Source organism: Magnolia sinica, chromosome 5 (genome assembly GCF_029962835.1).
Source record: "Magnolia sinica isolate HGM2019 chromosome 5, MsV1, whole genome shotgun sequence".
In the NCBI taxonomy this organism is placed as follows: Eukaryota; Viridiplantae; Streptophyta; class Magnoliopsida; order Magnoliales; family Magnoliaceae; genus Magnolia; species Magnolia sinica.
Window position 1 is genome coordinate 24,536,072 of NC_080577.1, and position 72,089 is coordinate 24,608,160.

The window sequence follows — 72,089 nt, forward strand, 5'->3', positions numbered from 1 at the left end:
GGTTTATTTTTATACCCATGGCCTACAATCGAGAATAGAACCTGATGGATGGAGTGAATTTTGCATATACAACTGCTGGGCCCCGTAGAGTTGGGTATTTTATGTGCGTAAAGCTAGTGTTGGAGAGGATTCCGACCCTACCTTTCTCCACCTTTTGGCTAAGATCAATATGCGGTGGAGCTGTTGTCATGGAGCCCTCTCTAAAATAGATGTGACAGGGAGATCTACAAATCGGATCTCGATATGTGTGGGATCCTAGCATGTATTTTTTTATGTTTGAAAAGTCATACCTATTGGAAAATTTTATCCATCTGATTTGCTGCCATTAAGATAAAGTGTAAAACAAGAAAAAACTAAAGGGTCAAGTGAGTCGTGGGATAAATTGTTGAAACAGTAACAGATGCGATTGTCTCATGGGTTTTATTTTTAAAACTTGAGCCATCCACCTTGGTGCAAGTATCTGGATGGCTACCATGTGTCCTGTGCCACATGTGGATTGACGGTGGCCATGGCTCCTTGTCTCTCATGTCATTTTAACCCAGCAGTAAACTAGGGATAAAGATTAGTTGTAGTGTGGGTTCTCAATTAACTAGATTAGTTGTGGGATTTCTCAAAGTGCTGTTTCGTTACATTCGCTTCTATTACTCAAAAGGATGGGGAGATTGACAAACATTTTTAATAAAATTAAGGTCGGTTGATGAAGTGGAGATGTGTCTTTGAATTTTTGTGTGACTACTACATGCTCATCGACCACAAGGAATTGTAGGATCGCTATTCGACTGGCTATACAATGTGGCAGAGTGATTAGTAGTTAAAAGACAACATGAGCTGAGATTTGAGTGTTGTAGTGTAGTGATGTGGGGTTGAGATGGACGGGAAGATGGGAGATGATAGAAATAAAAATGAGGTCATCCAAAGGAACCTAGGAGCAGTTGCATTTAGATAAAATGATGATAGCAGATTGAGGTAGTTTGTTCATGTGCAATGAAGACTATAAATGGCTCCTGTAAGGAGGGGAACATTTACTAGAGTTGAAGGAATTGAAAAGAGGAAGATAAGAAGACTTAAAATGGGGCTTGAATTGAGGTGGTGCAAAGGTATATGAAGGCTCCAGTTACGAGGGATAGCACTTAGGATTGCTGGGTGAGATGGGATTTGTTTAGGTGAACCCTAATACATGGACAATGCTTTGATAATGATGATGGTGATGAGAGTGGAAATAACTAAATCGTAATTTCCTTAATAAGCCATGTTCAAGGCCTAGTGTCACAATGTAAGTGCTTCCTCGAATGTAGACCATGTGGCACTTGTACACAACCCCTTTATGAACGAGTCACCCTACCATGAAAAGAGTGGCCAAGCTACTTGGATGATAAGAGAGAGCTCATAAGAGAGACTTGACGGCAAGAGAACTTGTCTTGCACTAAAGAAAGAGCTGACTAGGAGCTGCCTTTCTTATATAGATCCAAGAACCTTCTAGCTACCTTACATCAATAGCTAGGACGAAGCCATGTGGCGGACATCCAATGACCAACAACACTCTAAAAACTTTCTAGATACTCTACGAAACTCTCTACAAGACCCCATTAGTGAACTCTAGAAACTTATAAAAAGATCTCTATGTTACTCTTCGTGCTTCTACCATTCTCTAGAATTCTTGACACAACTCTACACTCTGTACATATCCTCTAGTGTACAAGAAGAGTTAAATTGGCTGACTCATTGGAATGGCCTCTTGCGATTGTTTGGTCCCATGACATTAGGCTCTGAATTGCTATGATGTTACTTTCAAGTTGGACTTGGAAGAAAAGATAACTGCAATTTGAAGGCTTTTTCCTTGTTAATGAATGCTGGAAAACACTATCAACTATTGGAATTTGTCGCCTTTTCTGCTTGCAGTCAAAATGGTCCCTGAAGTTAAGTTCTGTGATGGTGCTATGATGGAATATGTATAATTTCCCTTAACTTTAAAGGTTTAAGCATGAAGAAGACTTGGACTTGGAAAGCAAAGATCCTCCATTTGGAGAATGGCCATTTTGGCCATTTGGTGGTCAGTTTGGCTTGAAAGGAATGAGAGATGCTTCAATAACACCTCTTCCTCTCCTTCTGCCGTTGGGTCTAGAGCCAAGAGGCATATTATCGAATGGGCAGCTAATGTAAAGGGTTTAAAAGATGTTGATCTTTGTTTTTTAGGGATTTAGAGCCTTTCTGCTATCTCAGCAGATCCGCTCCTCTTCCCCTCCTCTTCCTGTTCTCCTTTTTTTCTTTAATGAATTTTCTCGTTGCTTCAAAAAAAAAGAAAAAAAAGAGGAAAGACGCTTCGTCCTTGCACATTGTAAACAACACAAATATTCTTGCCCTTCTACATGATGAACTAAAGGAAAAAAAGACACTTGTACCATTCAGGAAAAGATGCCCTTTATGTGGGGACCAGTGTGAACATGCCTGGATTGAGAAGGTTCGCCCATTAGGTGGGCCACATGAGTTCGTTGAATATAGATTTTTGGTTATTTTGTTTTGAACCATCCATTTTTATCACATGTGCAGTCCATCTTGTGGGTGTCCGATTCTTGGTCTGGGGCATGTCCATAGTGTCCCACACATGATGAGTGCGTTGGTCCTAATGAGTTAGGGTTTTGGGACAGTGTGTAAGTGGGGTTAAAACTTAAAACATCATTTTCTGTCGGCTGACTAAAAACATAACAGATGGGTGTTTTTTGTCTAATGGCAAAAAAGGGTAGTGTGTTATTTAGGAGTACTGTAGGGGGGGGCATTTTGTATTGAGTGAAAGGCTAGGGGACTGTAATCGTATGTCAAATTTTCATAAACTTTTTGTCAATTTTTCTTGAGAAGTGAATGTTTGCCATTCTATTCACCTGTGCATCCAAATACAGCCCAAGTTAAATGTGCAGTGAGAATGGTCCTTTTGAATACAAATCCCTGGTATACCATGAGAGCATCAAGGTTTTTTTTTTATTTTTTTGTTTGGGGATCGTGAGAAAGAGGTTTGAATGCTGCCTTGGGTAGTGGGAAACCTCCTTGGCAAACACTATAGAATAGTGCCCTTAACAAGAAATGAGTAAGAGTCCTTGCGTTTGTTCTTGGCATAGGGCACTCATTGTAAATTTCATCTTATCCGATAAGTGATGAATCTGATGATAATGCAGTCCATTGGGAGAAATGACTATAGAATTCCTTTTCGTACATAACTCATGAGTAGGCAGGCAGTTTGGTTTTGCATGGTGAAAGAAGAGAAGCATAAAATTTTCATGATTTCTGCTCTGACACACATTACGTTGGTTCTCACACTGCAATGAAGATCAACGTAGAAAAATATCTCCACACAAGTTGAAGATGTGGTGGAAAGTAAGGACATTGGAGCTCCTTTTAAATTTAGACAACATATTATAAGATGCTTTGTTAGTTACTATCCTAGCTTTGGGGAGTGCTTGCTTTTTTTAATTAAATGCTATCTGCTAGCTTGCTTTTAATCAAACTTCAGTTACAACCTTTGCCTGTAAATTATTTTACCGGTTCATTAAAAAGTTTCCCAAAATGCATTTTGTAGATGAGCATTGGAAGGAAGTGGAAGGAGATCATTGATTTCACTGATAGGATTACTTACAGCTTTCATGTAAGTCGTCAACAGGTTTTGCATCTGTTCTGTTTGAGTTCTTTCTTCCCATCTTAAGTTCTATGTTCTAATGTAGGATGATTCGAGAAGGGAAAAATCAGCCAGGGGTGGTCGATACAGCGTCTGAGCGATCTGCTGATCACAACATTTCGGCCTATATCATAACGAAAACTGGAGGATTGGGCGTTTTCATTTTGGTTTGTTTTTGTTCTAGCATGTTGTAATGCAATGAATGCATGCTTTTTCCATATTCACATACTATTATAGGAATTTTCAGCTTGTTTTTGTTCTTATTTTCTTTGTCATCAAGACATTTAAGTGCTTCAGAAACATTATACAGCTGGAGTGCATTTTGTGGGCGAAATGGTTGATGTTCATTTAGGTTTTATTTTTCAGATCTTGTCAAGCCATTTGTTGTTTGGTTATTTGGTTACATTGAATGAATTGCAAATTCTCATTTTGATCAAATTGCGTTTCCTTTCCTTTCAAATCTAACTTAAAGGTAACACATTTGCAATTTGGAGCTGCTAAGGAAATTGCATTGTGCTTGAAAGTAACATTTGTAATTCAATTTGGTAGTTCATCTGTGTGCCCCTTTAGGGTTGTGCCATCAAGTAATAAACTTCAACTAACCACATTGTAGTTTCTGTAGTAATCAAGCTGATGGTTTGGGCTCCAAATTGCGATTATGTTAGTTTCAAGTTAGACTGGTTGAAAGAAACATGACATGCGAATTGAAGTCTACTTGCTCTGAATGCTCAGAATAATTATTTTCCTTGCTTCCTCTGGATTGAGCTGAATGTTTGCAATTCAATTGGATTGTGCATCCTTGTTCAATTTATATGTGGCTGAATGAAATACGATGAAATCCGAAGTGCTGGCTATTCATTTCAAAATTGGTGTTTGGCTCTGCTTGGGTCAGGTGCATTGTCACCCCATGTAGCAGACACACTTGGGTCCTTACCATACAGTATCAGATTTCACAATGAAATGGAAATTCTTCCAAAAATCCCTCTTTTGATGACCATTTCCTGACATTGTATATCAAAGAAGACAAATCCCTACAAAATTTTTCTCAATGCTCCCAAACACGACCCAAAAGCAAAGAAAAGTAAAAAAAAAATGGTTTTATTTTGCAATAACAAAGGTCCAGCGCTTATGTTGACGCCTGGGGAAGCAGGTGTGGAGTTGAAAAAATACCTGTGCTTATGCTAGATGGGGCCCACATGGGTCTAGCTCCTGTGGTGGCTCAAAAGTCTTAATAGTCACAGCAAAAGGGCCTTCTGTCCTCAGACATCCAATCTTTGGCCTTTCATCTTCATTGAGTGTGGTGTGTCGCGGTGATTTCATCCCAACCATCTATTTGAAGCCACTGATGATTCGTGTTCCCATCAATAAGAATCTTGGGACCATGTCCATGCACCAGTGGCTCATTATATCAAAGGTCTAGAAAACTGGGTCATTTGCCATGGCTGGGATCTGATAATTCCTCCACAAAGACCATCGCTGTACAATTTGCTTGCGTGCCTTACTCGAGACTGTTCTATTAGTGGGCCCCACTTGTGGATGGAAGCATTACGTTGTCAACGGTCTTATTGCGCACGATTTAAATTATCCCACCGTCTGCAGGTTTGCTTTGACGTACGGGTATTTATGTATGCCACATGCATGCTGGTGGTGAGCATTATCAAATTTCTTCCTCTTTATTTTTTATTTTATTTTTATTTTTAATCCTTTCCATCTGAACACTTCACCTAGTGCTCCCAGCTTTGATGACCTGTATTGAACAATAAGATCAGTGGGCCACTGAATCAAGTGATGATGGATTTATGCATTGCAGTTGCTAGCTTACATTCGTCTCTATACATAAGGCGTTTAAAGGATTAATCAAACTAGAAAGAAAATATAAAATAATTTCTAAAATTAACACCCTCATTAAATTACAGTTGACTGTTTCATCATGCCAGGAATCCTAGCCTTTCTCCATTCTTTTTTGCTAAGCGAATCAATCCTTGCTGTTGTTTTACGTCTGCGCCAGTTGATTTACAGAATTCTGTAATTACCTAAGAATATACTGTGAAATGTTTCAAATATTCTGATGCCAAATAAATAAATGGTAATGATGAATGGTTGTGATTAAATGGTATTTAAAAAGAGCTATTATACTGTTTTCAGTTTGTACAAGTGGGACCATTGCTTATGATTAAAAAAGTTGACGTGATGGGCCTGACTCTGGGTGGGCCATGCATAAATATTTCGTATTTGTTCTGGTGATTGCTTTATCATTTTTCTTAATCAGTTTATTGATTTTAATTCTGACAAGTGGGGCTTATTGTTTGGTATTCTAGACCATTGGTCTATTAAGTTCCACCATAGATAAGAGCCCCGGCGACCAATTGTTGGTTGCTCAATTTGCTTTCTATTTTGCCGGTGTGTTAGAATCAATAATGGGGCTTGATTCAAATCGATCAACTTTAACTTCAAGTACCAAAATAAGCAGATATGTCAAATATGAATGTACATGACTAGATTAAGAGAATATCAGTCGTGTACTCAGTCACTTGCAGAAGTTTATAACGATCAAATGATAATTAGAGGGTGGGGTTCTTCTTTTAAGGATGGGTTACTTTATGCTTTACACAAGAAGTGACTTTTAGAATACTAGTGCAAATCAAATAAATAACTCACAATCGGTTACTAGGAACAACTACAAGAATGCGTCTCTTGAAAGAACTACGTAATATTATATAAAGAACAAATCTAGTGTATAAGCATGGACTTGGATTACAACTAAAGATTATAATTAAGAATTACTGCTACTCTTAGGGTAAGTTGAGATAAAAGATAAATTGATAGATTTGATTGATTGTTGTTGGTTGATTGCTTTTTTTTTTGGGAGATATATATCATTCTGTCACATTCCTTTACTATTTATAGATTTCTGTTGCAGCTTGTTTCTCTAGATCCTTCTTCCATTATTGCATGGTTATAGTAATCCTAAAACATTTCTAGATTCTTCTCTTCTATATATCCTTATTTTAGTACGTTTCTCTTATGACAGTTCCACTTCTGTCTGCTAAGGCTTTGTTGCTGTTGGTTGCATTTTATTTCTTATACAGCTCAACTGCGTTTCTTGTATTTCGACATTAACACTTTATTAACCATTCACTAACGTGTAGAATTAGATTTACGCTAGCTGTAATCCTGCAAAAAATGCTTCAAATCTTTGAAAATCTTTTATCCACTTCCTATTCCTCATGCAATGCCACAAGTCACTCTTCTATTGGCTTTCTTAGAATAGCTATAAATAGGGTACAACACAAGCATTAGGACCTATTCAGTTTGAATGTGGGAAGACATATTTCTCCTCTCAAGGATAAATTTGTGTAGGCGAAAAGTCAAATTGTTAAAATTTTCCTATTTAGGAGAATTTTGAAGCATGGTGCATCAACAAGGCAGAACACACTTAGAGCTGTACACGAACCGAGTTAGCTTGGTTAGCTTGCTCGACTCGACTCGAAAAAGATCAATTCGACTCAGTTTGAAACTGAGTATATAATATATAATATATATGAATACTTGGGCATTACTAGTTTTTTCAAAACCCTAAATCTCTAAATTCGTCCAACCGTCCAATGTCCGACCCTCTCTCTCTCTCTCTCTCTCTCTAGTGTCCAATGTCCGTCGGACCCCACCCGACCGACCATTGCCCTCTCAGCCTCTCCTCTCTCCATTCTCCAGCATTCGACTGACCCCACCTGACCAAGCGACTACCCTCTGTCCTCTCTTTCCAGCCCACAACGTCCAACTGCGTGGCTGAGCACTTTCAGGTACTCTCCTTCTCATCTCTCTTCTATTTCTTCTATTTATTCATTAATTTCTCTCCCCTTGCCTTACTGGATGACCGGCCACTGTGGCGAGCATGAGCAACATCCGTTCGAATCCATGGGCCGGTGGTCACCTGATCGGCTAGGGCCAGTCGTCCAGTGGCTGTGATCTAATGGCCCACTAGGCCATATATATATATATATGTTATACAAAATATATAATAAATTTATACAAATTTAGATATATTAATATTAGGAACAAATAATTATGCTTAATTGCTTATTTAATTATCTGAATATCAGAATGACGGATGTCTTTTGAATGGTTTAAAATGAAAAATATCCAGCTGTTCTATTTCAATAAATAAGTGTGATTTTGGCATGTTATTTAGCAAAAGTGGGCTCCACAATTTTGTTGCTTTAGTTTGAGTTAATATACCTTGTACAACTTTTGAATACTTGCGTATGAAGTGACATACTCTACCATAGTATTAAATAACTTGACATTATACTAAATATATTAATGGATGGATGTATGGGATGGTTGGGTGAAGTGAATGAAAGGATGGAAGTATCATATATGAATGATTTGTTTGGGTGGCTGGATGATTGTTTGTAACTGATGTAACTGTTAGTTTGTTAAACTAATTTCATTTGTTAGATGGTTAATTTTTTAATTAGTTAGATTGTTTTAAATTTATTAGATTGTTAATTTTTTAATTAGTTAGATTGTTAATTTATTTTTAATTTGTTAATTTGTTTTTTATCTGTTACTGTTAGATTGTTATTTGTGAGATTTGTTTTGTTGTATTTTTTTAAATAGATTATAAGGAATAAAGATATATAATCAGTTACCCATTTGAAGATTTCTATGTTGCCAGACAAATATATAGTGTGTTTTTGAAGAAAAAAAATTCTTAAATTGTTCAATTTTTTGACAGTTTAGGATTAGATTGTAATGTTTTCATTTATTCCAATTTGAATGCATATGCTTGTTTTGGCTTCGTCTCTCATTTTTCTCTTTGGATATATTTCATGAATTTATTTCTGTAGTCAAATGTCCACACTTTGTGTTGATACTTGATATGCGAATCAAATACAAGATGGATATATTTTGGAGAGATAAGGGGAGATGCTGTCGAAATTTTGGCGTATCATTTAAATTGGAAAATGAATGCATTATGATCTATCCAACCTGAATATGTGATTGATTTAGATAGTTAGGCAAGTATGCATGTCTAGATATAGGTAAGCTTTACATCATGTAATTCTATAGAGCGGTATGGTGAAGATTATAACATATCAAGAACTTTGTTTTATAGATGACTAGTGAAAAGGAAGCCCTAAATACCCTCGGTGTAGGTGCGTCAGCCACATCTCATCTTCTTGTAGAAGGAGAGACGTCTTCAACTGTAAGCAGAGGAAAAAAAAGTTCACTAGTGTAGGATGATTTCGAAGAAGTCACAGTTAATGGTGTATTAAAGATCAAGTGTATTCATTGCAAGTTACTAAACAGTAAGAATCCAGGGGGATCAACAACACATTTAAACAAACATAAGCAAAACTGTTCTAAGAGACCAAGATTGCCACCTCTAGGCCAACAGTTGCTGTCATTTACTAAGTCAGAAGGAGACGACTCATAAGGCGTAGTTTCCACTCATAAATTTGATAAAAAAAGCTGAAAGAGTGGTATGCTAAAATAGTGATCCTCGAAGAAAAATATTTTAAAATGATAGAAAGTAAAGCGTGTAGGTCTTTCTGTCAATTCCTTAACCCTTGAGTTGAGAATTTCTTACGCATCACTATGCAAAGAGAGTACACGAAGATGTATACAAACAAGAAAATGAAACTGAAAGAAGTTTTGGCTTCAGTATCCAAAATAAATTTGACGATTAATTTACGTACGGTGTCTAATCAAAGAAAATAATACATTTTATTAACTGCACACTACATATATAAATATTCTGCAAGAGAATTTTGAACTTCCGCCATATTCCTCCTCATACTGGTGTACTTATTTCAGATTGCATCTACAGTTGTTTACAAGACTGGGGCATTGAGAAGAAAATTTCAACAATAACTTTAGACAATACTTCAACAAATGACAGTGTAATTTCATGTTTACATAACCAGTTCAGGGCAACAAGAAATTTATTTTTTGATGGAAAAATATTCCAGGTCAGATGTTGTGCCCATATTTTAAACTTAATTGTACAAGAAGAGCTAAAAACAATTGACCACACTATAGAGAACATAAGTGAAAGTGTGAAATATATAAGGGGGTCGCTGTCAAGACCGAGTGCATGGACTGATATCATCCAACGTTTGAATGTGCCATTTAAAAAAATGTTGAAGTTAGATATGTGTACACGTTGGAACTCGACTTATGAAATGTTAGATACGACAATGGAATTAGAGATTGCATTTTCTGAATATGTGGTGCATGACATAATGTATTTTTGGTTGCTGAGCGTAGATGATTGGACCAAAGCAAAACAAGTTCACAACTTTCTCAAAATTTTTTATAACTGCACGAAGATTTTTTCTGAAAATAAGTATCTAAGTGCGAATCTGTTTCTTTTATCTCTTTGGAAGATAAAAGATGCTCTACAAAAAATGCTAGTGTGGGTCCAGACTTTATATGACAGATGACAATTAGTATGCAAATAAAGTTTGAAAAATACTAGGACGAATGTCATTTGTTGATGTCCTTAGCAAGTGCTTTTGATCCTTCTTGTAATATGGGCTTAGTTAAGTTTATTTTTATGAAGATTTATTCTGCTGATAGAGCGGTAACGGAGATTTTCAAGGTTTATCAAGCATTCGAAGATTTGTATAGTTCGTATGTTACTAATTTACCTACAACATGTGTTAAAGAAGGTAGAGATACAGATATTTTTATAACTGTTGATGATGATGTGCTAAATGAATACATATCGTACTTAGCACAAGAACAAATAGGAGTTCAGACTAAGGAATCCGAGTTAGAATTGTACTTGAAAGAACCAGTCGTAAAGCGATCCGACTTTGATGTTTTGGAAGACGATAGTGAATGAATCAAAATATTCTACATTATCTGTGATGACACTGGACATATTATTAATACCAATTTTAATAGTGGCATCATAATTCGTATTTAGCATGGGGAGTAGGGTTGCGAGCAAGTATCGAAGTCTACTTTCATAAAAAAACAATCGAAGCATTAATTTATACAGAAGATTTGTTGTGTCTGATATAGGGAGGAGATGATATTAACGATGAAGAAGATGAAGAGATCGAGATTCTACTTGCAATAACAACTACATGAAGGCGTTTATCAATTATTTTCTTTTTTTGTTGAAACTTGAATGCTATATAATATTACTTAACTTGAAGCTATGTGCATGCGAAGGTTCACAAACAGAGTTGATCGTTACTCATTATATATATATATATATATATATATAAATATATATTTATATATATATATATATTTATATATAACATCGTAGATTTTCACTATTTTGGATTTTTAAAAATCCTTGAAATTTTTTTTTTTTTTTTTTTTTTTTGTAATTAACTTATATTGACACTTCCTGACCATTAGCATTCAATGTTAGTTTACGCACGAGTGGAACCAGTAAAAAACCGCACAAGTCCGATTAATCAACCGTAGGAAGCCAACGAATCCGCCTAATCACTTGAACACCAAGTTTAGCCCCATAATTTACTCACATAGGGCTCAAATCTGACCGACTCATCGCTAACTAATCAAGACAATCATAACTAAAGTAAAGATCTAACTGAAGTTGAGTCAGATAAGGCCCGGATCTTGATTAATAGACCAAATCAACTTCGTTACTCTTTTAGCCTAAAGCTGACGGTTTAGAGTAATCTTGACCAAATCTTCACTTTTACTAGTTATAAATAGGTCGCACTATGAACATAGTTAATACAAACCCTAATCATTGCCCACGAGAAATCTCAATACCTAATTCATTCCAGAAATGCCCCAATTTTCAGAACAAGCTCTAGACCGCTCGTTGGCGGGCCACTAGTTCCAAAACTATAGAATAATGTCCATCTTACTGGGCTTGACATCCATCGCGGGAGTCGGACATGGGTATTTCCCAGAACCGCTTAACTTGAGCCAAAGGATGAGTGCGTAAGAAGTGCAAATACCTTAAAGGAAGAAGCTAAAACTTAAGTGAATTGGGTCGTCCACTTTTAGGCAAAGTTGAGGATTTCGGACCATCGGTTTATGACCAAACTTCACACGTGGAGTAAGGATATTTCCCTACTCATATCCGTATGGTCGCGGCCCCGATCAACCATCGGTGACCATTGAACAAACTTCTCATCATACCTGTCGATCGGCGCATCCAAATGGCGGGCCGAACATGTTCATACACAGATCATCATTAGGACTAACTATCTTACGGTATATATCAATATGTATACCCCATAGTGGGTTTTAGAGACTAGAAAAACTCTCCCATAGGGCTAGTATAGTAAAAACCCAACACTTGGGGTCATTTGCACCAAATCTGGCATTATAAAAGGGGCTTCTTTAGGGCACCCCTCTCCCCATACGAATTTGACCTAGGAGGAAAAGGGAAAAAATGGAGAAGAGAAAAGGGAGCAAGAAAGAGAAAGAAGAAAGGAAGAAGAGAGGAAGGGAGAGTGAAGAAGAGGGAAGGTGGGCTCTAGCTCTAGTGGGGCCCAAAGGAGACCGATTCTTACAACTCCTCACCTCTTCCTCAACCAATCCATCATCCACAACTGGGAAGAACCCTCTCCGCTGATTGGGTAGGTAAATCCCTCATCCCTTTCTTGAAAACCCTTGTGTTGAGAAGGGATTGACATGGAGTTCTAACATGCAAGTGCTTGCTTTAGGGATTTCGGCCGATTGACCCCAAAAATCCACATTCCTAGGTCGTCTTCCAAACCTTCAATGATCCAAAGGTGCGGACTATTAACCTTAGGTGGCCTAGCACCAATTGTAATATGAGTCTAATGATTTTGTTTGTTTGGATGATGCATTTAGAGAATTTAGAGAAAACCTAGGAATTGTTTGGTTTGTTGGAATTTCATGCAATTGTATGTCTTGTTTAATTTTCTCATATAATGTTGTTCTTGCCTTTCACTTGGTTTGGTACAAACGAATGATTACATGTGTATGTCTTGCTTGATTTCTCATATGACGTTGCCTTATAGCATATATGATTGATTAATTCTTGTGTATTTTGGTTCTATGAGATGTAGGAAGTGCTTAACTTCCTTACTAACCCACATAACACACATGCACTTTATTCATGATATTGTTAGCCTCTCTTGCTAGGAGATTCTGAATTGTATGTTGAGAAGTATGAGAACATGATGTTGTTTATACTAGTTGATAACCCTGTTAGTTGGCATGTTATGAATCATCCAACGTTTGAATGAACCATCTAAAAAAACGTTGAAGTTAGATATGTGTATACGTTGGAACTCGACTTATGAAATGTTAGATATGACAATGGAATTAGAGATTGCATTTTCTGAATATGTGGCGTGTGACATAATGTATTCTTAGTTGCTGAGCGTAGATGATTGGACCAAAACAAAATAAGTTTACAACTTTTTCAAAAAATTTTATGACTGCATGAAGATTTTTTTTGAAAATAAGTATTCAAATGCGAATCTGTTTCTTTTATCTCTTTGGAAGATAAAGGATGTTCTACAAAAAATGCTAGTGTGGGTCTAGATTTTATATGACAGATGACAATTAGTATACAAATGAAGTTTGGAAAATACTGGGACGAATGTCATTTGTTAATGTCCTTAGCAAGTGCTCTTGATCCTTATTGTAATATGGGCTTAGTGAAATTTATTTTTATGAAGATTTATTCTTTTGAAAGAGCGGTAATGGAGATTTCAAGGTTTGTCAAGCACTCGAAGATTTGTATAGTTCGTATGTTACTACTTTACCTACAACATGTGTTACAGAAGGTAGAGATAAAGATATTTTTATAACAGTTGATGATGATGTGCTAAATGAATACATATCTTACTTAACACAAGAATAAATAAGAGTTCAGACTAAGGAATCCGAGTTAGAATTGTACCTGAAAGAGCCAATCATAAAGCGATCCGACTTTTATGTTTTGGAGTGGTGGAAGACGATGGTCAGTGAATCAAAATATTCTACATTATCTGTGATGGAACTGGACATATTATTAATACCAATTTCAACAGTGACATCAGAATCCGTATTTAGCATGGGGAGTAGGGTTGTGAGCAAGTATCGAAACCTACTTTCATAAAAAATAATTGAAGCATTAATTTATACAGAAGATTTGTTGCGTTTGATATGAGGAGGAGATAATATTAACGGTGAAGAAGATGAAGAAATCTAGATTCAAGACAAGACTTTACCTGCAATAACAACAACATAAAGGCGTTTATCAATTATTTTCTTTTTTGTTGAAACTTGAATGCTATATAATATCATTTAACTTGAAACTTGAAAGTGGTGCAATGTGAGTCTGTAAGACTGTGATATTTATTTACTTATTTTATATATATATATATATATATATATATATATATATATATATATATATATATATATAATTCTATAATTCAGTCAGATGTAAAAGAAATAAGGTAGTTTTTTATATAAAAAAATTAAGTGTAGATATGTCGTCATTTGACTCATCGACCAACATATGAGATTACGCTTCTTTAGTTGAATCGCCACAAAGGTCTAGAAGAACAAAGATTGTGTGTAGTTTATGTGGGACAAAATTTGTGAACAAGACTAATCAATTTCGGTTACACTTGTCATGTCGATGCAGTGATGCAAAACCGTGTCCTAAAGCCTCAAAGGATGTCCAAATTCTTCATCAAGCTCTTTTAGATTCAAACAGAAAACCTTCCACTTTAAACAAATATTTTGGATTTGGTTGAATAATGATCCATACTACTGATATGTACGAAAAATCCTTCATTCAATTCTTTTCCAAATTATTTTTAAGACACTGGAACTGGTTGAATTTATTATCCTTTACAATGGGTGATTGTCCAAGAGCACAGTTTTATATGCCATACCTTTCGAGTACCATATCGATATAGGCCTTCTATGACTGGCTAAGAAGTCCGCGTGATCTGTCATAAGTATCTCAATGCCAATGACATAAGAGGCGTCACCAAGATCTTTTATCTCAAACTTTTGAGATATGAATTTTTTGGTATCTCTCATCATTCTAATGTTACTGTTAGCTAACAAAATGTCATCACCATACAAAACTAATATGAAAAACTTGCTCCCAATGATCTTGACATAGATACACACATCTGTAGTGTTTTCTACAAACCATATCAGGAAATCACTTTATGAAACTTTAGGTACCATTGTCGCGATGGCTGTTTCAATCCATAGATGGATATTTTGAGTTTACAAACTATATGTTCTAAGCCATAGGTTGCAAAACCTTCAGGTTACAACATGTATACATTCTTATGTAGATCTCCATTGAGAAATACACTCTTTACATCTATTTGATGTAGTTCCAAATCCATATGAGCCACAAGAGCCATTATGATTCTAAATGTATCTTTTTTAGATACTGGTGATAATTTCTCCTTAAAGTTAATGCCTTCACGTTGGTTAAAACCCTTGACAACAAGTTTGGCTTTATATCTGTCGACATTATTTTTGGAATCCCGTTTGTTTCTAAACACTCATTTACAATCAATCAGCTTTATTCCTTGGGATAACTCAATAAGATCCTATACTTTATTGTTCTTCATAAATTTCAACTCATCTTTTATGACATCAATCCATCGAGATGAGTTAGTAGTTTGTTTGGCTTATAAAAAAGATTCAGGATCATTTTCCACTCCTATGCCAATCTCGTGCTCTTGCAAGTATATAATGTAATCATCTGGAATCGTATGCCTCCTCTCTCTTTTAGATATTTTTGATGGCTCGTCCTCTTAAGTGTGATTTTTATTTCCTTCCCCAGTAGGTTATATACGAGGTTCATTTTGGTGATATGCGGTAAATATAGGGTCAACTGCAGGATTTGTCCCCACATGGCCCGAAGTGATTGTGACGGGAGCTACAACATGCTCTTCCTCAAATAAAATTTTTTTAATGTTCATGCTCTCACTATTTTCAATATCCTTAATGAATATGACATTCTCATTCTCAATAATCATGATGGATTGAGAATGACAATAGAATCGATAACCTTTTGACCTTTCTATGAATCCTATAAAAAAACAACTTATGGTTCTACAATCGAGCTTTCTTTCATGCAGGTTATAAACTTTGGCCTTAGTAGGACATTCTCAAATATGAAGATATCGAAGATTTGGTTTTCTCATGTTCTATAGCTCAAAAAGGGGTTTTGCTTACAACCTTGTTAGGTAACTTGTTAAGGATATGAACGACAGTTTTGATCGCGTCACCTTATGGAGATTCTGACAATGTCAAATTGCTTATCATAAAAGTGATGAAATATTTGTGTTCAGGGCATTTGATTTTTCATTTATAAGATAAAGGTACCCAAAACGAAAGTAATCATATATGAGTGATGAAATATTTATGTCCACTCGAAGATGCAGTAGGGAATGGACACAAATGTTCATATGTATCACTTCTAAGAGTCATACACTCATATTTGCACATTTCTTTCTAATTCTGGTCTATTTACCTGTAATATAATCAACACATGCTTTATAGTCGAAGAAATTTAGATAATGACGAATTCCTTTCCGCACTAGCTTTTTCAATCTCTTATGAGAGATATGGCTTAATCACCTGTGTCACAACATGAATGAATTTTTATAGTCAAATTTTTGCTTAGATACTAACTACTTTATTTTCATGCAGAGCATTTACATTATAGCCATGTGAACTATTCAAGTCTAATTCATATGAGTTGTTCACCATAAAACTAGTGTCGATAATAATTGAATCAAAGTAAATACTCAATTTTTTATTTTCAAATATGAAAGAATATCTTGATTTATTTAAACAAGAAATAGAAACTAAATCATGCCGTATAAAAGACACAAGAAATGTATCAAATAGATCCAATAAATGATTTAACCCTAATCTAAGCCCACAGACTACGACTAACTTCACATTAACTTTAATACCATTGCTAACATATATTGAGCATTCTGTATCAGTTGGTGGCCGAATTTATAGAAAATCTTGCATAGAAGTATGGATGTGAATAGTTGTTCTTGAATCTATCAAGAGTCTACCAATACATTAGTTAGATTAGATTTAAAATATACCATAATAGAATTGTTATCATTCCTTACGAGCCACTGCTTGTACTTTATGCAGTCTTTCTTTTGATGACCCGACTTTTTATAAATGAATCAATTATTCTTTTTAGCCCACTTATGACTTGATCCATTCTTTGGTTAATTACCAATCAAAGGACTTGGAGGACATGAGGATTCCTTATCAGAACTAAATTTTCTTTTTTCACCATCATGTCCACATCCATGACTTGAGGTTACTAGATTAACATTTTGTGCCTTGTCTATTGTCTTGAACCTTTCATCCTCTTAGATGTACTAAGACATTAATTCATTTAACGACTATTTATCCTTTAATGTATTACAATTCACCAGGAACGTACTGTATTGAAGAGGTAAGTTGCTCATGACCAAGTGAAAAAATTGATCATCATTGATTTCAAGGCCCAAAGAGCAGATCTTAGATACCACTTCGATCTGCTCTACAATGTACCCATGAATGTTTTCTTTTTTATTATAGGATGAGTGAGTTGATTTATTCAGTAAGAAGTCCATTTCAGCCTTATCTGATTTCTTGAATTGGTTTCCCATTTTAGTCAAAAAAAACTTTGGCCTTATCCACATTAGGTATCTCGCTCCTCATTGTTTCATAAATCAAATGTTTCAGATTTTGTGACACATACTGTTAGATTTGGACTATGCATAGTAACAATTAATCTCTGATTCAATAGCATTTTCATATGGTTTTAGATGCTTTAATTTTTTTAAGGCAAAATACAGTTGCCAGCACCCCGGTACTATCTTTATACACTCTTTCCATTAAATATAATTCGACCTGGTTAAGGCAGGAATATAATACATTTGAGTTGAAATTGTTACTAATTAAAAAATATACTTACATTAGCAAATTGTTTATATAGAACAATTCATTGATAAAATTGAATAACGGAAGAAAAAAAATTATTAATTTAATCGATTGAGGCCTTTAATTGAATACCCAATACTATTTTTATAGACTCTTTCCATCGAATATAATTTGACCTGAAGTAGGAACATGATGCATTTAAGTTAAAATTATTATTAGTTAAAAAATATACTCATATTAATAAATTGTTTATATAGAATAATTCATGAATAAAATTGAATATCAGATAAAATTTATTTATTTAATTGATTGGAGCCTTCAATTGAATTATTCAGAATAAAAATAAATAAGTTCAATTTAACATCAGTTATAAATAACTTTCTTACTTAAATTTACTTAATCACTTAAACTTAATAAATAGCTTTTATCTTTTATATTTTATTTTTCTCAGCACACACTCACAACCAGACACACACAGAGCAATGGGTGTTAGAATCCATGACCTATGTGTTGAAACTTATGGGTTGAGTATCCATCGCAGTGAAATTCCACTGTCACATGTGAATGCGTGTTTAGGATAATAATGACAAAAAAAAAAAAAACAACAACTTAGTAAGTAGCCTCATGTGATCTAAGAGCGTTGGATACAATGCATGTACTGGAGTCGATGATCATCAAATTCCACAACTGTTTGTACTGTGATGATTGTACGTTTTTTTTTTTTACACGCACGCCGTAGTGGGATTTCTGGAACCCCTGACCGGGTGTTGAAACCCCCGAGAGTCTACCACCCGAGCAAGAGTTACCTAACCGAGTGCTGATCATACTCATAGTACCCCCATCATCTCCACTTCACATTTGGCATGCTTATACATTCTTTGGGCCCTTTGTTTTAGTGAGCCATCACCATGATGGGCCAGAGCCAAGAAATCACTGCTATAAACTATCCTAGCCATCTAATCAATGCCACCTGAATGGTCAAAACGTTTGGATGGAATATACAATACTGCGCATACACAGTGAGACTGCAGTCAAAGATTTCAGATCATCGGACGGTTACAAATTTCGGTTAGCCTCCACATGGTGGCCTACTTAGATCAACGGTCCAAAAATCACAGAGAAAAATGCCTTTCAAGGTAACTTCCCACATGATCAGCATCAAGTGTCCAACACTGGTGGGTAGGGATCCGCCAGCTTAGAAAAGGCTAATTCGACACGTGTGGTGTGGAGCACTGCCAACCACATGCAGGCACAAGTGCCCGCATGGAACAGTTACGCGAGATCTGAGCCTTCCATATAGTTGGCAATAATGCTTAAGATCTACTTTCTTAAAAATCCGGCAGTTTCACTAAGGTGGGTCACAATCTAAAAAGAAAAGTGACGGTTGAATTTTTTTTAAACGTCCATTTGTTATGCATGTTGTGGCCCGCATGAGCTGTTAAATGACCTGATTTTTAGGCCAGATGATCTAAACAATGTAGCCACCTGATGGGAAGATCTGATCTCGCATACTTGTTCTGCATCGGCACGTGTGCCTGCGTGTGGATGGGCAGGGCTACCGTTCGCGTATGGAATCAATTACAAACTTCGAGAAGATTGCATTAGAGTCGGTGGGCCCACTTGTTTGTTTATGGCCTTATTTTCCTGACGTCATCATCTTGTTGCCTGTGGACCCTTTTGTTACTGCGTGTGGAGAGGAATGCTATTAAACTTTCACACGTAACACGTGGTGAACGTGTGAAAGATTCAAGCTTCTTATCAGGAGGGTCCCATCATGTTGATGCCTTGTCGAAAAAATCAAGTGCTCTGATCAAGTGGGTTGCACGTTTTCAAAGGGAATGAACGGTTGGGAGAAATTGTTCAATTACCAGATTCTGCATACAAGTGCGGACCACCTCAACGAACGGTTAAAGTCAAGGTTTCGCACGTGTTCGGTTTGAGCCATCACATCTGAAACCATCGAACACAGGTACGAGATCCAGGCCATCCATCATGTGGCTCCCACCTATCGATCTCTTGGCCCAGAAATCAGGCCGGTTTCCATGTCGAATAGATCAGAATGTTAGAAAAGGTCGGTTTCCATCGAACACGCTTTGTTCATCTGTTCACTTCTTCTGAAAGTTGTGCCCCATATGATGATCTAACGAGCCTGATTTTTCTGCCAGAGAATTAAAGCAACTGGACTCATCAGATGGGTGGCTTGGATCTCACTCGCACGTTCCATACGGACACATCTAGTGGCGTGTACCTTGTACACGCGTGCGGCCTAGCGCTCAAATTTCCCCTTATATCCTAGTAATTGATCTAGTGGGCTACGTGCATTGGAACATTTCCATGCATATAGTTTCATTTGGGTTCAGTGGAAACTGCATCATCTATCTGGACCGTCCATTACGTCCATACACTCCTTGTTGGCTTCCATAAAAAAATATATCTAAATAGATGATCCAAGCATCCATACAGTGTCATGAAAAATGGAAGTATAAACTTGTTTGGATAAGATAGGCTCAGTCGAGGATGCTTAGGATGATCTGATTGCTATGATGTTTTGCCCGGTTGAAGAATAAGAGGAGACTGTACCTAATGGACGGTTCGGATAGATGATATGAATGCCAACAGATCTAAATGCAACTGTTGTATGGGAAGGTTTCATCAATCGTTTGTAAAAATGTGGAAAAAGTCGTTAATCAAAGCATTATTTTTATCAAAGTAGTTTATAGGGCCATGGCTTTCATTACACGAAAAATCCTAATGATATTGAGGGTGGAAAGTTATTTGATACTCTGTCAGGGCATGATACGCAGGCACTCAGGAATAGTACACGTGACTTACATCAGATCAATTTAAACCGACTAAATTGTGTAAGCCACTGTAGTTAATTCACATACCCAAAATCACATTAGTTGATCAATCCTAACCTCTGATTCGTAGACACTTGTTTTTCAAAACTATTTCAACCGTCTGATAAATGTCAACTTATCCAACACTCAGATGACCAAATAATTGTATATTTTTGGTGGATGGCACATCTAAATTGGATCCATAATTTGGACAGTTTAATTTAAATTATTTATGTGCCACGTCTGCAATTTTAAGTGAGATTTTCAAAGTTATTCTCATTGATGAGGCGTTCCTACCAATTGCAGACGTGGCATCCGAGAAAAAGTTCTTATTAGAAGGTTAAGATGGTCCATTCCATTTTTTGGGCATGTACTAATCAAAACCGGAGTCCTCAGGTTGCCAGGTTCAGATCATCACAAAAATGTGCCACGTGTAGGGTACACATTACACATTACACAAACCAAAAAAAAAATCAAAATATACTGAAATAATCATGAGAAATTGCGCATCTCGTAATCCCATCTCATATCGCGAGTTTCTTAACTACCAGGCACATGGTACATGGAGATTACTGTGTTTTGTGCACATGCAAAGGCGTTTGGTCGAATGGAAGCGTGCATGTCATGTTAGCTACGACGCCTTAATTTCTAAGCTATGCCACACACACGATTCACAGAGGAGCCAGAGCTTATGTTGGTGGTAGATCAGATCCAACCGTCCATTTCATTAACGTCTGTTCGACTCAAACACGCGACCCCTCACCTCCCAAGTAGGTAAAGAAGCCATATCTTTCTCTCTCCCTCTCTCTTTCATCTCACCATTGATAAAAGCTAACACTCCACATTTCTATCTTTCTAAGAATCCCCACCACCAACTCCTACTCCTTCTTCCTCTGCCGGGCCGGCCATGTCGGTCCCGAACTCCGGCTTGGTCGCTGGTTCTCATCGACGTAACGAGCTGCATGTCTTGCCTGCTCATGAAGAGGTAGACTCATAGATTCATCATTCTTCTCTACGTTGATATCCCATGATTAGTCTATTTTGGAGATTTCATGAAATTTGATGGCATTGCTTGCACAATCCACCCAAGGTGTTTGATTGGAAATGTGATTTTGGTACATGTGTATGAAATCTGGACCATCCTTCATGTGGGTCACTGTAAATCCGCCTTGGGCGAAAGTAAAAAATGTCCACTAATCAAGTAATCACGTGTGTACGTTGAATATGTATAATTTTTAATTGTTCATTTCTCGGGCCCACCTGATGGTTGTACCAGTATGATTTTTGGTCCAGGGAATGTTTATGGTGTTATTCACATATGTGGTCCCTACCACTTTTGCATTTGGTCATAACCATCATCATCATCAACATGAAAATCAAAACCACTTACTAATGTCGCATTCCTCATCAATGGACTTATGTGAATTGTTTTGAATGCATAATTGTCAGCCTAAGTCGCAGCCCCGCCATCCGGCGAAGATCTGTGGTGTTTGCGGTGACGAGATCGGGCTCAAAGAAAATAGTGATCTGTTCGTAGCTTGTTACGAGTGTGGATTCCCAGTCTGCCAGCCTTGTTATGAATATGAAAGAAGTGAAGGGCACCAGTGCTGCCCTCAATGCAACACCCGTTACAAGCGTCACAAAGGTTCTCTCTATCTTTTTCTCTCTCCAAATACTAGCTTAGGGTGCGTTTGGTTGCACCAAATATCATGATTAATTATTCTAATATAGTGCAACCAAATGCACCCTTAATTATAATTAATCATATTAATATAATCAAAATGATCTTGTTAGTGGTAACTGTGAACTCAGATTATAAATCCCCATTCTAATTAGACTTGAATTCCTTAACTCAAAATCAGTGTATTGATCTTTTGAGTTTCTTCATGATGAGCTGATTTTATATTATAAAAAGGGTGGAGTTTAATTGGACGGTCCAATGGCTAATCCTAGCACTTGTCGATGTTCAATCCATTTGATCAATTGCTCAGAAAGTTAGGATCATTCATTAAATTCAGGTTTTTATTCTATGCATTTTAATCAAATGGTGCTGATTTTCCTCCATGTCGATCCATGTGTTGCAACCCATCTTTGCATGTAGTAGCTCATCAGATTATGTTTCCAGGTTGTCCGAGGGTCGCTGGAGATGAAGAAGAATCGGGCGATGTGGATGATTTCGAAGACGAATTCAAGACTAAGATCCATCAAGAAACCAATGAATATAATAATGTTGTCACTAATCACTCGGTAATTACACTTAAATGGCCATTTTTTTTTTTCATATGAACTAAGATCCCCACAATGTTCCATGGAGGATTTGATCTGGCCAACAATCTGAACACTTGGGCCCTCATTTTGTGGATCTAAACCGTTCATATAGTGGACCATGGGTATTATTTGGGTGGCTAGGATCATCTGGTAGGGGAGATAATGGGGCATGGCCACTGGAGCCCATATGATGAATTGTTCATGATACATGAAAGCACGGTCTATCTGTACCGCCGCTGTGTCAATCAAACAATTAGAATTTGGTTTTTGTATGTAGATCAAGCGTCATCCTAAAATTTTGATTTTGGCAGGAGAATGGCGATGAAATCCACAACCGGCACCCCAACGGCCCGGCTTTCTCATCATTTGCTGGAAGTGGTAATACAAGATCGGAATCTTTAATATTTAGAAAGTGAATTTCTAATCATCGTAGCCATGGATTTTCAATTTTCTTTTTGGGTTACTGCAGTTGCTGGTAAGGATTTGGATGGTGATAAGGATGGTTATGGGAACGTGGAGTGGAAGGAGAGAGTGGAGAAATGGAAAGCCCGGCAAGAGAAGAAAGGGTTGGTGAGTAAGGAAGATGGAGGAAACGAACATGAAGAGGAAGATGACATCTTGTATGATCTCTCTCTCTCTCTCTCTCTCTCTCTCTCTCTCTCTCTCTATATATATATATATATATATATATATATATCTCTGAATAGCTGACCGGTGTACGGTACACACGACATTTTGGTGCATGTTCTGTGCTGGACCGTTCGAGAACGGGAGCGGATTAGGTGCGGCCCCAGCTTCACCCAACATGGTGCAACCCTAATTGTGGGGCCCACCTTGATGTATATATTGTTTATCTGCGCCGTCCATCTGTTGTTTTAGATCATTTTAGGATATAAATCGAAAAATGGAGTAAATCCAAATCTCAGGTGTATCACACCACAGGAAATAGTGGTAACTGACCATTAAAAACTTCTTATGGGCCACAAAAGTTTTGGATCAAGATAATATTTGTTTCTTCCATTAATTGAGGTCTGTGTGACCTTATCAACAGGTTGGATGGAAAATAAACATTACGGTGAGGCCTAGGAAGTTTTTAGTGGTCACTGTTCAATCACCACTGTTTCGAATGGTGTCGTCCATCTGAGTTTGAATCTGATTCATTTTTGGGATCAGGTCTAAAACGAGCTGAAAAAAACGCATAGACGGTGTGGATATACAAAACATACATTAATATGGGCCCCACGTTAGGACCGTACCGTGTTGGGTGAGGCCGAGGCCGCACCTAATCCGATCCCTTCAAGAACACCTCACTTCATATTTGGAAAGGCCCTTGCAAACAACCGGTTGTTATAGAGACACCGCTCCCGCCATACCTTGCTACATCAACCTACCTACCTCCTACAGGGCTGCCAATGGGCTAGGCTGGCCCGCCGGCTTCTCGGCCTTGCCTGCTTCGTATTGGGCTTCAAATGACAAACTGGGTCCGTAGGCCTGGCCCGTCCTAAACTTATTTCCATATATTGATCAAGGTGGCCTCGGTACGTTTACAAGAGGCCATCGGTCCAGCCCGAGCTTGTCCTGGCCCAGACAGTTTAGGGTTTCAAGGATATTTTTGTCATATATCATGCATGGTTGGGCACACCTTAATCAACAGCCATACATTGTACAAAAGCGGGTGGTCAGCCTCGGGCATGTATGCTTTTACTGGCCAGGATCGGGCCTGGGTTTTACCTTGTGGGCTTGGACTGGTTGACGGGGATTTGGATTCGCTACTTACCCCTCCAGTACCAGGTCGCTGTTACTGGTTGGTGCTCCAAAAGCTACTTGGGTCCCACCATGATGTATGTGTTTCATCCATGCAACCCATCCATTTTGGCAAAACATTTTATGGCATGAGCCCAAAAATGAGGCGGATCAAAATCTCAGGTGGACCACACCACAGGAAATAGTGGTGATTGAACGCCCACTGTTAAAAATTTATTGGGGGCCACAAAAGTTTTGTAACAAGCGGACATTTGTGTTGGATGACAAATAAACATTACAGTGGGTCCTATGGAGGTTTTTGTGGTGGGCGTTCAATCACCACTGTTTCCTGTGTGGTCAAACGATCTACCCCCATCTTTGAGCTCATAACCTAAAATGATATGGTAAAATGGATGGACAAAGTGGATAAAACATATAGATTACGGTGGGCTCATAGCACCGATCAGTACCGAGATATCAGTGCTGGAGGGGTAACTACCGAGTCTGAGATCGATTGACATCCCTATAGTCTAGTTACTCAATATTAGGAGTACATGCGAACGGGTAGAACCGGTAAGCGGGACTGAAGCCAACCAGACTATATAGTTTGGTCCAGTTTTGAAGTGCACCTGTTCTGGAAATTAAAGAACTGTTCAGTTCAGTTCAGCTCTCAGTCTGAGCTTATGTAGAACCGAATTCAACCATAGAACCCAATCTAGAATTGGACTCTTTGGTTAATAAATATTTAAGATTTATTTTTTAAAAATATAAAATACTATATTATTTATTTCGAATGGTTCAGAAAAAGACATGGCAGCAAAATCATTTTGGAAACACGAACGAGTCATAAAAACAAACCATAACAAGATTACTCTATGTGAAAATTTTCAGTAGAAAAACTTAGGCTGGATTATAAAAATATTTATACAATCAGGTTGGATTATAAAAAGCCCAAAACCACATAACTGAACGGAATCAAACCAATTTTTTACAGTCCAGTTTCAATTCGGTCTTAGAGTGCAAACGGTCCGGTTTCGGTTCTAGTTTCACCCCAGAACCGAACCGAACCGTATGCACCCCTGCGTCAATACGTGTCTAGGCTCAACGTAACAATCTCTTCGTTGCAAGTCCCTATGATATCGGGAAATGACCAATTTACCCTTCCATGCACCGTTTTTGCAGGATGGCCGAAGCTCGGCAACCCCTGTGGAGAAAGGTCCCAATCCCTTCCAGCAAGATAAATCCATACCGCATCGTCATCGTCCTCCGCCTTGTCATCCTCGGCTTCTTCTTACATTTCCGGGTCATGACTCCTGCAATGGACGCCTACCCTCTCTGGCTCATTTCCGTCATTTGCGAGATCTGGTTCGCCTTCTCCTGGATCCTCGATCAGTTCCCCAAATGGTTCCCTATCACCCGCCAGACGTATCTGGACCGTCTATCGATGCGGTTCGAGCGCGAAGGCGAGCCCAGCCGTCTGTTGCCAGTCGACTTCTTTGTGAGTACGGTTGACCCTCTTAAGGAACCACCGATCATTACCGCAAACACGGTCCTCTCGATCCTGGCCGTTGATTACCCAGTTGAGAAGGTGAGCTGCTACGTGTCAGACGACGGAGCGTCGATGCTATTGTTTGACACATTGTCGGAGACAGCTGAGTTCGCAAGGAGGTGGGTACCGTTCTGCAAGAAGTATAGCATTGAACCGAGGGCGCCGGAGTTCTATTTTTCACAGAAGATTGATTATCTGAAGGATAAGGTGCAGCCTAGCTTTGTGAAGGAGAGGAGAGCCATGAAAGTAAGTTGATCGTTTTCTACATGAGGATTATGCTAACGTGCGCATGGGGGGAGAAGACTTATCGTGTTGCCACACACCCAAATGACCGTTGTAACATATGGGGCACACCATGAGTGCATCTCATTGTCACCATTTGCAAGTTAGATTCATCTCTCTTTCTTTTCTTTCTTTTTTTAAAATTTTTTTTTTTTTTTTTCAACCACGCCCACACTTACATGTGCACTTGATTCCATGATTTCAGTGTTAAAACATAATCCATTTACCACTGAGCCACAGAGCCGGACCTAAGTTGGATTCAGGGTCCAACTACGTTTTGTCTACCAGTGAGCAATAGAGCCGGACATAAGTTGGATTTACCTAGGGGTATTTGATATGCATTGGATTCCATGACAACTGAAATTAGAGGGTTTTGGTGTGTTCTAAAAACAAGAGGATTTTGGTGTATTTGGTGTGAATGGGATTCCAATTCAGACCAAATACACTATCCCAAACGCACCAACTTGACTGATTCATATCAATTACCACGAAATGCACTCTCCAACAAACCCTTAAGCTGCGCATACAGAGTATGTTAGAGAATCCTTAAAAAATGACTAATATGAGTCTGAATTTAGTGTGGTGGTTGCTAGAATGCTAAGGAATGTTGGATTCATGGCAGCAAGGCCCTCTTGATCTGACCATCAATGTCTTGCCAATTAAGATGTTTAAAACTGTTTTAATTATGTTTATATTAAAAATAATATTTATTTTTAAAATCAGTCTTCAACCTTTGGAGTAAAAGGATCAAAACATGATCAAAGATCCAACTATTAGGATGGTGGATTGGAGTCTAAAGCAGGGGGTCAGTAACCCATCTCCAATAAAATGGAGAAAACACAAGAAAAGTATAAGAAAATGATGAGAAAAACCCAAGAAAATCCTATGGTCAAGAAGAGCAAACCTTCTTCTCTCCTCATCGTTTGGACACTGATCAATGGGCCTGATCTTCATTGAACATTAAATTCTGGGTTTTCTTCTCATGTGATTTTGTGCATGGTCTGAATTGTAGAGAGAATACGAGGAGTTCAAGGTGAGGATTAATGCACTGGTGGCAAAGGCTCAGAAGAAACCAGAGGAAGGTTGGGTGATGCAGGATGGAACTCCATGGCCTGGAAACAACACTCGTGATCATCCCGGCATGATTCAGGTATGATGAAAACACCCCCAAGCTTTCTCAGTATTAATCTGGGCCGTCCAATCCACTAAGGCCTACTGTACAATTACCTCGACCATCTGGATCATCAGTGTACACTCGGACTGTTCAATCCATGGGATAATCTCCTTGGATGGGCTAACAGCTGCACTGATCATAAGATCCCAACCATCAGATCAATAGCTTTGTTTTGGATATTGAATGTAAATTACCAGCAAGATTCAACAAACATATCCATTGGTCCTATGGTGAGGATGAATCAGTGGGGTATTTGGGGTGTGACCATCCTCTTCAATGGTTAATTAGGATATCCGATAATCGCCGTTTGTTGATCACTACACAGGTTTACTTGGGAAGTGCCGGCGCGCTCGATGTGGAAGGGAAAGAGCTGCCTCGGCTTGTTTACGTCTCGCGTGAGAAGCGACCGGGTTACCAGCACCATAAGAAAGCTGGTGCTATGAATGCTCTGGTGAGTAGCTTTCTTGACTTAGAAAAGCATGCATTAGCATAAACCATCGGTGTTGATGGAGTGCTGTTATTCATTTTCATATGTGATCACAGATCCGAGTTTCGGCAGTTCTCACAAATGCACCTTTCATGTTGAATCTTGATTGTGATCACTACGTCAACAACAGCAAGGCCGTTAGGGAAGCTATGTGTTTTCTGATGGATCCTCAGTTGGGGAAGAAGCTTTGCTATGTACAATTCCCTCAGAGGTTCGACGGCATTGATCTTCACGATCGGTATGCTAATCGCAACATCGTCTTCTTCGATGTAAGCATCAAGATCTTTGCTTCTTCTTTTTCACTAATTTTCTTTTATTTTAAATAATAATATCTCTCTCATGGATTGAAGACTTGCTAAATTGGATTGACTCGTCCGTTCCTCATGAGTTGAGTCTGGTGAGTTGGGAGATGACTCATCCAAGTTAGGCCTAGTTTCGACTCATAGTGATGAAACGGATCAGATTCAACTAAGTCTCTGTTGGGGAACTGCGCACCTGTCATCGACAGACATATTGATTTACAGACTTAAGACATCAACCAACATTCTAGACTCGGACGAATAAGCAATCAGGTTCATCTTCGCAGTAGACAAGCGTTGGTACATTGCAACTCATCGCTACACATATGGCAGTGTGTTGGGTGAATCCGGATCGTCGATCTAATGGGCCTGTAGTGTAATGTCCATGATATAAGATCATACATATCAAGAAAACTTAGCCCCATCTGTGGCCATCAAATCGATCAGTGAAAATAAAAACTGACAATGGTTTATATTTCAGTCCATTTATCAGTGCGAGTTTTGTATGGTGGGCCATCCATCACCTCCCTCAACTAACCATACCCACCTCCATTTTCTTCATGGTGTAGATCAACATGAAAGGCTTAGATGGGATACAAGGCCCAGTTTATGTTGGGACGGGGTGCGTTTTCAACCGTCAAGCTCTATATGGCTATGACCCGCCGGCGAGTCAGAAGCGGGCCAAGATGACATGTGATTGCTGGCCATCCTGGTGCTGCTGCTGCTTCCGTGGCCGTTCAAGGAAGCACAAGTCAAAGAAGGAAGAAAGAGGTTTCGGTGCCGGATTCTATAACAAGAAGAAGAAGATGACAAACTATTCCAAGAAAGGATCATCGCCCGTATTTGACCTTGAAGAGATTGAAGAAGGCCTTGAAGGGTATGAGGAGCTGGAGAAGTCATCACTCATGTCACAGAAGAACTTCGAGAAGCGGTTCGGCCAGTCGCCCGTCTTCATTACATCGACACTCATGGAGGAAGGTGGCCTTCCTCAAGGGACAAACCCGGCATCGCTGATCAAGGAAGCCATTCATGTCATCAGCTGCGGCTATGAAGAGAAGACTGAGTGGGGAAAAGAGGTAATTTGAATTTCATCTTCTTCCATATGTTTTATTCCATTCTGATTATCATGAATTGTTCTTTTAAGTTCATCGAAGAGAATCCCAATAATAAGACCCTTTCTTCTACACAGATTGGATGGATTTACGGTTCAGTGACGGAGGACATATTAACTGGATTCAAGATGCACTGTAGAGGGTGGAAATCAGTATACTGCATGCCTGATCTTCCGGCCTTCAAGGGTTCAGCTCCAATCAATCTTTCAGATCGGTTGCACCAGGTTCTACGGTGGGCTCTTGGGTCAGTTGAGATCTTCCTCAGCCGGCATTGCCCTCTCTGGTATGGCTATGGCGGGAACCTCAAATGGCTCGAGAGATTGGCTTACACCAATACCATCGTCTACCCATTCACTTCCATCCCTTTGCTTGCCTACTGCACGATCCCGGCCGTTTGTCTCCTCACTGGAAAATTTATTATTCCAACAGTAAGTAGTAGTATCCACCATCATTTTATGGAAGCAGATGGTGCATAGTTCTAAAACTTGATAACTCTGACTCAAAAATAAGCCAAGTCAGCTTGATTCAGCTAGAAATCGAGCGACTCGGCATGACGGCTCGACTACTTGGTCGACTCAGCATGACTTGGTTTTATCCTATCCACCATCATTTGATTGAAGCAGATGGTGGTGATAAGTGGGGTCCATCAGTAAGATCAAGCAAGAGGTAGGCCTCACTCATCACCATCAATAGGTTGCAATGAGAGTGTTAGTTGAAAATTTGAAGCATTAGGGTAGTTTGTTTTGCATTCTTCTCACCAAAAGAGTTTCATTTGTTACAGCTGACCAACCTAGCTAGCATATGGTTCATGGCCCTCTTCCTCTCCATCATAGCCACCGGCATTCTTGAGCTTCGGTGGAGTGGTGTCAGCATCCAGGATTGGTGGCGCAATGAGCAGTTTTGGGTGATTGGAGGCGTCTCAGCTCACCTGTTTGCTGTCTTCCAGGGCCTCCTCAAGGTCCTCGCAGGAGTTGACACCAACTTCACCGTCACATCCAAGACAGCCGACGACACTGAGTTTGGTGATCTCTACCTATTCAAGTGGACTACACTCCTCATCCCACCAACCACATTGATCATATTGAACATGGTCGGCGTCGTGGCCGGAGTATCTGACGCCATCAACAATGGCTATGGATCATGGGGCCCACTGTTTGGGAAGCTGTTTTTTGCCTTTTGGGTGATTGTGCACCTGTATCCATTCCTCAAGGGGTTGATGGGGAGGCAAAACAGGACACCCACCATTGTTGTGCTGTGGTCTATACTACTTGCTTCAATCTTCTCTTTGGTTTGGGTCCGGATTGACCCATTCTTGCCAAAGGCAAAAGGACCGCTTCTTAAACAATGTGGGGTGGAATGTTAGAAATCCTACTATTCCTGTCTATGAGTGGTTGTAGTGTGTGTATGCAGTGGCAATGAAAGTGGTGTAAGATCCGTGTGTTTTTTAGCTGAAATTTTGTTATTAAATGGTGTGAAAATGAGAACTTGTTGCCCATCTTGCTGTCTTAAATCAACTGTTCTCTCTCTTTGGATTTGTGAAATTCATGGATTTAAAATCTTCCTCGTCCCTAAAACCTGACCCCCAAAATCCATGGATTAGGCAAATCCAAATTCCTGTTGGCAAATACATAAAATGAAAGTCTCTCTGAAAAGTAATAGAAGCTATGCTTTTGAAATGAATGATCATGTTGCGCAGCACGCCAACAACGTAGTGAACTGAGATCTAATCTCCGGTCTCACCCATAAACAATAAACAGAAAGAAATATAATCTGGAAGTAGAATCAAAGCATTCCAAACAAACCACAAGATAAGATATACATGGAAAAACCCCAACAAGGGTAAAAAACCACGGTGCAAAACTTCTACTATGAAGAAAACGAGATTACAAGCAATATACTAACCTTTTCCCTTTAGATGTATAGAGAAAACCCTTTGCTCACACTTTTGAATAACTCCCATTAATCCTAGAATAGCCCTAGGGACCCCTATTTATAATTTAGGCAACTTCTCTTTTGCACTCTTACGAAACCGCTTCAAATTTCCGCAGTTCATATCAAATCAGCAAAACGAATCTGTGTAACCTCGACTAGTTGAGCAGGCTCCTCGACTGGTCGAGCGGACCCTTAACTGGTCGAGCATGGGCCTCGACCGGTCGAGCACCTCGGACCCAAAAAGCTGCAGCTCACTGGACTTTGTGTCGAGCGAACCCTCGACTGGTCAAGTAGGCCACTCGACCGGTCGAGCGGCCCACTTAACTGGTCGAGCGGCCCTGTCCAGACGTGGCTCCACATCTCAACATGATCATTCATTCTAATTACTGGTTCCGAAATTCATGAATTTGCAGCTTGATTATCAAAGAAGGAACTTTGAGATTTGCCAAATCCAAAACCAATGCAAACCCAATGGATGATTCAAACTCAGGACACTCCATTTGGCTATTTTGTAATCGAGGGTAGGCAATCAATAACCATCTTTTCATTTGATTTGTAGCTGGCTTAACTGTGAGTCACTCACAAGGCGAATTGGTGGAGAGAGAAGATTGTGAGATCCGGGCCATTCACCATACCAGCCACATTGGGGCTAAAATTTCATGAACTACTGGTTGCAGTATTTTTTTATTTTTTATTTTTTTAGAAAAACCAAAAATTGATTGATAGGAAGAATTTACATCAGAGATTCGAGCAGACCCACATACAAAAGGGGGGGGGGGGGGTGTCCACCTATCGTAAGAAGAAAAGATAGAAAAATTTGAACAAAAATTAGAGCTCCCTCAAGTTGCCCAAACTGACCCTATCGAGGAAAATGAGCCCTTTGGTAATCTCCGGCAAGTCTCTAGTAGAATTGATGAGGGTTCGGGACTGCGATGCGCTGCCACTTCTGGCTAAATCATCAGCAACCGTGTTGGCTTCTTTGGGAATGTGGGAGATGGAGACCTCCAGCACCTTTGATATCTTTTTGATCCTGGACCACCAGTAGCTCAGAGCCCATGGAAGAGATGAGGTCCTATCAAGGATATCAACAATTGTTTTGGAGTCACTCTCAATTTCTACTTTAGAGTAACCCAACAACACACAATGGGAGAGACCCTCCCAAATGGCCCTGATCTCGGCTTGAGAGTTGGACCCGAAGCTGAAACCACAAGTGAAAGTGAACAGAAAATCACCATCACTGTTCCTGCCCACTCCATCCCCTCATGAAGGGCCAGGGTTCCCCAAAGATGAGCCGTCTACATTGATTTTGATCCATCCCCTTTTGGGCCTCGTCCATTTGATCAGCCGGAGCTTCCTCTTAATGCATGGGGCTCCATTGAAGCCTAGGGCCAATAAGGCTAAACAGGAGGAGCATTTGAGGATTTTGGGGAAGGGGAGGGTAGGAGAAATCCGGTTGATCCAAAGCTTGCTTTTAGAAATCACTCTGGACGGATAGCATGGGATGTCTTCAAATCTCGCTGCATTCCTAGACATCCAGATTTCCCAAAAAATTAGCGAAGGGATGAGTCCCATGAGAGTGTGTAGTTGGTCAGAAGAAGCAGCAACCATCCACCATTTTGAGGCTTTGTTGATGGCAGAATCTCAAAGGGAAGACTAAATATTGAATATAGGCTGGAAGAAGGACCAAACTTTTGTAGCGAGGTCGCCTAAGGAGAACAGTGCTTGGATTGGATGGGGAGCTTGGCATCATGAACATTTTGAGGCCAAATGGGCCCCTTTAGATTGCATCCTGTCGTCAACTGGGATGGCCTTGAAAATTAATTTCCACGAGAGAAGAGAGATCTTAGGGGGAAGCTTAGAGTGCCAAACCCAAGCAGCCCTTTTATCTTTTTTTTTTTTTATGGCCTGCCTTCAGCTCGCATGAGGGAGAAGCTACCCAAACTCTTTTGTCTTCCACGTCGGAGGTGCACTGGCCCTCTTCAATCATATGATCAAGCACTATAGGCGGTAGCAACTGTCTGACTATGGATATGTCTTGCCATCCCTTGAGCCCTATGAAATCCTTGACTTGAGCTAGGAGCGGCTGAGGATGAGAGGGGGTTAATTGGATCTTCCATTTTGAAAGGGGCCCCAGCCTTGTCCAGTCATCCTTCCAGAAATTACACTGACCATTTTCGATGAGCCAGCGCGAGCCTGCCACGATAGCTATAAATAATTTCCGAATATGCTTCCATAGGGGCGATGCCCATGGGACCAGTCTCAGAGAGTCTTCTGCTAGTAAGTCTGTAACACCCTGCACCTCTAGTACACAGGTGTTACCATTTAAACCCATAATAATAGATGTCAACACTCGACTAATAGACAGCTTAAATCCAACCGATGCAGGATGGGACTTCCAGCTGTCATTAAAGCCATCCATCAGGGGTTGTAGGAGCCGAGTTGGACCCGACACCTGTCAGAGAGGTAAACTCAACAAACACCCTAAGATAAGGTAACTTATAGATTAATTAATCAAGTCATGTTGGGACAATGCACCTACCATCAACTCTTAAGAATTAATTAGTAGCCAACCAAGTACTCAAAGCCTCTCAAACCCCCATTTAGCCGTCGAAACAAAGTCTTAGGCCAATCCGACCATTGGGTCGAGATGTGTGGGCCAAACAAGACTGGGAATGTACAATATGGCCCACCTGGGCCTCACATTCGCCCGAAGCTGGGCCGGGACCCCTACATAGGGTTCCCTAAATGAATGGAGGGAGTGGATTTATCACGACCATCACAGTGGACCCCACACGGCGTGCGAGTGCACCTTGTGTACTCGTGCACTGGACGTAGCTAGCTAGTCAAATGACCTTTGACCGAAACAAAACAGCAAAAGTTCGGAAACTCTCTCGCTGTTTTAAAATTTGAATCTGGTGAACTTCAAGCTCAAAAGTGGGCCACCCTGGACACTTTTCGGACAATTCAAACCGTCCATTTTGTTCGTGGGGTCCGTCCAACCAAAACCATATAAGGTTTTGGACCCACACATAGAAATGAGGAAGTTAGGTCGGAGCCGTCCAATGTTCACATACGGCTAGGATTTTTGGATAGGGGACCATTAAGAGGACTTCCATGCAAGCTAGCATCGGTTTGTCCAGATGATCGCCACCATCCACTCGCCAGCTAAGGAAGGGTCCTCTCACAACCAAAAAGGGTCGGGCAAACCGAAAGAGAGAAAAAAGAGTCTTTCCTTTTCTGGGTAGGGGACGCTAGCACATCTACGGCCGTTCCCTAGGGCCACATGGGACGATCCCAGCCCTTGTGAGGTGGTACAAAATGAGAAGGGTGGATATCTCATCTCGGGAGAAAATGGTGAAAACCGCGTCTTCTCGTGAGATGAATCAAGACCCACATTTGTAGTCCAAAAAGTGGGCCCCACATTGATCATAGACTCCATCTGGCCTGCTCAAATGGACCAAATCACACCAAAACACCCTGGGCAGTGATATGCCATTATTGGTCAGGTCATCTTCCCCGTTAACCAATCCGACCTTGGTCATAAGATGGGGCCCGCCAGACCAAAATAAATGTACTTTCTGATAGGCTAGGGCATCAGCAACCCATCCTTGGGATCGGATTGGTCCCATGAAGGGCCATCACAGCCATTGATAGGGAGTTCGTTCTCAACCGTTGGCTACTTCCCTCTCCCTGCCTATAAATTGGGCACTATTGCCCTTAGGATTCACACTAGAAAGAAAGGAAAGAAAAGGGAGAAGGAAGGGAAAGAGAGAGAGAGAGAAAGGAGTGAAAGAGAGGGAGTGAGTTCGGCCGAGTGGACTCGGTGCACACTGCACCAACTCAGCCCGCGCAAGATCGGACCGAGTTGGGTTAGTGTGGGCCTATAGCACCACGATCAGAGAAAGGGAGAGAGGTGAGGTCCGGTGCGTGTACTCCCTTCCAAGTGCAAGTCAAACTCGACCGAGTCGGGCATGTTCAGATCTAGTAAGGTAACTCCCTTGCTTTCTGCCTTCATAAGCTTTCAATCTAAGCTGAAAACGGTGTCTGGCGGGGCCGTGAATGTGATTTTCAGTTGCTGCTGGTTGCAGGTCCGAAATCAGCCTTCGTCAAGCTGTGAAATCGGACAAAAACCCGGCCGGCGACAGGCTGTGTGTCGACTTAAAAGCCGACATCCATTAGGCCATGCAAAGGACTGGAAAAGGGACTCTTTCCTAGGCCCTGCTGTGGACTGAAAATGGCCCTAGCTGGACCATGAATGGGGCAGGAATACGGGCCAAAACTAGCCCATGATCTGGATTAAAACTAGTCCAGAGATTGGGCTGAAATCAGCCTCTCAAAAGGGGCCGTAATTAGAGTTGTGACAGGCCAGGATCTCAGCTGAAAATATCCTTTAGTTGGCCCTGCAATAGGCTGAATACGGTCCTCTTGGCTGGGCCGTTAAACAGACTGAAGCGGGGATAAAAACGGTCTAGAAAATGGGCCTCTATGTGGACTCTAAACGGGCTGAAATCAGGCCTCTGGTGGCTAGAAATTCCAGCTGAAAACGCCTCAGGGTTGGGCCTAAACTAGCTCCAAAAGAAGTGGGCCTCACTGCACCCCAGTGGGCTGCACCCTGTACAATAAGTGGGCTGCACCTAGGATAAAATCCCAGTGGGCCGCACCTGAGTTACAGCTCAGTGGGCCGCACTACGTTGAAATGTGTGGGCCGCCCCTGAGTTAAACTCAGTGGACTCATACAGGCCCAAGCGCTGCACGTATCAGGCAGGTCATGCCACATAATGGTGGGCCTCACCTTAGTATACTATGGGCTGCATCATATTACAATGGGCCTCACTACAAATCTCAGTGGGCCGCACCACACTCAAAACAGGTGGGTCGCACCTCATTTAAAATACAGTGGACCACACCACATTCAAAGTGGGTGGGCCGCACCACATTCAAAATGGGTGGGCCACACCACAATCAAAACAAATGGGCCTCACCATAAATATGGTGGGCTTAGTCGAGTTTTGGCCACCCTTGGAACCACCTGGCTGGGCCGAACCAGGCCCAGTTTGGGCCTTGAATGTTGGGCCAATTCGGGCCTGAACTTAGAGCAAATCCCAGGCCTAATCTAGGCCATTTGAAGAACAAAAATCCGGTGGGCCTATCCGCTCTAAAGCGAGCCCAAGTGATTCTATTCATGGGCTCTTCAAACCTTCAATATGTTTAGGAGTTATTATCTAATGCAAGCTAATCCTTTAGGAAGCTACTTGCGTAACTTGGGGCCATTAGTTGCACACGGGGATTCAGATCAAGGGCGGGACTACGACGACTTAGGTGATGACTTTTCCCTTGGGCTTTCCATCTCTAAGTTAGCCAAACATAGTATACATCAAATTACTATCACTAGTTTAAGGTCCTAATATTTATCGTAAATTTCTAAGTTTTATTAATTGCCATATCTTAAATTCATGATTGTTGTATTACGTTCTTACTACATGCTAGGCTCATATGCTAGTTAATGAGTACCATTCGTGAATAATGATCGTTGTTCTTATCTCTAGTATTGTATTGCTTGATAGTTGGTACTATAGTCTCACGATGGCACATTGAAAATTTTACTTCCATATGCAATTCTATGCACCTTTATATAAGAACTTATGATTGTGAGTCGCCTTAATATCTAACTCACGACACTACTCCACTATCGTATGTGAGTCACACTTGGGATGTAACTAGTCGGATTGTGTGGAAAATAGGGCCCTTGACTTAGTGTCATTTTGATCAAAGGGTTTATTTAACATCCCAAGGTGAAAAACCTCATGAGCCGGGAATGGTGGTCATAGGACACTATACCCGAGCTGTCGGCCTACGCTAGGTGACATGCCCCTTGTAGTGACCATTGAGTTACTTAAAATAACTAATTATAATCGAAATAATAATGGTTTGGCTAATCATGCATCCATACCATATTGGCGATGATGGGTGGCTAATTCTGGATGTTGTAGCACGTGCCCTTAGGATCATTGGGGTATCGTCTCGCTAGCTCCTAGACCACAGGCGATCAACCTATTTGTCCAACTGGATGAGCATTCCCAGGTCGATGATTGTATGGGTGATGAGCCCAAGTCTGACTGGATGGGCATCCCCAGGTCGATGTGCATTCATACATCCATGCATTTTAATAATACTGCATCTTGTCTGTTTTGGATTATTTCTTTATTTTTCTTTAAACAATGTTTGCTAAGGCGGCGGTGTGTAATCTTGAGGAGAATTCACACTGAGTTGGCCACTCATTCAGCGAATATCCAACCATACAGAGTACATAGGTGTAGATGGAGAGGACGACAACATTGACCCTGACGGGGCGATGATGGAGACTGAGAACGGATATTACGAAGACGAGCCGCAACAAGAAGCGGCTGATTACTTTGGTTTTAATCAGTAGTAGTAGTCCTCTTATGTTTGATTTGATACACTGATATTTTTAGAATTTTGTAATATAGCCCCCAACTGAGTGGGCCAATATTCAAATTTTATGATATTATCCATGCTTACTGATGCTATCACACTCTGACTTTGATATTTCCTCTAATCCTCTGATTTATTAACTCTCGGGTTTCTGGAACAAGCCTCGTACTTGGGTTCTGGAAGCTGGGGCGTTACAAGTTGGTATCGGAGTGGAGTCTGAGATAACCTGGCTATGGGATCCGTACACAAAATCCTTAAGAGATCAACTTAGAAGAAACCTAGGAATTTCCCTTTAGAAAGTATTTAGGATGAATAAATACATAAACAAAATACTTAGGGTCCCTCAGATATTAGTAGAATAGACGAGTTGAACCTATGTAGAAACCTCCACTAACTAGAGTGAATTTAGAGTACAAACGGAATTCTTAGGTCCCCAAGAAAAGAACTTAGGATCCCTTAGAAAGCAGTGAATTACGTTGTTTGAATCTAGAAACAGAAACCTTAGTTCCCCTAAATTTTGACTAGAAGTATCGCCTAGACTTAAGGGCGGAAGTAGTATGCTCCGAAAGGGTGAATGCCCATCATGACATGAATACGGCAAGTTATATAGCAGGCCCTTGTATTATTTCACTATCTGACTACAACCACCTTTTACTAAGGCCTGAACCGTGAAATGTGGATCCTACAGGAAGTCATGCCGCCTATATCACGATATCTCAACAGACCAGTATAGTCGATATTCATCCCATTCCATCGACCGAGCGCCATAGAAGGCACAACCCTGAATACACACTGGGCCTTCCGCCTGGAGTTACAAACATGGACAACGGATCGGAAACCATAGGGGATTCTCCATCCCCTCAGGTTATTCCTTCTAGGCTACCCTCACAATATTTCGAACAAGGGACGTCTTCAGTTGATGTGCCTGTAGATTCGCTGATGGGGGCTGCAACATTCACAGCCTTCGCACAAATAGCCATAGCGATGCAACAACAACAGGACACATTCGCGCGACAACAACAGGACGTACATGCATTAATGATGGAAACACTATGAAGTATGGACCGTAGGGAGTCGTCACGGGATAGAGATGGCAGGGGTGCAGATATCTTTGAATGATTCCAGAGTCTTCGATCGCCAACATTCGAAGAGGCGCCAAATCCAGTACAAGCAAAGCATTGGTTGACAAGAATCTCCAAGTTAATGCGACCTCTGGAGTGTTCTGATCCACAGATGGTAACCTTGGCTACTTACCTGTTAGAGGGCGAAGCGAAAAACTGGTGGCAGAGTATACAGCGAGGCGTCTAAGCCACGTATGCTTGGACATGGGAAGGCTTCTGGCCAAAGTTCTTAGAAAAGTACTTTCCCCGATCCTGCAGGAACGAGAAAATAACCCAGTTTTTGAAGCTGGAACAGGGCAGTATGCCCATTGCCCAATACGAGGCTAGAGTTGACGAACTCTTTCGCTTCGTACCTAAGGCCCTGGAAGACACGGAATATAAACTGCAAAAGTTCAAGGAAGGTCTCTGGCCAGGGATCCAATCGCAATATGCACCTGGGACTTCGAAGACTTCACAGAGCTAGCAGAAAAGGCTATGAGGGTGGAAAAGGACTTTGAGCGTACCATGAGGACTTGCCCTCCAGTTAGGGACACCTGGCTAGGCCTAGGCAGGCGCCTCTTGCCCCATTAATACCAAAGAGAAGAGCTAGGGTTGTACCTGCCAGCGCTCCACCCATGCCTCCCACGAGGAACTGCGATTACTGCCACAAAGTTGGACATTTTGCACAAACCTTTTTCAAGAAAATGAGGGACGAAGGCATCACTCTACTAGCAAATTGCCCCCAGCCAGGTCCAGTAGCAATCAGGGTAGCACCTAGGCCGCAGCCGCCTAGGTCAGGACCCTCAGTTCAGCAGAGGGTTCCCCCGGCCGCATGTTTGCCGTAGCTACTACGGAAGCTGAGGAGGACCCTCATCAGACAATTCATGGCACCGCTCACATCCAAGGTACCCCTGTTTTCCTCTTATTTGATTCCAATGCAACCTTATCCTTCATAGACTCTACTATTGCAAACAGACTAGGACCGAACATAACTCGAATGCATGCCCCCTTTGTCGTAGCATCCCCCATGGGAAAATTCATCGAAACAAACAAATTATGCAAAACTTGTCCCCTAACTCTTGCAAACCATGAAGTGGCTGTGAATTTAGTTCTCATGCCTATAAAACAGTTCGACGTCATCCTCGGTATAGATTGACTTTCTCAGGTCCGGGCAGTGATGGACTGCCATGGCAAAATGGTCACTATAATAGTCCATGGGCAGGCCTCCTTTATAGTGAAAGGAAGAAATGGGCGCGGTATGCTTGAAAGCTTACAAGCCCTAAGCGAATCAGAATCAGTCGAGTCCACCATCAGTCAATTCCCAGTAGTGCGAGATTTCCTTGAGGTATTTTAAGAAATACCAGGACTACCCCCAAGACGAACAGTAGATTTCTTCATAGATCTCAAACCAGGAACCGCTCCCATATCATTACCCCCGTTTCGCATGTCCCCTTACGAAATGGAAGAAATTAGGAGCCAGATAGACGAGCTGCTGACCCAAGGTTTCATCCGCCCCAATGTTTCTCCGTGGGGAGTGTCGGTCCTTTTTGTGAAAAAGAAGGATGGATCAATGCGTCTCTGTATTGATTATTGGTGACTGAACAAAGTGACGATAAAGAATAGGCACCCCCTGCTGCGTATTGATGACTTGTTCGACTAGCTCAAAGGTGCCAAGTACTTCTCTAAGATCGACCTGCGATCAAGGTACCACCAGCTGAGAATCGGGGACGAGGATATCCCTAAGATGGCATTCAGGACTCGCTATGGGCACTACAAGTTCTTGGTAATGTCCTTCGGTCTCACGAATGCTCCAGCAGTATTCATGGACTTGATGAACCCAGTTTTCATGCCATACTTAGACCGGTTCGTAATCGTGTTCATTGACGACATCTTGGTTTACTCCAAAAGCCAGGAGGAGCATGAACAACACCTGCGCACGATCCTGAGTATGCTAAAAGATAATCAGTTGTATATCAAGCTGTCTAAATGCAAATTTTGAGTAGAGGAAGTGAAGTTTCTAGGGCATGTGGTAAAGGCAGAAGGCATAGCGGTCGATCCCGCTAGGTGGAAGCAATATCCAAGTGGGAACAGCCTACCACGATCACCGAGGTTCGAAGCTTCTTGGGCATGGCGGGGTACTACGGGCGCTTCATCAAGGAATTCTCAAGGATTGCGCAACCGCTTACTCAGCTGACAAAGAAGAACGCCCGATTCACCTGGATGAAAATGCGAAAGCATCTTTCTAGGAGCTGAAGATGAGACTGACGTCTGCACCAGTGCTCACTCTTCCACAAGAAGAGGAGATGTTTGTGGTGTATAGCAATGCTTCGAAGATGGGTCTAGGCTGTGTTCTGATGCAGAACGACAAGGTGATCGCTTATGCTTCTTGTCAGTTAAAGAAGCACGAGGAGAATTACCCAACTCATGACCTAGAATTGACAATTATAGTCTTTGCTCTAAAAATATGGAGGCATTACCTCTACGGGGAGGACTTCCAGTTATTCTGCGACCACAAGAGTCTGAAATATATATTCACGCAGAAAGATTTGAATATGCATTAGCGGTGGTGGATGGAGATGCTTAAAGACTTCCGCTTTGACATATCTTACCATCCTGGTAAAACGAACTCTGTGGCTGACGCTCCGAGTCGAAAGAAGAAACATGAGCTGATAGCCACTTTGATGACTCTTTTGACGTGAATTAGCTTGCTTAGGAGAATCTACAATGGATCACCATCTACATCAATTGCCCAAGCATCTCGGATTAGCTGGTGGAAAGAATCACAGTGCATCTACATTCATTGGAAACGGAAGGGCTTAGGGAAGGATTTCAATGGGTGTGGAAAAGAGAGAAGCGGAGGGGAGTGGTTGGAATTGGTTCTAGGCAGATGATGGATCTGGAATGAAGGGAACGATCTAAGCCAGAGTCTGTTACAGCAGGGTCTATCTAATCTAGCCCAGATGCGAGCCTGTCCCTGCTTGTTATTGGACCACATGAAATTACTCCCTGAGAAACCCGAATTGAATAGACCCGCCCTGTTGAGTGCATCAGAAAATTCTTCTGACCTTCGGGCGTCGAAAGAGCCAGCTCCTCTTCTCTCTGAGACAGACAGAACCGCATTGAAGTCCCCTGCCACTAGCCACGGGGAAGAGAGGCTCGTTGCTAGAGCATCTAGTTGGTCCCAAAGAGCCCTACGCTGATACCGAGAACACTTTGCATAAACTACTGAAATAGTGGCTGTGATAGGATTGCCGTATATTCCCACCACTAGAGATAACATTTGATCGGAAACAACAATTACATTGATGGTTAGAAAAGATGCACAAAAAATCCAGATTTTACCTCCCTGAGAAGTGTTGGAGAACGAGGAGTGGAAGCCGAGTTTGAGTCCGATCTTCACACGTTTCTCTTCTCGGAGCATCGGTTCCAAAATTGCAATTATATAGGGCTTGTGCCTCTTGATAAGTCTCTTGATGGACCTGATGGTAGGCGAGTTGCCTACACCCTGGGCATTCCAGAAGATAATACTATCCATCACTGCTTTGCTCAACCAACTGTCCCTGACATTTGAGCTCTCTGAGTCTTCCGTTCCAGCTTAGATCACCTTTTCTGTTGTTTGAAGCCAGTGGGAGTAGAATTCAGATTGGAGGTTGTCTGCCCGCTACATTTTTTGTCCTTCTGCTGTATGTTCTTTGGTTTGGGATTTTGTGGTTCTTGGTCCCCAGTATAAGGAATGATGTCAGCCGGAGAGGATGAAGGATGTTGATCTGCAAGAACAGGGTTGTGGCCGGTGGCTAGGTGATCAGCTTTTTCCCTCGGATCTGGGATATGAGTCTGGTGCAAGGGAAAAATGGGGCTTGACAGACGAGTAACTGGATCTGGTTGAGCCTCAGTATCACCTGGCAGGGTATGCTTAGAAGGGTTTTTAAGGAAGAATGGGAAGAGGTCTACAGACAAGTGGATCTCCGGATTAACTTGTCTTCTGATGTTCTCACCACAGGGAAAGGCATTCCAAGCTGCGATCACTGCATCTTCCTCCACTACTTGGAAGGTAGAACCTGACTTCAGCGGACTATGACCCTCCGAAAGGGCTCTGGATACACCTCTGGAGTGTTTAGGAGGTTTTGGAGGGGTGAAATAGGGTGGCCGAAAGGACTGATTTAGAGCAGAGATTGGGCCCTGAACATGTGCCAAGGATTCGATCAATCCACATTGGTGCAAAATTTGGGCGTTGGCCTGAGGAGCAGGAGATGAAGCTGCAGCTAGAGAGTTGGGAACACATGCTGAGTCGTCAATGCTGGAGGAGTTTGAGGCAGATCTCTCAATGTCTGCCGGGATAGGACTCTCTCTAGCTTGAAAGATGAAGAGATCGTGATCCGCTGGGACTCTGGGAGAGTAGCAGTCACGTTCCAAGCAGATGGCATGTAGGTCCAGAGGGAGGGATTCCACTGGGGCATATCTACAAGCAGGTAACGGTCTAGATATGGCTCGCAATTGAGACGCTCTATGGTTAAGATTTGCCTGTAACTGTATTTGCGTCCTATAGAGATCGTAATCACCTAAAGATCGGTCCCACCACTGTAGGTCCGAACAGAAGTTCCTGGGAAGAATCCTTTATTTTCTTGTGTAATTAAAATGGCCTTGCACAACTATACCTTAGAACTTATCTCGCTCGACTTGGTCGACTGTTGAGGTATCAAAGAATATTGGAAAATATGAAGTTGCCTGCCTTTTAGAGCCTAAACCATGGTCTCTCCTCTTTAATTATTTTTTCACCAGGCAACTCGTGTCGACTCACTTTGCCTCTAGCTGAGTTGCAACTCATATGACTCACGCAAGTTGGGGGTACATCTGCCGGACTGCTCAAGCCAGGGTCATTGCAAGGATCCTCTACTTGACACAACGAGCGATTTTCTGCTTGTTACAATGTGATTGTGCCACATAATTACTAACTGCATCTAATGCAGCCGTACTGACAATGTTAGTAATGACGTGGCCAATCACATTACAAAAGCAAAAAATCCCTCCTCGTGGCAAGTAGAGAATCCAGATTCCCAACCTGCATAGCTCGGATGACCATGCAATCAATGGCTAAGCATTTCCCACAAGACTTCCCGGGTCCTTTTTCCCCGGGCAGTTCGAAATCGGTCGCGGTCTCTGTTCATGGTTCCCACTTTATTAATATATTATGATTTTTATTTTTATTTTTAAAAGCATTTCCCACGGGAAAATAGAGCTCTTACACTGCAAATCGCAAGGAAGGTGTCAACACATGGATTTTTGTAGGAACTCAACAAAGACGTGTTGGCAGTCAATTAGAACTACATCTGAAACTGCTTGGTTTGGTCATGGTAATGGTGCCAGACCGATTGGACGGAAATGCTTTAGAGCAAGCAGACATCTCCTTTGCTACAAAATCCATGGCGGGCCTCATCTCAGGGTCCGCACGTGTGCATTCCAAGGCCATCTTAACCGTAAAGACCACCTCCTCCTCTAATTGACCAGTGGGACAGTGGAGACGTGGGTCCAACAAATCCTTCGATAGCGTATCTGGACTGTCGGATGATGTTGTTGTTTCTAACAGAGATGAGAGGAGATCTCCTGGGTGTCTTCCCATCATAACCTCCAATGCTACCACACCAAAGCTATAGATATCGCATTTTTCTGTAACCCTCGTCATATAAGCAAGCTCTGCAATTCCCAAAATAATTTTAGATCAGTGCAAGGTAATTAACATGGCTCAAAAATTAACCTTGTTCATCTACATGGTGGGCCCACTTACGGCATTTGGCTTGGATAATCCCTACACGTGCCAGTTTGGTACGTGAGTGAGGGTTCATTCGATGGGCATGAATGTGACATTTTGCAGAATGTGCAAAAGAAAAGCATGTAGTAAAAGCGCCACTAGATGGAAAGTCATCATTTTACAACTGTGTATACATGGGTCCACATGAGCATTATGGAATAAAATATGAAAAATACCTTAGATAATTTCACGAAGTGTGGATGATCTGGCCCTTAAATATTGCATAAGTGGCATATGAGCAATTCAAAATAAATTACCTTCTGAATCATGAGTTCCAAGTTTAGATTTATCATGAATTAAGATTATCTGCTGATATCACTTCTGAATTGGAGAATGTTGATTGGATAGTCAAAAAGAAGAGAAAAAAAAAACATTTCAATGGTTCTATTTCAACGAACAAGTGTCTGAGAATCAAAGGCTGGGTTTATTCTGTAAATCTGATTTTTGGGACTGTCACTTAGAGATAGTGAGTTCCATAGTTTTGCTGGTTTAATTTAAGTTAATGGAGTCCACGTGTTTAGTTACTGGGTGTTGTGTATATATGGAGCCACGTCATAGGCTGCAAAAGTATCAAATAACTACCCTAAAATATTTGGACCTCTGACCCATCAGGTTTGTTAATAACACGCTCACGTCCTCATGCAGGCACATGAGTCGCATCCAACAGAAGATGTGAGTTTTCCATCAGCTGTGATTAACTGTAATAGGGTCATTCACACAGCAGGTGGCCCACAGCGTATTTAAAGCACCAAATTACTTTCAAAATTGTCTGATTTTTTATGATGAGATTTAAGATTGATTTCTAACCTTATGAATAGCTCAGATTTCACACAATTTCATATTTATACATGTGACCGTGAGAATGTATGCGCATGGCTCTATGCATGGTTAAATAAAATAAGAGGTTTTGACATGTAATGCTCTCCCTTTTGGTTATATGCTAACTAACGCTCCTCCTTTTCAGTATTGTCAAATTATCTCTCACTCTTTTCATATATTGTCATAAAACATGGGTTAACTTTAATCAGATTTAACTATTAAAGAGATTTTTTACCATTAAACCAGAGCACTAGTGGTATGAAACAATGTTTTTACCCTTGATTTTACGTAGAGGAAGGAAAATTTTGTTTTGCCCTACAAACATTAAAAAAAATAATAATAAATAAATAAAAATGGTGTTTTAAAAAAGCTTTTCAAACACTTATAAGCAACCTAATATTGTTCTATACGTGACTATTATATTAATACATAGTAACCCATTACTATACATGTTTGTGTGTGTGTGTGTGTGTGAGAGAGAGAGAGAGAGAGAGAGAGAGAGAGAGAGCACCCACTTCAGCACTTCAGGAATTTGGGGATAGCTTTATGGCAAAAGATGCACGAGATCTCAACACAGAAAATAATCTAGATCATTTAATAATGGATCATCTATAGGGTTTGATATAAAAAAAAAATAAACAATCTTTTCATGTTTGCATACATACAAAATGATATTTTTCTTCCTCTCTACAAAATTGTGGTCTAAGTTTTATTTCACATGGTTATCAATCAAATTTAATAGTCAGGTGTTTAATGGTTAAATCTAATATAAATGAACTATAAGGTCCTTCATAACAGTATAAGAAAAAAGAAAAAGATCATTTGATAATATTAAAATCAGAAGGCATTATTGGAGATATAGCAGAAAGGGAGGGTATCATATGTTGATAACTATGAAGGTAGATTTAAAAAGGTGCCGGATGGCCATAGGTTATGTACGCGCTCGCGCGCGCGCGCGCACACACACACACACACACACACACATATATATATATATGCCGGTGAAAAATCCACTCTGCTCATAAATTTCCAAAGATCAAAATAGGATGAGTCTAAAAATCAGGCCTAATACAAAACTCAGGTGGGCCACACCACATGAAACAGTGGAACTGAAAGCCCACCATTGAAAACTGTGAAGCCCACAAGAGTGTTATGTAAGATTGTATTTGTGCCTACAGTTTATTTGAGTGGCAATAACAGATGGCATACAAACATCATGCTCAGCTTCAAGCAGGTTTCAATTTTAGACATTTTTGTTCTCATTGTTTCATGTGGTGTGGTTTACGTGAGTTTTGAATCTATTTATTTTTAGACCATTTTCCTATTTTGATATTGAGAAATTGATGGACAGCAATGATAATTTCCCATGGATTCAGACATAAAGATAACTTTCAACTTTTCATGTGTATAAAAAATCTAAAAGTGATTCAGGTGTTAATTGACTAACACCTGATAGGATGTCATTTAATTGGCATGCAAATGACTGTCAGAGAAAGGTCCAGTCCAGTGCATAAAGGGAACCTTGTTCACTGTTACCTACGTAACACTTAAACTATCATGCGAAATCCAACACGTACAATAGTTTGGATGAATTATAAGGATGGCCTTATGCAAAAAAAATCTACCATGTCCACCCATCAAATGGACCACACTTTCATTTTTCTTATTTATCAATATTTTACTATTGTTTTCCGTCGTGTGGTTCACTTGAGCTTTGGATATGTTTCATTTTTGATCTCATGACGTAAAGTAAGCTTGAAAAATGGATGGACAGGGTGGATATAAACCACTACACCACAGTGGCCCCACAGCGCCTGCCATCAGGGATATCCCAGGTGGCAGGGTCACGAGGGAATCTGCTTCCAGAGGGAGTAGTCTCTACCTGGCGCCATATAGCCATAGGAACCCACGACCGTTGCGGTCCAGTTGGACGAATTTGCCCTCAGCAGCTTCGCAGTTCCGAAGTCGGACACCTTCGGCTCAAAATCGCCCTCCAACAACACGTTATTTACCGATATGTCCCGGTGCACGATAGCCTGACCGCAGTCGTGGTGCAGGTAGGCGAGAGCGTGCGCCACCCCTCGGATAACCTTCAACCTTGCCCTCCAGTCCAGCTCCACAGCCTCGCTTCTCCCATACAACACCTTTCCCAAACTACCCCTCTCCACGTATTCATATACCAAATACATCCTCCCTCCCGTCGAATAGAACCCGTACAGCTTCACGACGTTCCTGTGCCGGATCTTCGTCAGCGTTCGGATCTCGTTCTCGAAGCTCCCCCTCTGGCTCTCCGCCAGCACATCGCCGGAATCTGACGCGCAGATGCATTTGACGGCGACGATCTGACCCGTTGCCAGCTCTGCTTTGTAAACACTCCCGCATCCTCCTTGTCCGATGCAATGCTTCTCGTGGAAATGGTCCGTCGCGTTTACTATATCACTGAACGTGAATTTGACCTTCATGTCCCATATCAACCGTTCATCCGGCTGGTCTGTGGGATACTCGATCTCGTCCGTCGCTTGCTTCGTATTCCGGCTGGCGACGACGATCCAAGTCAAGAGAATCCCCAAAATTACCAAACCGCCGGCGATGGCAATGACGACAGCAACGATGGTTATATTGCGGGCCCCACTCCTGGTGGGACTGGAGTAACAAAGGGCTAATCCCGGCGCATCACCGCATAAGCCCGGATTCCCGACGAAGGCCTGCGGTGGGGATTTCAGGAAGACTTTTGCCGTGGGGATCGGGCCGTTGAGCTTGTTATACGAGAAGTCGACAGATTGCAAGCTGAACATATCAGAGAAAGTTGCCGGAATTCCACCGGAGAGGCTATTGTGAGAGAGATTGAGATTCTCCAGAGACTGCAGCTTCCCGAGATTCTGTGGTATCTTGCCCGAGAGCGAATTGCCGCTGAGATCTAATGAGGATTGCAGAGAATACAAATTCCCGAGCTGATACGGTATTTCTCCCAACAGTCGGTTGTGGCTAAGATTCAATTTCAACAACCTGAGCAGATCTCCAATCTTTTCTGGTATTCCGCCACTAATTGCATTTGCTGATAAGTCGAGTTCTTGGAGCTCATATAAGCCGCCGATACTCGAAGGAATCTCCCCAGATATCCGATTGTTACTCAAATTCAGCCTCGATAGCAAATCCAAGTTCCCCAGTTCAGATGGGATTTCTCCGGTGAGATGGTTGGACGATAAGCTCAGTTCTTGTAATTGTATTAGATTCCCAAGCTCTGTAGGAATCGTTCCTGAAATTCTGTTTTGGGATATATGGAAGGAATTGATGTTGCCGCATTTTCCCAACTCCGGCCACAGCTCGCCTGACAGCTGATTTACGGATAGATCAATGTAGGAAAGGTTTGGATGGACTCCAAATGCTTGTGATATGTTCCCTGTGAAATGGTTCTGCCCCAGCCGGACTCTTAATAGCCCTGAGCAGTTCCGCAAGCAATCTGGCAATGGCCCGGTGAAGTTATTTTCATTCGCGGATAAATGCTGGAGGCTGAAGTGGCTGCATATGGATGGTGGCAGTTCGCCGGAGAATCTGTTTTTCGTGAAGCTGACATTAATTAAAGAGCTGTACTGCCCAAAGTCGTTCGGAATGTTGCCGGAGAAATTGTTGGAGTAGATGATGAAGTACTGAAGGTTTTTGAGGCGTGAGATGGTTTTCGGCAATTCACCATGGAATTGGTTGGTGCTAATGTCTAGTATCCAGAGAGAACGGAGGTCTCCAATCTCAGGCGGGAGAGTGCTGGTGAGATTATTAGAGCGGAGATTTAAGTACTGGAGCCGTGTCAGATTGCCGATCGCCGGAGGGATATAACCTGTAATTCTGTTATCAGAGAGGGCTAATTGTAACAAGTTCTTTAAAGTCCCGATCTCCGGTGGGATCCGACCCGACAGCTGGTTTTCAAAGAGGAAGAGAATCTCAAGCTTCGTCAGCTGGCTGATCTCAGACGGGATCTCTCCGGTGAGAGAATTGTAATGGAGTTGCAAGGAGATCAGTAGCGTCCAACTGGTTAAGAAGATCGGCATGATCTTGCCGGAGAGAAAATTGCTCGAGATCCCTAGTTCTGATATTTTTCTCAAATTGGATAGAGATAGAGGCAATCTGCCGGTGAGATTGTTCATCGAAAGGTCTAAGAAGACAAGGCCAGTACAAGAACCGAGCTCCGATGGAATGGTAGAATTCAAGCCAGTTTGGTGGAGATCGAGATGTTGAAGCATTCGTAGCCGTACGATTGCCGAAGGAATAGGCCCTTCCAGACTATTTTCCGACAGGTCGAGGTATGTCAGGTTACTGCAATTGACGATGAACGGTGGGAATCCTGATGAGAGTTCGTTGCGATAGAGATTGAGGTACGCCAGCGATGGCATGTTCGAGCCCTTTGAAGGATGTGGAGATTGTAAGAAGTTCGCTTGGGCTTCGAGGCGCCGTAGCTTTGTGAGATGAAGAAGCTGGAACGGGATCCGACCGTCGAGGTTGTTGTTGTGGAGGCGAAGGTCGACGAGCTCCGATAAGTTGCCGATATCAGCGGGGATTTCTTTGGTGAAGCTGTTGCCGCTGAGATCTAAGTGGGTGAGCTTCGAGAGGCGGCCTACGTCGGATGGGATCGGACCGCTGAAATTGTTGGAGCTGAGATTGAGGCGGGTGAGACTGGGGAATGATGAGAAGTCGAGGCCAGCGAGGGTGCCGATGAGATTATAGTTCGGGAGGTTTATCTGGACGATGATGGAGGCATCGTTGCAGATGATGCCGATCCAACGGCAGGGATTGCTGGCATTGATTTGGGACCATGAGTTGATGATGGTGGGAGAAGTTAGGCTGGTTTTCCATTTGAGAAGAGCTGTTGCTTCTGCTTTTGTTGCTGCTTCTGATGTCTTGAGCGAAGGAGAAAACAGCAAAAACAGAATCCTAAGGAGAAGGTTTCTCATTGCAGCAGTTACTCTACTTTTCTGTGGTCCTGGATATAAGAACCCAAAGTGCACCGCCACGTTTCGAACATGGAGAATGAACGTGTAGTCGCTCGTGTCAGATGGATGTGTTGCTACGTGGGACACGTGATAAATGTCATACTATTGTAGGATCGGGACCATTCATCTGGTGTGGAGATAGACCATAATTCAAATTGTTTTATGGAGAGGTGTGATAATAGATGAAAAAAAAATATAGATGGTTAGAAAAGTACCAACTTTTAAACTTTAAACTAAAAAAATATGGCCCATGTGATCACTGTAGCAGCTGATTTTTTGCTCTGGGCATGCACAAACCACAAGTTACCTGATGGATGTGTAGGATCTCAAATACAAGTGATTCATGGGAACGTGTACCGTGAAGATCCCTGTCCATCCACATGAGGAATGGGTGGGAAGGAAGAAAGGTTGTTATCGATTAGAGTTTGACTTGTGCGGACTCACTTTGTGGGGCAGCCGTTTAACACACGTGCAGGTTGTGGATTAGCTGTTACCCGGGTAACAGCTTAATGGGTGTTACCCTTACCGTGTGGGGCCCATATTGATGAATTTGTTTCTTATCCACGCCGTTCATCCTTTTTAGAAAACTCATTTAATGATCTCATCGAAAAAATTAAGAAGATCCAAATCTTTAGTAGACCGCACTACTGGAAAAGTGGTGAATGACCATTAAAAGTTTTTGTAGGCCACAAAAGTTTTTGATTAATCTAATATTTGTATTTTCTATTCATCCAATTTTCTTTGACCTTATCAACGGTTTGGATGGAAAATAAACATTATGGGTCTACTTACGGTGGGCCTTGGGAGGTTTTTAATGGTGAACGATCAATCATTACTGATTCTTGCTGTGTGATCCACCTGAGATTTGGATATTCTTAATTTTTGTGACCGTATTATAAAAATGGGACGTAAAAATGGATGGACGGAATGGATATACAGCACATGATCAAGGTGGGCCCTACGGTAAGGGTAACACCCAGTATGCCTAATCGGCGCCCGTGCAGTTGGGCCGTCCGAGTGCCTGTTTTGAAGAAGAGTGCGGATGGTGTGTGTGGAATCGGATTAGCTGGTGTGCGAACGGTCGTGTGTGAGGAAGAGTGCGCTGACGTTCCTCGAGCTCGAAGCTGTATGAACGGTTCAAAGGAGATCAACGTTACATGGCCCCAAAATGATGTATTTATTATATCCACACCGTTCTTCCATTTTGCAAGATCATTTTAGAGCATGTTCCAAAAAATGAGTCATATCCAAAGCTCAACTGAACCTCACGAAAAATAACAGTGCGACAACGATTCTCACCCTTAAAACATTCGTACAAAGACCCGAGTACCACCTCAGGCAGGACTACCCAAGAACCGCATCCTGTCGAATAATTTAGGCGGAATTTAATTAAGTACTAAACTAAATAATTTGTGGATTAAGCTTGAACCATCATTTTCACAAATGAGAAGGTCTAAAACCATTAATGCCATGAGGTCAACGTCACTTAAAGACCTAGGAGAAATCTTAAGAGTCTGTCGCTCTCGGGAGTACATTGAAATCCCGTATCGGACCTAGAACGCACATCGAGGGTCCGATGACCGCAAAACTATAGGATTATGTCCGTCCTACTGGGCTTGACAACCATCGTGAGAATCAAGCCCATATGGTGTCCAAAAACGTACAACTTGAGCCCCGAGTGAAGTGAGTGAGAAATACGAATATCTTTAAAAAATGAAATGAAACTTAAGTAAATTAGGTTATTCGCTCTCACGCAAAATTGAGGATTTCAGACCGTCAGTTTATGACCAAACTTCGCTAATGGGAAAAAAAATTTCCCTACACATATCCGTATAACTGTGGCCCCGATCGAGTAAGTATGACCGTCCACAGACGATCGGCCTATCCGATCACATTGAAATCATGTTCTGGCATAAATCCATTGTCAAAGAGCATACCCTATGACGTAGGTGGGTATTGGGCCTCCCTATCAGCCCTGTTTGTCAAAAACATTTGACCAGAGGGTATAAACCATGTATATGGTGGCCCTGGGGCCATTTGCATCACTCTGGGCTTATAAATAGCCCTTATTTCACCCCATCTCATATACGAATTTCATCAAACCCTAAGGGAGAGAGGAGAGAAAAGAAGAGACGAGAAAAGAGAGAAGAAAGATTTTGGGAGATTACTGCAGTAATCCTCTCCCGCGATTCTACATACCAAATCGTCTCCCCATTACGCTATCGAATCTCTTTCAGATATAATTTTAGGTAAGAAAACTTAACCCTAATGTCATTATAGAGATCCAGGTTGATTGCTTGTCATACTACCTAACCTATTTTGTCATTTAGGTACCCGACGTTCTATTTTTGACAACGTAGAGTTTGAATCGAGTCCGAATCGAGTATTCTGACGAAAGGTGCGGACTATAAACGCTTAGGTTGTGATTATCAATACTTTCAATGTCAGCTAATGATTTATACCTAACTTGATTACTGCTGTATTGTCTTAGATATGTCGATTTCTGTATAATATACATGTACGAACTGTGTTGAGCAAAAGATACATCCCATGTGTTTGTTAAAATGTTTGAATGAACATTTAAACAAGATTTGTGCTTGCCATGATTACTGATTTAGGATTCTTCATCGTCATAGACATGCTGATCTCTCTGTATAAGGAATTGCTAACATATATGTTGTAACTAACCTAGTTAATATATTTGGTGAAGTGTAGTTCAAGTGTTTGATGTATTGCCTGAACGAGAAATTGTTGATGATTTGTATTTATTACGAGTATTAAGATAGGATTCTTAATTACCTTATTCATATGTATAGTTTCTTTCATATAATCATATTTGCCTCTATGCAATTTATGGATAAAATGCAAGTGTTTGGAAACATGATCAATGTATTTAATGAAATGCTCAAATGAGGAATTTACTTGAATTGTTTGTTAAATGCTGAAATGATTACCACATGTGTTTATTTACTACATCTGAATAAGATTGGGGCTATAACGTAGCCAGGCAATCGGTAACAGTCCATGTTCAGGTGGCCGAATTACTCTCGCCACATTGGATATACTTGATGAATCTGGGTCGCATGACGATTGTCGACAGTGGTTAGGCCATGAGGGGTGCTTATGCGCCCCATGTCGATTAAGTTAGCGTGTGCCTGTACCAATTGAACTTACCTAACAAACTGATTGGCCTATTATGTATTTACCATGTATGGACACTACTACTTGAATCTAAGGTACCCCTTATCAATGTAAAGGCTCACTTTAACCATGGTATTACGATCTGCTAAGACTCATGAGCTGAGCATGGTGGTATGGGATACCGTGTCCCAACTGTCGGCCTACGCTGGGGTGACGAGCCTCCTCGTAGTGACCAGTGAGCAACTCAGACTTGTGAGCCGGGCGTGGTGGTATGGGACATCGTATTCGTGCTGTCGGTCTACGCTGAGGTGACAAGCCTCCTGTAGTGACCACGAGTATAAATTCTTGAATTTTTCTATCAATTGCTTTTCATTAGGAGTGATGCCCTACAACTTGCATATCGTATGTGCTTAACTAGGAGTGACGACCCTAGATGGATCCTTCGGTTTGGGTCAATGATATAAAGGGAGGTACCCTAGCTTCCCAAACCTGCTGTATGAATAAGCTTAATTAAATACTCAACTAACACGACCATGCATCGCATTATACTAGTTAAGATATCCTTTAAAGGTGATAAAGTTGCATCGTTTTGAGGGAGTGATGTCATATGCGAAATACGTTGTCGGAGTTACTTGTGAGGGAGCTTCGATGTGAGGGCATACATCATTACTTGCACTCCATTCCTGCATTAAAAAAAATAGTTAGGAAGTGATTGTTTTGATTGCATTATCATTATTGCTTGATTGACTTGATAACATGTTAACTTTTGCCTTATAGTACTACTGAGTTGGCCACTCATTCCCACTCTAGGACGATGTTTTAAAACACCAACTAGACTCTGGTTTAGATGCAGGTGCTGATGAAGTCTATGCGACGGAGCATGACTTTATGGATGATGAGGAGGAGTTCTCTTACTTTCAGCTCTCGAGTAGGTTTACGTAGACCTCGTGCCGATGCGCAGGGACTACATGGATATTTGGCTTAGTTGGACACATCTACTTTTCTGCATTTTGTTTATTTTGAAACAGTACATGTATATATTGAGCCCGGTTACATACTCATACTCTGGAGGTTGTGAAACACTTACATGCTTAAACATATATGCTTCAGACTTTTGCTTGCTTAATTTAATTATATCCAGAGTATGATATGCTGTTTTAGTATAATCTCACTCATGCTTAACCCATTAATATAGACGAAATCTGAACATTATCATCCATACTGCATAAGTGATGTTTTGAATCTCGGAAATAGAGCTTTTGAAATTCAGGAGGTTACAGACATGTTTTAGATGCCCACCTGAGTTCCTTATATGACTGATTTTTAGGATATCCCATAATTTAAATAGGACCCATCACGGTGGGGCCCAAACAGCTCGACCTCATGGGAAGTTCCAATACACACACACACCCACATATATTACAACGGTCACCATCATAGGATGTGGGCCATTCATCAAGGGGCTCGTCTCAAAATCTGAATCATTCATTAAGGCAATTCCAAGAGGATTTCTATCAATAAGGAATTCCTGTCGGATGACCTTCTGATCAATTCCACCCAAATGATGAATCCATCTCATTTTTGGTCTAGATAAGATGATAGACGCATTGGATTTCTCCTTCGACCATCACAGTGGACTCCATGTAGTCCTTACAAGTCATTTACATCTGCAACTTGCGCACGAAGAAGGAAAGCAAGTGAACTCCCGACATTCCTCCTTCATTTTCTCATTTTAGAAACAATCCACAACAGATCCATGTGAGCTTCTTCCGAGTGATCTTTAACATCCATTTATGTTCCTTAGGGCACAAAGGAATATGAGAGAGCATAGTCATAGATGTGTTGCCAAAGAACATGGCCGCACGCAGTTTTGATAGCTGAAACTCATTTTCACGAATCCATCACCCAAACAGGTTCAGAGCTTTGGGTTGAAGCATCTCCGAACTTCATGCGATAAACTTAGACCATCTATCGAAGGAGAAGCAAAGAAAAAACCCTTTATTCAGAATCCACCATTAAAGTGGTGCCTTTTTCTTTAATTTCAAGCTAAAATATGCATCCCTGGTTGTAGCTTGATTTGTGATTTGAAATAATTATTAAGTAGGCCTCACAAACTTCATTCAATCCCCGAAAAGGAAATTTAAGGAAGTAGAGGGTTGTGTCCAAGAAATTGATCAAGAAACAAAACAAGAATGAGTGTTGCACACACTGTTTGGCAAACTGTGTCGACTCATTTCTCATATCGTTTTATAAATAGGACCTTTAGAACAAGAAAAACTATAAAATCTCTCCCTCTCAATTCAGAGAGAGATCACAACAATAGTACATCTAAAACAAAGGGAATTCACGCAGGAGAGAGAGAGAGAGAGAGAGAGAGAGAGAGACTTTGTTGACTTTGTGGCTCACTGAATCACAAATTCGGGTCCAAATTCAAGTCAGGTGATCTCTAGAGGTAAGTCATTTTCTTCAGGTCTTCTCTTGTGATACTTAGTAGACGTTAGATTCTCATTCAAAGATAATTTAAAAAACCATGTGTAGATTGATTAAATAGCCAAATTGAACCAAGTTGACTTAGCAAAGGGATTTACTAAACGCTAGGTTTTATTAGGTTGAAATTGGTGTCAAACGAGGTAAGTCACCCATCTACATAATCTCTAAATTTAAGTTGATATTTAGATCGCTTGTTAGTTTAAATTTAGACCCAAATCATAGTATCAAACCCTAAATTAAATCCCAATCATATAAATTGTGTGATCCATGGTAGAATTTGATTTTAAAGCATGTATATGAACATCTAGCAACCTTAGAGGACAATCTGACTCAAGCGGTGATGATTCTCATTCAAGTTTATCACATGATTCATGAAATAGCTGTAACCCATTAATTTTATTATTTTAAATTAACCTTTTTGTTCACATCTTCTAATATGAATAGGAATAAGCTAGTTATGATTTAGATTTACTTTATTCTAAAATTTACTTTATAGTTACACCAATGTATATTGATTGTTTACATGATAAAGATATTTGCACAACTTAAGCTAATGAATTATTTAACAATGGTTATGGAATGAATTAAGCACATTTGAATGTGTGGTATGGTGATTGACAATCACAAGTGCAAGACTGTGATATAATAATAACTCGGTGAGACTGAAGTTAATTCATAGAGAATGTGAGAACACAACTAGAACTACTTTAAAGTAATGTTAAAATTTAATAAATACAGTGAATAAGTAAGACATTAAAATAATAATTAAGAAACACTAAGGATCCAAGGATCCACTTCTAGCAACCACAACGTCTAATTCATTGATTCATCTTCTATAACTCAAGTAGAATTGAATTCTAATTCTTTCTAATTAGAAGATCAAATAGTTAAACCAATCTCAAATATCCAATAAGATATGATTTCAATTGAATGTTCTCTTATAAAGCATTCGAACATCAATCGCAGGGAATTTAAAGCATCTATTGTGCCTAGAGTCTATAATAGATGAAAGAATTTTACAGATCGATTCATTCTTTAATCAAGAAAAATATTTGCACTTCAAAATAGCCGATGTACTCAAAGTTCACAACAAATTCAGAAATAAACAATGTCAAAAGTTTTAAATCAAATTCAATTAATTAATCAATATTCAAATCTAATGTATGAATAAATAAACTAGAATATTGAAACTAACTAGAAAGCTTCACCCTCAGCCTTAGCCAAGAGATTAGTTATACAACTAACTCTTAAATAAACGAAAAATAGAGAATCTAGTACAACCCAGAAATAAATTGAGGTGGGATGGCGTTATTAGCACTCCACCCAAGCCTTCTCTCTCTCTCTCTCTCTCTTCAAACTTTAGAAGATAGCTAAACACATCCTAAATAACCATTAAAATAGATTAGTTTTCAATGTTTTTGCACCACTCTTGAAAAATTGTGAACTTATATAACCACCGCCACTGTCGATTGATGTGTCGATCGATGGTCTCCAATAACTTCTAATAAACATATTTCAAAATTCATTAACTGTCGATCGATCGAATCATGTTCATCGATTGATTGAATATACCAAAAATTGTTTAACAGGCAGTTTGAATAAATCATGAAAATTTGATAAATCGAAACCAGTCCATCGATTAATCGATAGCTCTATTGATCGATTGATAACTTTGTTGATTGATCGATAGAATTTGTATTTCCGACCATTCAGTTTCAGGATTTCATTTTCTTAGCCATGAATTTTCATGACTTCTTTTTTCTTGGCTTCTTCATTTATTTTCAAGCATTATTTAATAATCCTTAGTTCTTCCTCTAATCTTCCACTTTACACACTTTGATAATCATTTCTCGAGTTTCAAATCTTCAAATTCTCCATTCTTTAATTCTTCCATCCTATTTTTTTAAACTTTAATTTGACATTTTGCTTATAGATTTGTCTTAGACTTCAAAATTTTCCAGCAATTCGAAAACATATCCAATTAAGCTTTTTAACACTTAAATGCAAGGAAAAATGATGCAATATAAGGAATAAATATAGAATATTTAGGTCTTATCATATAGTTACCCACGTTAACGTCCAATTTGAGTTATGATCTATGTAGAGGACGTGTGTGAAAAATTACTATTAGAATACTGTGTTAATTTGTTGATAACACACTTTATTATATCATACCTTGAAACTTAATGAGACTATATTATTATGGAGTTAACACCATGATCGCTTATAATTTTAATGTCACTTGGTGACATTGTTTTTTTACCCAAGTGTTTTAGGTGGTGAACCCTTTCACTTCGTGTTCATGAATGGACATTTATTTATATTGACTTCCTTATCTTCTTCGGATGGTTATATAAATAGGCCACTAAGTGTAAAGGTTCTTCGTAATTGGTTGCTTTGTAAACTAGATTAATAACAAATTGGCTAATCATGCATTCATAACACATAATGATGTTGATGTATGTCCTTTGTAATTTTAAGTCATTGTTTAGGTTTATTGTTGGCGCTAATGCACGTCATTTGTGATTCTAGGCCGTGATGTTGATATATATCACCTGTGATTCTGGATCATTATGATAATATATGTCCTCTATGATTCCAAATAATGATGTCGATGTATATTCCTTGTGATTCCAGATCATTATACGGTTACTCCTTTTGCATCATGAGTATTAGTCACAATTCTAACTAGATATGTATCCCTATGCTGATGTACATTCATGCACCCATGCATTAATTAAGGTTTACATTATGAAGTAAATGTTGTATTTGTGTTGTTTTACATTTGTAACTATACTGGTATGTGATAATGGATATATAATCTTAGAGGAGACTTTTCATTGAGTTGGTCACCCACCATTTTGATGTTCTAAAATACTAACAAAATGATGTAGAACTAGAAGTTACAGACAAGCCTACAGATCAGTTTAAGGATGTACTGAACGAGATGCCTTATATGAGCGTAATGGAGCTTTTGGAGCTCAACTAATATATTGGCAATTTTTATGCATTAGTAGAATTTTGATATTTTTGTAATAAGTCCCCAGTTGAGTGGACAATTTCATTGTTGAAGTAATGATTAGAACTCTATTTTCAAAGCTTATTTATATTACATACTATGTGAATTCGAAAAGTATACTGAGAAAAAATGATGTGTTGTGAAGAAGCATTCATTTATTATTTAGTTAACACTATTGAATTCGGGATCTGAGTCACCGATACTCAGATGCTATATTTTGAGGGTGTTACACCTACCTTTAGAAAGTTATGGTCATCCCTTTGACCCTTCATCAAAGGGTTAAGTATGCCTTTAGCGATAAAGTGGTTCCCATCTTAGTTGATACTAAATAAATCTTCCCTATTGAGGTAATGGACCTTGGGGAACCTAACATCCTATCCATTAATGTACAACACTCCGAAGAGGACATCTTGCATTATAGTTTCGAGTTTGAGACTAAATTATATTTCAATTGCAGGTCCCTCAGTCAAATTACATTTTCTCTCTTGCCAAATGTTAAATTTACTACTATTAAATCAAATTCCAAGACTCGACTTTGAGTCAATAAAGCTCGGGGAAACATAAACCGCACAAGACAATGATGCTAGCCTCTTTCGGATGAGAAATCGAAACGCTGAGGTCCTAGAAGAGGACAAGGCCATTGGGATGAATGTGATTTCTTCATTTACACACCAATCACATTCTATTAGTAAAAGGATCATCTATCTTAATGGTAGGATGGACCCCACCCCAAAGAACTAAGAGTTCGGCTGAGCTGCTCAACAAGGATTCAAGCAAGGGATATGAATTGCCCCTGATTAATTGGACCACAGTCCAGGTCTTACCATTGCGGGATGAACTCGAGGACTTGCAATGCACTGGGGTGATTTGAGATAAATTGCATCAAACATCAACTAAAAGCCTAGTTCCACAAACATCACGATGATTGGGCATTACAATACCCTCTTCCTGCTTTCTCTAGCCCTACCTCTCAAGGGTAGAATTGGCCAACCAATCCTTTTAGGATACCAATCTAAAAAAAAAAAAAAAAAACAACAACAACGTCGGATGTAGATATTATTCTTCAGTTCAACTCCCCAATCCAAATCAAATCCTAGCAATAAGGAACCAAATTTCTTTGTCCAACACGTGAGTTTAGAGTTAAATTTTATAAATTTGATATAGCGTTCATGGATTTGGATGAAGTCGAAGGTGAAAGAAATGATAACATGACTCTTGAATTAGAGAATGTCTTCAAAAAGCTTGTGTCAAAACCTAATGTCCCATGATGAATAAATGTTTATTCTACCGTATATAGAGAGAGATGGATTATAAATGCTTTTATTACTTGAAGATGGATTATAAATGCTATGAATGCTTTTGGTGTCTTTGGAGAGAGAGCACATAACTACAAACCTGCTTATGTGGAGAGAAATGCCAAGTGTGCAATCCAGATTTTACAAGGTTTCGTTGATAAATTTACAGAATAATATTTTTTTTTTGACAAAATATGGAATCCAAAAAATCCAATATCTGAAATAAGGACAGGCTGAAGCACGTTTAGAACCCTATCCTTAAAGCATTATTTACCCCTACTCAAGTGAATTGAGTATGCTGATAGGTTACAAGCAAACCACTTCTAGGATACGACGAGCCTAATGTGGGTCTGCATTTTGTAACCACGAAGACCCACTAATGGAACTCTTTTACACACAGTTTGACAGAATTACAATAAAAGAAAAATTCCAAAAGGAAAAAGAGAAGAGGAGAATTTGTGATTTAGACCACTGCACTGGTCAGTTCTTCAGCTACTGGTTTAGTTGAACCGTTCTAGACTAAACCGCTAGTCTGTTCTTCAAGTAATAGTTCAACCTTGCTATCTTACTAGAGTTATTGGAGTATATGAGAGGAGTGGTTCTCTCAGTTCGTATGGGTCTGCTGGAGTGGGTTGAGAGATGATTTGAAAACTCATCCAGGCCCTATTTATATAAGCTGTGGTGTCTGGGGGTTATGGTCCAGGGAAATAAATCTCATGACTGTTTTCTAGCTGTTGGAGAAAACTAGCCATTTTATGACCTTTTTTTTACTGTTGTGCATAAGCTATTAAACTGCTGCATGCTAACTGTTGTGAAACTGGCTAGCCGTTTATAGCTATTGGGCTAGCCACATGCAGCAGTTTTTGCATTGTCTGCAATGAATTGTAGGAGGAGTTATACCTCTACTGCAACAGCTCCATTTCAGCCTCTATATATACTGAGAGACCCTCATTCGGTCCTAGTCTTTCTTCCAACTGGCCATCTGCCTTAACCACCTAGTTGCACAAGTCTCACTCCGGTTTGTGAAGGGAGAGACCCTCTGCGACATGATGCACACGTGCGAAGTCCAAAGTGTGCCACTAGCGCCTCTACAGCCACACTGCATCACATGCCTACGCCCTCGCACCGATCCCGTGACTGAGACCGAGATCGAGACCGAGCCTGAGCACGAGTATATGCGCGCACACTGGAACACGCAAGTCCCATGGTTCATGGACTATGTGGCAAATAATAAGTTACTCCACACTTTTCATTTAAACTTCAAAATCTTCTCTTCCCTTTCCCATGTGGGATTATTTAAAAACCCCATAAAAATGCTTTTTGCAAACATTTTTAATATATATTATATTATATTTAAAATATATATTTTATAAAATCAATATTTTATAACAATACCCCACTGATTTTTAAAAATGTATATGTATTTTTTTTCGATTAAACATTTCTGCCAGAATAATCAGCTTATATGCATAAAGAAAGACATCTTTCGATTTTAATCTTCTCTTAGTGTAAGTATCTCAAAACTCTATCGAAATGACTAGTAGCCGTAGCTTTGAACCAATTATTCCTAGATAATAGAGTTGGAGAAACTACACACATATTCGTTATGTGTTAATTAGAGTTCCTACAATCTTGCTCAGCAAAATTAATGGCCATGTGTTTATCCTAATTCATGAATGATCCCGAGAGAAAACTCCTAATTCTCATGAGAGACAGCATCATCTCTATGTTCATTTAGGTGAAATCCTTCAAGTGTCTTTGTTACTATAAGACACTTGTCCTTTAGACTGGATTTTATTAAGAGTTATAAGACTCAACCCTCTTTTGTAACGCTCAGCACTTATCTATATAGATAAGGTTTTATAATTTAGTGTTGAAAAACTTTTCACATATCAGTGACTTGTTCTTACCCATTAAACTCGAAATTAAAAAATTTTTGACTTTAGCTTAGGTTACCATCACCGATGGAACTTTGGTTGAAGAGTTTCAACCCCATCCCTCTAAATGTGGCATTTACTACCTCCCTCGGTAGAGGTTTAGTGAAAGGGTCTGCTAGGTTATTGCTTAATTTCACATAAAAAATAACAATAATTTCATCTCGAATCAATTGTCTGACATAATCATATTGAACACCGATATGTTTAGACTTACCATTATATGTGCCGCTATAGGCTCTAGCTAATGTGATTTCACTATCATAATGTAGTGACATAGTCGATATAGGCTTTACACAAAAAAAGAATTTCTAATAGAAGATCCCTTAACTACTCAGTCTCTTTGCCTGTTGCAACCAGGATTATGAATTCAGATTCCATAGTCGAGTGCGTTATACAAATTTATTTCTTGGATCGCCAAGATACAGTTGCATCTCCTAGGGTGAATACCCACCCTGTAGTAGACTTGTTGTCCCCTGCACTCGGAATCCAGCTTGTATCGGTATATCCTTCCAATACGGCAGGAAACTCTTAATAAAATAGTCCTAAGTCTTTGATTGTTTTTAAGTAACCAAGGACTCTACTGATTGCATTCCATTATTCAATACTGGGGTTACTAGTAAACCTATTAAGTTTACTCACAACATATGCTATATCAGGTCTAGTGCATTGCATAGCATACATAAGACTCCCTATAGCACTCGTATATTTTAATTGTGCAACTGTTCTTCCGGCATTTTCTTTTAGCTTGATACTTGGATCAAATGAAATTTTTGCTTATTTTATATTTAGATGGTTAAACTTGTTTAGTATCTTCTCAATATAATGAGACTGACACAAAGCATAACTGTCACAATGTTTTTTAACTTTGATACCTAGGATGGTATCAACTTATCTAAGGTCATTCATTTTGAATACGGAAGATAAAAATCCTTTAGTTTCAGTCACACCTCTCATTTTATTACTTATTATTAACATGTCATCAACATACAAATAAATAATAATCATGCAGCTACTATCTACTTTAGAATATATGCATTTACCAGCTACATTATGCATAAAACCATGAGATAACATTTTAGAATCAAACTTCTCATGCCATTGTTTTCGTGCTTATTTTAATCCATACAAAGATTTGATTAATCTATATACTTTGTTTTCATTTTCTGGTAGAACGAATACTTCATGTTGTTCCATGTATATCTCATCATTGAGGTCACTATTCAGGAATGCGGTCTTTACATCCATTTGGTGGATATGAAGATGATGTATGGAAGGTAGCGCAAATAATATCCTAATGGATGTTATCCTAGCTATAGGAGAATATGTGTTAAAATAATCTATCCCTTTTTTTGTCTAAAACTCTCAGCTACTAATCGAGATTTAAAGGTTTGGATAGTCCCGTCAGTGTGATTTTTCTTTCTAAATACCCACTTGCAACCTATGGGTCTAGAATCTCAAGGTAAGTTAACTAGTTCCCATGTTTGATTTGACATTATAGATTTTATTTCATCGTTTATAGCTTCTTTCCAGAAAGCTGAGTCTCTAGAGGATACAACCTCTTTATATGTTTTAGGATCATCTTCTATAGTCATTACTATATGTATTTTTCTTATAATATTTTTTTATCTCCTTCTACAAGATGGAAAATAATGCGCTGAGAGTCTATATAGTCATCTCATAGACTCTTCTCTATTCTTATCCTTTGACTCCTACGAGGTTCAACAGGAGCTTCCAATATTTGTAAAGTTGTAATATCTAGTTCTCTATTAGGAGTTTGGACTTCATTATCCTTTGATTCCAAGGATAGTGAGTTCTCAAAGAACTCAACGTCTCTTAATTCTATTACGGTATTAGACTCTATATCTAGAAGTCTATAAGCTTTACTATTTTGTGCATACCCTACGAAGATGCACTTAATAGCTCTGGGTCTTAACTCAGTTCTTTTTGTATCAGAAATTCTGCAGTATGCAAGACATGCCCACACTTTAAGATATCCAAGGTTAGGTTTTTTACCTCTCCATGTTTCATATGGAGATATTTTATATTTTTTACATAGAATTCTGTTTAGTATATGACACGCTACAAGCATTGCCTCACCCTATAGACTTAGTGGCAACTTTGCTCTTATTATCATTGAGTTGACCATCTCTACTAATGTTCTATTATTCCTTTCAGCTATTCCATTTTCTTGAGGTGTGTATGGCGCAGTACATTAATGTATTAGCTCATGTTCTTCACAGAAGTTATCGAATTTATTGAAAAAATATTATTCTCCTCTATCGCTATGGAGAATTTTTATCTTCTTATTTAGTTGATTCTCTACTTCTGCTTTATATATTTTAAATATGTCCAATGCTTCATCTTTGCTCTTTAATAGGTACACATATACATATTTAGAGCAATCATCAATAAAGGTTATAAAATACCTTTTACCTCCACGAGTAAGAATATCGTTTAATCCACAAATATCACTGTGCACAAGATCCAATATTTAAGATAATCTTTCAACACTTGAAAAAGGTTTCTTCGTCATTTTGGATCATATGCACACTTCACATTTATCAGTTTCATTATCTTTATATGATTTTAAACCATTCTCAACCATGAACTTTAAGGTACTATATCCTATATGGGCTAGTGTATCATGGCACAGTCTAATGGATTCAACCATATACGCAGAAGTGCTACTTTTATTTAGAGAAAAACTTGATCATCCCGTTACAAGCATATCCCTTTCCAACAAAATTCTCATTCTTGGACAGAATCAGTTTTCCTAACTTGTACACCACCGTGATCCCTGGTTTACCCAGAAAGTCCCTAGAAACTAAGTTTTGCCTTATGTCTAGGACGTGCAGGACATTTATCAGAATCTCTTTCTTTCCAGAGGTGAATATTAGTTATACGGTTCCTTTGCCAATAACCTTCAATTGGATTTCATTACTTATTTGGACTTGTTGACCATTGGTTAATTCCTCATAGGTTTTGAAAGCTGATTTGTCGTAGCACAAATGTATGGTAGTGGCAGTATCATACCACCAATCGGGAACCTTTTCTTAGATGGTATTCACCTTAGTGGTCATGGCCACAATATCGCATTCTTCTATTACACTTGCCTCTTTTTTAGATTTGCGATATCGGCATACTCGAGCATAGTGCCCGGTTTTTCAATAGACATGGTATGGGCCATTGAACTTTCCATTATTCTTTTGGACATTTTTATTGAATTTCTCTTTATTGGGTTTTAGAGAATCGCCCTTCTCGAAATTCTTGTTATTAGTGTTCTTTACTGTATGTACCTTGGATGAGGCATTCCCATTATCATTTTTTTTTGTCGCAATTATGGGATTCTTCCTCAATTCGAAGATGTTTCTGGATTTGTTCCAGTGTATAGTCCTCAGTCTTATGCAACAACTTCTTTTTTAGTCTTTTCACATCGGTGGCAGTTTAACGATTATAGCCCCAAATTGGAATGATTCAGGAAGATCAATTTTGATGGATTTGATTTTGTTTACTATTAGTTACAGCAGTTCTTGGATTTTGGGTAGCAGCGGTTTGTTATTTACCATGTTGAAGTCAAAATACCTGGCGATGAAGAATTTGTTGGTACCTTCTTCTTCAACTTTGTATTTGAACTCTAGAGCGGCCCAAGTCTCCTTTGCTGATGACGTCTGTTGGTATAGATCATACAGGCAGTCGGAGAGTGCGTACGTTTAGAATGTGTCCTCGACACAAGAGTATATCTTTAGCTCGTTTGGTGTGGGCAGTTATTTGTTCAGGTGTGTCAGCTTCAATTGCTTCAGGCAATGGCTGAAGGCTAGGATCTAAGATGTAGTAAATCTTCAGCGCTGTCAGAAAAAATTTCAGCTTGTCTTGCCATCTCGTGAAATTGGTTCCATCAAACCGATCAAGACGAATGAAGTCCTAATTCATCAACTTGATGGATGATATATTATCGACTTCCATCAGTCAAAATAACGCTTTAAGATTATTGATAAATTTACAGAATAATATTTTTCTGTAAAATATGGAATCCAAAAAATCCAATATCTGAAATAAGGACAGGCTTAAGCACATCTAGGACGATGTCCTTAAAGCGTTATTTGCCCCTACTCAAGTGAATTGAGTATGCTGATAGGTTATAAGCAAACCACTTCTAGGATACGACGAGCTATATGTGGGTTTGCGTTCAGCAAACACGAAGACCCACTAATGGAACTCTTTTACACAGTCTGATAGAATTACAATAAAAGAAAATTCCCATAAGGAAAAAGAGAAGAGAAGAGAATTTGTGATTTAGATCACTGCACTGGTTAGTTCTTCAGCTACTGGTTCAGTTGAACCGTTCTAAACCACACCGCTAGTCTGTTCTTTAAACAATGGTTCAACGTTACTGTCTTGCTGGAATTACTGGAGTATAGGAGAGGAGTAGCTGTCTCAATTCGTATGGGTTTGTTGGAGTGGGTTGAGAGATGATTTGGAAACTCATCCAAGCCCTATTTATATAGGTTGTGGTGGCTGGGGGTTATAGTCCAGGAAAATAAATCCCATGACCATTTTCTAGCTCTTGGAGAAAACTAGCCATTTTATGGCCATTTTTTTTTACTGTTGTGCATGGGCCATTAAGCTGTTGCATGCTGACTGTTGTCAGATAATGACTAGCCATTTATAGATGTTAGGCTAGCCACATGCAGTAGTTTCTGCATTGCCTGCAATGAATTGTAGGACGAGTTATACCTCTGCTGCATCAGCCACTACAAAAAAGAGAGTTTTTACCAACGAAACTTTTAGCGACGAAATTTTCTTTCGTCGCTAAAAGTGACTTTTAGTGACGAAAATTTTTTCATCGATAAACGTGTACTTTTAGCGATGAAATTTTTTTTCGTCGCTAAAAGTAACTTTTAGCAATGAAAATTTTCGTCGCTAAAGGGTGTTTTGAAATTTTGAATAAAACAAAACGTCGAGAAGTTTCCTTTTAGCGAGGAAACTAATTTCGTAGCTAAGGGTGACTTTCAACGACGAAAATATTCATTGCTAAAGGGTGTTTTGAATTTTTCATAAGTCAAAAAAGTCGAGAAGTTTCCTTTTAGCGACGAAATTAATTTCGTAGCTAAAAGCCACCTTAACGACGTAAAGTTTCATCGCTAAAGAGTGTTTTGAATTTTTTAAAAGATAAAAATATCGAGAAGTTTCCTTTTAGCGACGAAATTAATTTCATAGCTAAAGGTGACTTTTAGCGACGAAAATTTTCGTCGCTAAAGGGTGTTTTGAATTTTTGAAAAGACAAAAAAATAAAGAAGTTTCCTTTTAGCGATGAAATTAATTTTATAGCTAAAGGTGGCTTTTAACGACGAAAATTTTTGTTGCTAAAGGGTGTTTTGAATTTTTGAAAAGACAAAAAATCGAGAAGTTTCCTTTTAGCGACAAAATTAATTTTGTAGCTAAAGGTGGCGTTTAGCGATGAAAATTATCATTGCTAAAGGGTGTTTTGAATTTTTGAAAAAACAAAATAGTCGAGAAGTTTCTTTTTAGCGATGAAATTAATTTCGTATCTAAAAAACCACCTGTAGTGACGAAAATTTTCGTCGCTAAAGGGTATTTTGAATTTTAACAAAAAAATTTCGCGCTATCTTGAAAATGTTCGCGGTAAGACTTTTACCGACAAAATTGTTCGTCAGTAAAAGTGTTTTTCCTAAATCATTTTCCCAACGACTGAAAACCGTCAGTAATAATGTAAAAATGTTTTAATTTTTAAAAATTTTTGTTGGTAAAAATGTGTGTGTGTGTGTGTGTGTGTGTGTGTGTGTGTATAGTTTTTATATCATATGAGTGGAAATTTTTTTATATATATAATTAAAAGGTAATATTTAAATGATTTGTAATATCACATGAAAAAGAATATTGAGAAGTTTAGAAATTTTAACAATGTTTGAGAAAAATTTTGAGAACAAAATGATGCTTTTGAATAAAAAAATCGGCAATTTGAAATTTTTGAGAAAAAATTAAAATATGAGAAAATATTTGAGATTTTGAAAATAAAAATTCAGAATTTGTATTTTAAATATTTTTTGAAATATTTTTTATGATATTTTGTTAAAAGAGAAAAAATATACATTTTGAAAAAGAAAATGTTATTTTTAAAAGGAAATTGAAATTTATCTGTGAAAAATAAATTACTAAATTATTATGCACATCTACTAATTGAACCTTTAACTGTTTTTGGACAATCTGATCATTCTAGATTGAAGAGTAAATAACTTCAGATGTTTAAATCAAAATTCACTTAAATTGTTGATCAATTTTGTTTGCCCAATATCTTTCTCATATGTAGCATGATCGGGGCGAGTAACTAGTCAAATTGAGGGTAATGATCAGTAAAATAGAGTGAATGGACCAGACATGTAAAATGGGTCAAATATTCTGGTCAAAATTGTGACCCAACTTATTGACCTCGTGAGAACCTAAGAATTGATGTTAGTAAGTTTTGTGGGCCTCATCATGATGTGTGTCGAACATCAACACCGTGAATTTGATGTGTCCCCTTTAGGTTATGAGATATCTAAAAAATCATCGGTAAACGAAACTCAAGTGGGCCATGCCATCTAAAACTAATTGAAGACATCCTAAAAAATATAAAAGCACTTAGTGGGGCCCACATGAGCTTTGGATGCGGTTGAAACTTGGTCTAACCCCTCAACCAAGTGGGACACACATAATGAGTGGGTTTGATATGTGAATCACATTTAGGCAGGCTCAATATATGATTATGAATGTTTTAAGGAAACCCCTCTCCATTATATTATGTGGTGTGGCCCACATTTAGGCTGATGTTTGTGTTTTCCTTTCATTCATATCTTTTTGATATTATGAACATGTTGGATGACAAATACACATTACTGTGGGCCCAAGGAAGGTATCAACGGTGGAAATCATTATTCAACACTGTTTTACATAGCATGGTCCACTTGAGTTTTGGATTTATCGAAAATTTGGGATAAACCCACACCGTTCATCCATTTTTCGAGATCATTTTATAGAATTATCCAAAAAATGAATCATATCCAAAGATTAAATGGACCACACCAAAAATAAGGGGAACAGATCGGCTCCTCCACCTACACCATCCAATGGCTAGTGGTTGGTGCTGTGTGGGCTCCACCATGATGTATGTGTTTAATCCATGCTGTCCATCTATTTTTAAAGATTATCTTATGGCATGAGACAAAAAATAAAATTACTAAATTATTAGGCACATCCACTAATTGAACCTTTAATCATTTTTAAACAATCTAATCAGTTCAGATTGAAGAGTATGTTTAAATCAAATTTCACTAAAATTGTTGATTAATCTTGTTTGTCCAATATCTTTCTCATATGTAGTATGATCGAGGCGAGTAACTAGTCAAATTGAGGGTAATGATTAGTAAAATAGAGTGAATGGACCAGACATGTAAAATGGGCCAAATATTCTAGTCAAAATTGTGACCCAACTTATTGACACCCTGAGAACCTAAGAATTAATGTAAGTTTTGTGGGGCCCATCATGATGTGTGTCAAACATCAACACCGTACATTTGTTGTCTCCCCTTTAGCTTATGAGATATCTCAAAAATCATCTGTATACGAAACTCAGGTGGGCCATACCATCTAAAACTACATGAAGACATCTAAAAATATATATAAACAGTACAATATTGGATGTCATACCATTTTGGGGCCACAAAAGTTTTAGATCAAGTTGATTTTTGTTTTTTCCCTTCATCTAGCCCTGTATGACCTAATCAACATATTGGATGTCAAATAAATAGTACAGTGAGCCTTAGGAGGATTTTAATGATGGATATCCAATTACTATTATTTTCATGTGGTGTAGTGCACTTGAGATTTCTATGGTGGGGTCCACTATAGATTTTTATCTGCCTCATTTCTTTGGCTCATGACTTAAAATGATATCTGAAAATGGATGGACGGTGTGGATATAACAAATACATCATAGTGGGGCCCACAAAACTTGGTGTCGTCACCATATGGCGTCCAAGAGGGAAACGGATTGGCTACTCCCCCTGACACCAGACCCGTGGCTGGTGGTCGGTGCTCTATGGGTCCCACCATGATGTATGTGTTTCATCCATGCCGTCCATCCATTTTTACATATCATATTAGGGCTTGATACCGAAAATGAGAGGGATATAAATCTCAGGTGGACCACACCACATGAAAACAATAGTGATTGGATATCCACCATTAAAACCCTCCTAAGGCCCACTATATGTTTTATTTGACATCCAATCTGTTGATTAGGTCATAAAGGCCCAGATGAAGGGAAAAAAATATTAGATTTATCCAAACTTTATATGGCCCCCAAAAGGTTTTTAATGGTCGACAGTCATTCAACACTGTTTCCTATAATGTGGTCTAGTTGAGATTGGGATATACCTCATGTTTCGTTGCATACCATAAAATGATATGGACAAATAGATGGATGGCAAGGATGAAACACATACATCATGGTGGGGCCCACAGAGCACCGACCACCAACCCTTGGCGCTGGTGTCAGCGCGAGTAGCCAATCCGTTTCCTGAGTCTCTCTCTCTCTCTGTCCTCTCTCAATCTCTCTCACTCTCTCACTTTCGTGCACCCTCTCTCTCTCTCTCTCTCTCTCTCTCTCTCGGTCCTCTCTCAACCGTGCCCTCTGTCTCTGTCTCTCTCGGTGCTCTCTCTCACTCTCGCGCACCCTCTCTCTCTCCAGTCCTCTCTCAATCACACCCTCTCTCTCTCTCTCTCTCGCTCTCTCTCTCTCTCTCTCTCTCCTCAGAGCTCGGGAACCCTATTTTCGGCGTGGACTCGTGATCGGGGCTCCAACTCAAACAGGAAGTTGTTCTCTTCCTCTAAAGCTCAGTTGACCATGATGTATCTCTCTCTCTCTCTCTCTCTCAATCTCTCTCAATCTCAATACCGATTGAAATGATTTGGAGATATAGGGATTTGGGGATTTAGGGATTTAGGGATTCAGGAAATTTGTTTCTATGGAGTTAAGAGATATGCTGTTATTACTGACAATGCATTGGAGATGTTCTCATGTCCCACTTACAGGTGATTTGTGATACATGTCCACATTAACCTTAGATCTGATTCTCATAAAGTAGAGTTAGGTTCCACTTCTGGGGAGTTCAATCTACGGTCTCCTTGTTTTGAATCTATGGTTTTTACTTGACTCTGATTTTTTTTCTTTTTGTTTTCTTTCCCATTTCTAACACCTTCAAATTTAGACTACTCACTACTTACTTTTGACCATCTACTTGATAGCCATCAATCAAATAGTAAGGATTGCTTGATCAGTGTGATTTTTGAGATGCTCCACCCATAATGGGTTATGAGACCCACAATTTCGATGATCTGTATAGCTGCACATTAGATGTTTTTGGGTTAGATTTGGGCAGTTTTGGATATTCTATTTATGTGATTTTATTGTTGTAGCAGGTAATTAGATTTGGACAGTTTTGGATATTCTATTTATGTGATTTTAATGTTGCAGTAGGTAATTAGATTTAGGCAGTTTTGGATATTCTATTTATGTGATTTTAGTGTTGCAACAGGTAATTAGATTGTTTTGGGGATAGCATCAGTGTGCCTTTGTTATTGACCCAGAAGATATTGACAATGACTTCAATGGACTGGTTTTTCATCTTTCAACGGACAATATCCTAGCTTATTGTCTATTCAAGCTTCTAAACGAGGTGGGTGAGATTATGTTATGCATTACCAAAACATCTGTTGGATGATCCATGCATTTCC

General features: G+C 39.7%; 3 protein-coding genes across 4 annotated transcripts in view; 2 read left to right on the forward strand and 1 right to left on the reverse strand.

Moving 5' to 3' along the window:
- The window catches only part of LOC131245794 (eukaryotic translation initiation factor-like), a 19,284-nt gene extending 15,262 nt beyond the window's left edge, over positions 1-4,022 (forward strand). For both annotated transcript variants that reach the window (XM_058245498.1, XM_058245497.1), the window contains exons 4-5: positions 3,569-3,634; positions 3,711-4,022. In XM_058245498.1, coding sequence (XP_058101481.1) covers positions 3,569-3,634; positions 3,711-3,761 — 117 coding nt within the window. In that variant the 3' untranslated portion in view covers positions 3,762-4,022. The remainder of the gene's footprint in view (positions 1-3,568; positions 3,635-3,710) is intronic.
- Positions 4,023-21,242: 17,220 nt separating this feature from the next.
- Positions 21,243-30,818, forward strand: LOC131245795 (cellulose synthase A catalytic subunit 4 [UDP-forming]). Its single transcript, XM_058245499.1, has 12 exons — positions 21,243-21,394; positions 21,859-22,054; positions 22,535-22,656; positions 22,989-23,055; positions 23,147-23,297; positions 25,603-26,215; positions 27,264-27,401; positions 27,751-27,876; positions 27,969-28,181; positions 28,781-29,287; positions 29,401-29,751; positions 30,105-30,818. The coding sequence occupies exons 1-12, from the start codon at positions 21,317-21,319 to the stop codon at positions 30,684-30,686; spliced, it is 3,144 nt and encodes a 1,047-aa protein (XP_058101482.1). The 5' UTR covers positions 21,243-21,316; the 3' UTR covers positions 30,687-30,818.
- Positions 30,819-44,061: 13,243 nt separating this feature from the next.
- On the reverse strand, positions 44,062-50,394 carry LOC131245796 (probable leucine-rich repeat receptor-like protein kinase At1g35710). The gene is made up of 2 exons (XM_058245500.1): positions 47,316-50,394; positions 44,062-44,499 (listed from the first exon to the last, which is right to left on the reverse strand). Exons 1-2 carry the CDS (start codon positions 50,374-50,376, stop codon positions 44,120-44,122), a joined length of 3,441 nt encoding a protein of 1,146 aa, XP_058101483.1. The 5' UTR covers positions 50,377-50,394; the 3' UTR covers positions 44,062-44,119.
- Between the last annotated feature and the right edge of the window lie 21,695 nt (positions 50,395-72,089).

Bases quoted from the DNA above. Each gene is read 5' to 3' on its own strand.
- LOC131245795 (XM_058245499.1), top strand. From the start codon at position 21,317: ATGTCGGTCCCGAACTCCGGCTTGGTCGCTGGTTCTCATCGACGTAAC. The intron at 21,395-21,858 runs GTAGACTCATAG...CATAATTGTCAG, and splicing joins TCTTGCCTGCTCATGAAGAG to CCTAAGTCGCAGCCCCGCCA. The intron at 27,402-27,750 runs GTATGATGAAAA...ATCACTACACAG, and splicing joins ATCATCCCGGCATGATTCAG to GTTTACTTGGGAAGTGCCGG.
- LOC131245796 (XM_058245500.1), bottom strand. From the start codon at position 50,376: ATGAGAAACCTTCTCCTTAGGATTCTGTTTTTGCTGTTTTCTCCTTCG. The intron at 44,500-47,315 runs GTAGAGACTACT...TGGGAATTGCAG, and splicing joins CTATGGCTATATGGCGCCAG to AGCTTGCTTATATGACGAGG.